General features: G+C 32.0%; 1 protein-coding gene and 1 long non-coding RNA gene across 3 annotated transcripts; both read right to left on the bottom strand.

The window, feature by feature from the left end:
• Positions 1-879: 879 nt before the first annotated feature.
• On the bottom strand, positions 880-1,998 carry LOC139523789 (uncharacterized). The gene is made up of 2 exons (XR_011664692.1): positions 1,895-1,998; positions 880-999 (listed from the first exon to the last, which is right to left on the bottom strand). It is a non-coding gene; the product is annotated as an uncharacterized lncRNA (long non-coding RNA).
• A 22,051-nt stretch (positions 1,999-24,049) lies between these two features.
• Positions 24,050-57,485, bottom strand: LOC139523788 (IgGFc-binding protein-like). Of its 2 annotated transcripts, XM_071318073.1 has the most exons (10): positions 57,322-57,485; positions 52,323-52,442; positions 51,774-51,893; positions 51,292-51,411; positions 49,425-49,544; positions 42,027-42,146; positions 39,600-39,719; positions 32,405-32,524; positions 29,547-29,657; positions 24,050-25,458 (listed from the first exon to the last, which is right to left on the bottom strand). In XM_071318073.1, exons 1-10 carry the CDS (start codon positions 57,437-57,439, stop codon positions 24,245-24,247), a joined length of 2,283 nt encoding a protein of 760 aa, XP_071174174.1. In that variant the 5' UTR covers positions 57,440-57,485; the 3' UTR covers positions 24,050-24,244. The 2 variants fall into 2 exon arrangements, with proteins under 2 accessions (XP_071174174.1, XP_071174175.1); XM_071318074.1 differs by lacking the exon at positions 42,027-42,146.
• Between the last annotated feature and the right edge of the window lie 3,463 nt (positions 57,486-60,948).

Below are 60,948 nucleotides of genomic sequence, written 5' to 3'. Positions count from 1 at the left end.
TAAAAAACAGTTGTTGGCATGACACGGGTTATGTTCTTCTCATATATTTTATGATAGTATGATACTAAACCCCTAACGGGAGGGATTGTACCTGATATTCATATGATGAAGACATAATCTTTCAATCAGTTTAATTGAGGTCTGGAGCTGGCATGTCAGTTAACTGCTAGTAGTCTGTTGTTATTTATGTATTATTGTCATTTTATTTATTTTCTTTTGTTACATCTTTTGACATCAGACTCGGACTTCTCTTGAACTGAATTTTAATGTGCGTATTGTTATTGTTTTACTTTTCTACATTGGCTAGAGGTATAGGGGGAGGGTTGAGATCTCATAAACATGTTTAACCCCGCCGCAATTTTGCGCCTGTCCCAAGTCAGGAGCCTCTGGCCTTTGTTAGTCTTGTATGATTTTAAATTTTAGTTTCTTGTGTATAATTCGGAGTTTAGTATGACGTCCATTATCACTGTACTATTATGCATATTTTAGGGGCCAGCTGAAGGACACCTACGGGTGCGGGAATTCTCGCTACATTGAAGACCCATTGGTTGCCTTCGGCTGTTGTTTGCTCTATGGTCGGGTGGTTGTCGCTTTGACATATTCACCATTTCCTTTCTCAATTTTATAAATACAGTTAATTTACATGCATTGACAGATATACGCTATAAGAGTGATATTTAAATAATAATTTATATCGACACTCGTAGTCTCGTAGTCTAGTGGTATCATGCATAAACTCCAGACTCTACTGACGAAAATACGCGCGAGTTCGAATCTTTCATTAGTCACAAATCAAAAGTTTACTAACAAAATATCGGTAAAAAAAAAGCGACAGACCCACAACACTTCAAATTTAGTTTCATATAATATGATTCGTACTTCTCTCACAAAACTGACCATTCCAGTAATCTTTATCGCAGCAAATACAATGATTATTTCTGCATTGTAGTGATGCTTTACACTCAATTGATGAATTACAAAAGCTATTTTCGTCTTTTTCTGAAACAACAAAATTATATATACGTTGAATTCATATTTATCGACAATGATTTTATTATTAGGTTAATAGCAATTGCAACAATTCGGCGTTATCAAAGCTAGAATTATATGTTTTTGTTCAGTTATTCAATTATTTATTTGTAATGACAATAATAAATTTCACATTACTCATGGTATTGTATGTGCTCATGGCTATTACTTGAATACGATAAATTGTACAATCATTTAAATTGTTTCTTTCCATTTTTAGTATCAGTTATATTTTCCATTTCATAAATCTAGAATGGTTTAACCGAGTATTTCCTTTTAAATATATTTTAAGTTTTCCCGTTACCATTTATACAGGACACCACCTACACGGTGGTTTAATTTATTAGTTCCTATGATAATCTTAATTTTGTGTAGCTAGGCTGTTGTTGCGCTGACGTACATAAAACACCACAAAAGTACTTCTATACATGCCTTTGCATTTCCCTTTTTGGTGGTACGTACTTAAAGAAAACACTGAACCAAATTGTTTCTGGTCGAATGTCAAAGATAAGAAAAAAACCGCACTAAAAAATAAAAAAGGGAACAGAAAAACCTCTTATTCGTATATATAGAGTATAACATTTTGACTAAGTTCCGTCAAACTAAATTGATATTTTCGAACATTTTTCTGTCAGTAAGATTAATTTAACACCCGTGAGAAAATGGCAAACAATAAATTACCTTGCCTGGATTTGGCAAAACTTTTAGACATTTTGGTCCTCAATGCTCTTCAACTTCGTACTTTATTTGGCCTTTTTATCTTTTGTGGATTCGAGCGTCACTGATGAGTCTTTTGTAGACGGTTTCGCGCGTCTGGCGTATATACAAAATTTAGTCCTAATATCTATGATGAGTTAATTTATACTTATAGAACACGTAGATCCTGTCCAGTAGTTTGAAGATGCACACTGACATACATTCATATCGCAGTGTAAGGTTGCGCTACATTCCTCTTCTTTAACACATGCATCGTTTATAGATTTTTCTAAAAAAAAATAGAGCTAGTAAATCGATAACAGTTTACAGAGTAGGAATACATGACGAAAGAAAATCTTAAAATGTTCTGTACCAAGTCAGGAAAATAGCCATTGTTATAATGTAGTTCGTTTCTGTGTGTGTTGCATTTTAGTGTTGTGTTTCGATTGTGTCGTTGTTTTCCTCTTATATTTGATGTGTTTCCTACAGTTTTCGTTTGTAACCCGGATTTGTTTTTTTCTCAATCGATTTATGAATTTCGAACAGCGGTATTCTACTCTATTTACAGCTATAAAATAATAAAATACCATATTTTCAAAGGTCAAAAGGTATTACCCATGTTTTTAAAATCTTAATGCTTTCATGGTCTATTTTTTTTTTAAATGAATGTCTAGTAATATTTATATCCAAATGCAGATTTTATTAAAACAAATTGTATAACGGAACGTGTTTGCTTAAAGAATGTGCGCCCTAAAATACATTTAAAGTGACCAAACTACCTGTTACGTAATATGTTATCACGTAAGTACAAAGCAGATAGGTTATGTTGGACTAACAATGAATATATGAATATCTTAATATCTTACTTGAATAACATTTAGAGATTTCCCAGTATTTAGACTCAGAACACTGACAAATAGATTCCTTACATTCTAGGTTTTCTGCACATTCGACAGAAGATTCACATGGTAGGCTTTCGAAATTTTCTGAAATAGAAAAAAAAGGATGTCTTGTAATCCTTCAAATACATTATCAAGAATTTAACTAAAAGATGCAGTTTTGGAAAAATAATGCGCAAAAGTATAGAATGATTTATTAATTTTGAATGCTTATTTCAACATGTTCAATAACAGATTACCATGCCTGATGGCGTACAGAAAGAATACCACGTTTGTAAAAAACAAATACCATACATAATGTGAAATTATGTAGAGAAACATATAACACCACTATTTCCCGTGCGGTTTGTGATGTATTAGTTCTTTCAACTCAATATTTAAAGTTAGCCCTCTTCAGTGGGAAAATATCGTTTAATATATATCACACTGTTAATCCATGTAAGATGAGTGAATCAGCGCAGAGGGTTCCAAATTGATTGCATATGTATCCATGATTTGATTATTAAATTTACAACTGTACCATTCAGTAAACTACCACTGGTGTAGCTGAACTAAACTGCTAAAGGAGTACGCCATTGGCGTGCATTATTGAGAGCGATTGCATCTACTTGATTAAGGGACATCGCTACATTTAATCAACCTCAAGAACTCCTATATTATAATAACGATATCGTATCAGTTTGGGTTCATAATCGGGATCCTGACACTATAGATGAACGCTCTGCAAACTAACCTATACGAGTACTCCACAGGTGCAGCTATAAACGAATTGTTATGTATTTATTTGGTAATGGGATGTACCGTTGTGCATTATGCTGTAATGGCAAATGTCAAACATGTTGAAAATTGCATCAAAAATTTTGTATACCTTTACAAAGCGTTATTGACACTGATACAGACCATCATTATCATATACATTCAACACCAACGTCATTATATGCAATGAATGCAATTTTAATCTTTCATATTTCTCCTCTGGTTTACCTGTAGCTCATATTTTTATTCTAAAATCTGTTTTCTTTACATGTATGATCATTAAACTATTATTGTATTTGCTTATGTTGTACCACTGAGAACATCAACAAATATGTGTCTATTCCATTTTTCTCTAATTTAGCAAATACAAAATATTAAAACTATTGACGAGTAGTCTCAGATTTACGTAAACCTTGTATGTATTTAATAGATACATGTATGACTTACTGAATGTACATTTGTTTCCGTTCCAAAATAAATTGAGGAGACATTGGCAAACTCCATCTTCGCATAGAAGTTTTCCTCCACATTCCATTGTTTTGGTACAAGTGTCATTTGCTATCTTTTCTGTGAAATGATATTTAAAGTTCGTAAGCAATTGTATCCTTTAATTAAATGAATTCCTTTAAAAATATAGTTACTGGTGTTTTCTGTGTATTCAAATAGACTTTCTTTTTTGATATCTTATATTTTTTTTGGTACATAAATAAGGCCGTTAGTTTTCTCTTTTAATTGTTGTACATTTGTCATTTCGGGACGTTTTATAGCGGTATGGCTCTGTTCATTGTTGAAGGTCATACGTAGACATATAGTTGTTGCCTTCTGTGTCAGTTTGTCTCTTCAGGAGAGATGTCTAATTGGCAATCATACCACATTTTTTTCTTTATATTTCTCAATTCGATAAGTAACTTTTTGAAAAATAATCCTTAATAATTATGTTCTATTCAAATTTTGGAATACAGTGATCTCCACATGTGTTTTAGATCGTGTGTTAAAACAAAAGGAATGACTGGTATATTGAAAAAATAAGTCTGATATCTTTGATGCTTTGAAAACATTTTTTGTTGTACTTTCTGAATTAGCATACTTGTTATTTACACCGACTGTTTGTATCTTGTGCATGTTGTGGTAGCAATTGTCTGATTATGTTAGAGTGTGTATTGTATTGCAGTCTACGCGTGTACTACAAAGCTTGTTAATTTGATTTAATAGGACTTTTCAGGTTTAGGTTACTGTTTAAAAGGAAGTAAAAGTTATCAAAGGTACCAGGATTATAATTTAGTACGCCAGACGCGCGTTTCGTCTACATAAGACTCATCAGTGACGCTCATATCAAAATATTTATAAAGCCAAACAAGTAAAAAGTTGAAGAGCATTGAGGATCCAAAATTCCAAAAAGTTGTGCCAAATACGGCTAAGGTAATCTATGCCTGGGATAAGAAAATCCTTAGTGTTTCGAAAAATTCAAAGTTTTGTAAACAGGAAATTTAGAAAAATGACCACATTATGACTAACCAAATATTAACGACAATACTCAAAACTATAAATACGCACTTTAGAAGTCTGCTTATTTACATAAATTTAGCAGTTTTGTATTTTGTTATTAAATGATCCAAAGTGTATCATATTACACGCCTTCCATTATACGCATTACCACATTAAACCTAATTAAAGGTAAAGTATTATAGTATTAAGATTAAAATATTCGGAAATAGAATGGATGCCGATGAGACAATGATAAACAAACACAAATATGCCAGACTGCATATGGCTTTGTTAACCATGTTTTTGAAAAAATGTTTGAGCCGACAAATATCAAAATACTTCTAGTATAGGACTGTTATATGACCTTATTACAAAAGAAAACAATGTGTAAATATCAGTTGCAAGGTAAGACAAATTTGGCCATGGTACACATAGCTTTTCAGATTTAGTACTATATTTTGTTTGATGTAGTAAGCACTTACTAGTTACACATATATTCCCATTCCAGTAGTGCATCTGTGCACATTGACAAGTACCATATATACAAAACAAAGTTGTATCACATTCTGTAGTAATCTTACATTTAGAATTAAAAGTTTTTTCTACAAATCTAATATACTATACATAGATTAATGTATTGAAAGTTACTGATATACGATGTTTAATTTTGGGACAATGCTTGTAATTAGTGAGTTAAATTGGCTATAGGTATGTTGATCAATATTATTTTTGTTTTAAACAAAAATCCGTCATCTTTACCTGCAGAAATGCATATTGTTAAAAACAAGGGACAGTAAGTTTTGTTCCCATTTTTTTTATTTCAATAAGCTGACTTAAGGCGTCTGGTGTACACAGTTTAAGTCTGTATGGTATTTATGATGAATATGTAATTATTGAAATTAAACATATCAAACCATCAACATGAAGATTAAGAATTATTCAATCTAAAAGAAAGGTAAACGATGAGAAAAAAAAACATTTGTATTTATCAGTAATTCCATACATGGTTTACTTATATTTTTTGTTATATTTCTGACAAAACAATACTTGAATGTGTTTTAAGGTAACACGATACCGAATGACGTTACGTCATGGGTTATCGTTCCTGACGTTATCGAATAAAGTTCACACATATTTAAGCCAATGCAGCGGGTTTTGTGCGACATCTTTAACTTTCCCTAGATTCAGAGTGCCGACAGTTTTGATGCAATACGTAGCGGTTATATGACATAGATTGTTTTATCGTTTTCCGGCAATCATTCTGCTCATTGTTAATCTTTAAAAAGTATTACTTTATTTTTAAATATTCTGTTTCTTTGATATTTAAGCATCTGAACGCTTTATCTATATATGTTCTTATGCATAACAGACACAGTTTTATCACTTTATTTTTATTCTTGGTATAGATATAGGAAGATGTGGTGTGAGTGCCAATGAGACAATTAACTCTCCATCCAAATAACAAAAGTAAACCTTGGTTTATTTTTGCAATAAGTACTTATTTATGATTCACGCCGTATCTCCATGAAATTTTGTTTTGAAAGTAGAAATCTAATTTATATCAGCTTAGGATGATGTGTGAAAAAAACGGGGAATTTTAAAACTATTAATTCGTTTTAAAATGGTCATCAAAAACACCGCTCGGACAAAATTGAAATTTATTTGGATGAGAATACGGATATAACTAGGGGGAAAAGCACAATACAAGCAGACGTTGAAAATCATACAGAAAATAGTTTGTTTGTATGGAATGTAAAAAAATAGTTATTTAGCCGAGTAACTTTTCCTGTGTTCCGTGTGTAAACAGTCTCTGAAATTCATTTGTCTGTACAGAGTAAATTCGATATAGTTTTGGAAATATTTTAAAATACAGTGCCAGCTTTGTAATCGTATAAACCATAAACCAGGTCTATTCAGGACGGACAGCACCATCGGAATGAAGAATTAGAAAGTTAACGAAGGCTGAGAAATACATGGGCACTTGATTCGGCAGAAATAAAGTAACAAAATTCAGGTTCCGTTACAGTCTGAATAAAGCCAGCCCCGAGTATCCACTTGCGTCTACAAACGCAAGTTGATAGTTGGGGCTGGCTGTAGTCAGACCGGTTCCGTGTTCCCTGATTCCGTTATAATTTTTTTCTCGGAATTTACATGCAAACGACTGACTTTTTATTATTCAAACGGCAAGAGACTGTAAAAAAGCTAGATCTTGAAATCATTTAGATTTTATATTTGTGTTAATTTACGCTTGCATAGGTATTCGATGTTTTTTTTTAGTTTTGAGTTGGAAATAATGTACATGTACAAGTTGGGAGACAAAACGACTGAAAGAAAATTAACAAAGTTACCTTTTAGGGCTCTGAGAGCCATATTGCTCGCATACTAGGCGTCGGAAAAGGCCCGGAAAGTTTCTTTCTTAAAATTATTTTTAGAACAAGTATACAAGTATATATATACATGTATAGCGTCAGTTAAAATTTTCCCGACCATCATCGCGGATGCCCTGCCTCTATTGCAAAACCTACCTGTTAACTTAATTGTTCTCGTCCTAGCTGAAGATGCATGACATATTTTCCACAGGACGTTAACCAAACAATTATCAAAGCAATCAATCCTACAATTTACACCCGTCACTTGGAACTTTAGTTGTTAAAATTTAAATCATTGCCTCTATTTGTTTCAAAAAAATCGACAAAGTTTAAACGCAGACCGCGAGGAAGACCAAAATTGAACAGTTACACAAAACGAAATATCTACGTTGCCGCTTGCTCATTGTGGAAGTGGGGTAACATGAGACTTTTTTGTAAAAGTATAAGGACAAATAAAAAAAATAATTGTGTACATGTACATGTTATTTGTACAAAAGTTGGCTGATAGGATGATAAATGGAGATATGTGATATGCAATTTATAAGATAGCAACAGCTGGGCATTAATTAAATGACATCAACACCTTGAAGACATCAAGCAAATCGTGACTAATGTTAATTGGAATAGTATCTTTACACTTCTTATTTGTAGTTTTAGTAAACGTTAGAAAATTTTGAGTAAGTGTAGTATAATTGTCACAGTAACATTTCAGTCTCTTGGTAAATATCAGTTTAAGTCTTAAAACTTTTGCTCTTCTCTAGAAAATTCAAACCATAATGAAATATAAGGAGATGCGGTAAAATTTCCAATTAATCAACTTTCCACCAAATACAAAATGACGGAAATGCTAGCCTTCTAACATTGCTACTACATTTCAGATCTCCAAATTACCATTCCATTATATGAACTGCATATTCAAAAATATGCATTGTCACCAAATTACTTATAGAGCACGTATCATCATATTGTTTAACATTTGTCCGTTCGACCGTTAATCCGGCACTTAGTATATATAGGGTTAATTTGGCTAATTATTTAGGACTACAGTCGTTTTGCTTCAGCTTTAAAACTATGTATCTGGTGTTACTGCTCATATTATAGGTCAATCTAATTAAAAACCGATTTCTCATCGCTCCTGTTTCTGATATGTCCCACGCGAGATCGGTTTTTAATTAGATTGATTATAGGTGCGCATATCGTCTGGATTTTCTTTTTTGTTTCATGACAGGTTGCTGGATTGGGCATTTTGATCAAATACAAAGGCACACAGAGTACAGACTCCGGCTTACATCTGATACAGGTTGAATTTCAAGCTGGAACTTTTAAATTTCGCAGTTGTTTTACTTATATAAAGAATGCATATATGATCTCAAGATTTGTTATGTAAATAATTTTTCACAAATGACAGAATGTTGAAATTTGTGAAATTTTGCATACAGTTTGCTAACCCGAATAATTCAGTCCCTCCCCGTAATCGATCTATCCTACGTACTTAATGTAGTAAGCGGAATATAACGACTGAATTATTCGGGTTAACAGTTTGCAAGGTTTGTCCGACTTGCTGAGCAAATAAGTAACACATTTACACCACGCAGAGTACACTATACAACATGTATTGTATGTACCAAGTCAAGAATATGACAGCTGTTTATCATTCTTTTGATGTTTTTCAGCTTTTGATTTCGTCATTTGAAAAGGGATTTTTTCGTTTTGAATTTTTTCTTGGAGTTTTGTTATTTTATTTTTTGGAATGTGTATTTTATCAGGATCATTATTTTTCCTCATAATTTTCACAAATAACAGAATGTTTAATCTTTTTTGACTGGTGCATCAAATGTGTCTTTTATAAACAACTGTTTTCAAAATTGTATTGTATCGTCCCGAACATGCATGAACTATTTGCCACTGAACGTTAAACAACCATCAAACCGAGCAAATTAAAAACTGATAAATGAATCAATTTCTTTTAAAATACTATATTTCTGCTTCACGGGATGCAGTGATGATACAACCAATGTCTAATATGATGGAGTTAAAAATCAGTAATTCGGATGAATCTCACGTGAAATGTTTCATTTAATTTTCACGTAAACTTAACAAAAATCTGAAGGTATTTTTTATGGTTTTAATAAAATTTTAGAAGAAAGATATTATTTAAATAATTTTATTTCAAATCTTTACGTGAATTTAACGTGTACAAAATTCCGGTGATTTATGCATGAACTATTATCATAAGATTCACATGGAACCTGCTCACGCAAGTTTCAAGTATATATATGCGCGTTTGCTGTGAAAATCAGACGATATTAATATTAATTCATATGAGTGAAATTCCATGTGCAGGACGAAATAAAATCATATCTGATTCAGTAGAATTTTATATTGCGTTACTAGGAACTTTAGGACAGTCGACAGGGGAAATGAAAATAAAATATACTCATTCAGATCCCGACACATATTTTTTTCTCCATTTCTCTGAGAAGGAATAACGTTATACTCCGTACACCATAACGTCACACGTTTTTGGTGAAATTCTAGGCCTATCGATCAACTTTGAAGCCATTTATTTCAAAAACAAGGATGGTGACATATGAGTTTCTATACGTGTATGGATTCACTATGCAATCCTGGATATTATGTTAGTTTTTTTGTTTTTCTCCGTATATAAGAAAATAGCCATCCATTCGAAAATCTAAAAAGGTAAGCCGAAAAAAAGGCATTTCCCCTATATACCTAAGTAAATGTGTCGCCAAAATTGACGTTTTCCTATGAAAATTACAAAAAAAACAAAAATGGTGACCCCCATTTTTTATTACATATTCCGATGTAACTCGATTCAAAGTACGCGTATGCCAAAAATTTTGGAAATCGGGAGATATGCCATTCGGTATCGTGTTACCTTAATATAAATCTATGTGTTATTAGTCTCAATACAGCGTGTGCCATTCCAAATGTAGTTCTCGCTGCATTTGCATTGTCCATCGGTACAAACCAGTTTGTCGCTACATTGATAAGCAGTCTCACACGAGGAATTGATAGTAAGTCCTTTTCAACAGAATACATGGTAATTAAAGACGTGGTACACTTTAAAGTTATGTCAATCGTCATTACATGTACTTAATTATAAACTAATGGCAAAAACATGCAATCAAAATGTCCATGAGAATAACGTCACAATACTTATTGTTCGTGGCCAAATAACATGTCACAATTCATTTCAATTCAATTCAATTCAGAATATTTTATAGTTCAAATATCACGTTGAAAAGGGACTAGACAAAGGGCAATGCCTATACAAAAACTTTCCCATGCTTCATGTAGATGGATTGAATAATCTGATAGGATATAATATATTTATGATAATTCATAAATTCATTTTTTGCAGCAACTTCTTGAATTGTTTTATTGGGTATACCTATAGAATTGATAACTTAACAGATAACAGTTGGTCTAGATCTTTGATTAAATGTGTACGTATTGACTGTATTATGTAATTCATGTGTAAGACTTTTGATGTAAATATAGCATTTATAGAAAATAATGGTTTTATCATATTTTTAGATGTAATTTACATTTATAAAAACATACCGTATTTGTGTTTGATTCATTTTTTGTCAACTTTGCCAAATAAAGGGAAATAACTCAGATAGTATGGGAGATTATTCAGATAAAATAGTTTTCATACTAGAAAGCGTCATGAATTTACCTATTCTGATATGTAGCAGAAAACAAGTTTGGTGACCCCGTTTTTATTTTTCCTATCTGAAAGCATGTAATAAGAGCTATCTTCTCACATTTTATCTTAAAATTCTATCATGTAGATTTCTTTTTATCACACAAAATTGGATTTTTCATGCATAATCTATACAACATCTGATCATTTTGTACAACGTGTAGCGTAAGAAAAGTTGGTGACCCATCATTTTTATTACACATTTTATTTCTTCTAAAAAATGCACGATAAAATTAAAAAAAATTAACTAATTAATTCAAATTCAATGGATAATTAGGACGCCCAAGTCACTGTATTGTAAGCATATAACTTTAAACACACATACCATTTTTTTTTCTTTTCTCATACATACTAATGACATATACATCGTTATACAGCTTAACATAATGGGTTTCAAGTCGAATGATATTAGACAAATCGTACATATTTTACCTTTTTCCAGAAACTACTTGGTTTGATGTTGTCCGCAGAAATGATTACTTATGCATTATTTTAGGTACAAAAATATATATTGGAACAAAATTTGATATTGTTCACTTGCATGCAGACTATTGTTTATGACAAAAAAAAAAATTTAACCTGTAAATGGATCAGAAACGAATTCCGTACTATTGACAGTAGAACTAATTGTCAGCGTATTCCCATTTGCTGTCACCAAGACCAACAAACATAACAGCATATTACACGATGGTAACATTATGACTATCCGTTGGTAATGCCCAGTTAATAAATGAGTCAAGACGCTGCACCAAAAAGAACCTTAAGTCTCATGATACCAAAATAACACTTGATATAAGGACGCTAACGCTTTGCAATAATGAGGCAAATAAAGGGCCTTATTTATTAACCAAAACATTGTACAGCAAACTTGAAGATTGTTGGGAAGATAACACTTGGTTATAATTAAGTTTGTTCAATAGATAACAAATTTCGACAGAAAGGTATTTTAAAAAAATAAATGTGCCAAACTATGAAACTAATATCCTATCACGGACAAGTACCTCGTGATTTACAATAACATTTGGCAGAAGAGAGTGTACAAGGACAAGCGAAGAGTGTCTTATTCAACGTTCACTTAAAGCATTGACATTCATATAATTTTGTTTTCAAATAAAAGATGCTTAACTAGTATGTTAATTTTGTATTATAGAATTGAGAATGGAAATGGGGAATGTGTCAAAGAGACAACAACCCGACCAAATAAAAAAACAACAGCAGAAGGTCACCAACAGGTCTTCAATGTAGCGAGAAATTTCCGCACCCGGAGGCGTCCTTCAGCTGGCCCCTAAACAAATATATACTAGTTCAGTGATAATGAACGCCATACTAATTTATGCATTTTTTAAGTTAAAGGAATCTTCAGAGTAGAGAACATTACAAAGAATTTTATTTCAATTTTAATGTTGCTGTTTTTCCATTTTCTTTTCTGTGTTATACCCAATAATGCACATGTTTTAAGATCAAGTTGACCTTCTACTCACTCACTACGTAAAGTATTTATAAACAGTAGCATACATGTAATGGAATTGAAAGGATATATATTAGTGTGTCTTTCAGTAGTCAGTACATCGATACTGACATGCTTTGGATAAAATATGTAACAGAAATTAGGCCTTGATTTGCATTGGAAAACAATTTGCGGATAATGTTGTTGAATTTAGTTAAAATGATACTACACGATAAAATTACGATTCGCAAATAAAAGCTGTGTTACTGCGATCCCAAATATTCGTCGATAACATCATTGCAAGTATATGTATATATATATATATAAAGCAACTGGTCAACAGCACCGTATAGAAACAGACAGGCGAAAGATACCTAAGGGACATTCAAACTCATAAGTCGAAAATAAACTGACAAGGCAATGGCTAAAAAAAAAAAAACAACAGACAATCAATAGTACACATAACACAAAACAGAAAATCAAAGACTGTGCAACACGAACCCCTAAAAAAATTGGAGGATCTCAGGTGCACTGAAAGGGTAAGTAGATCCTGCTCCACATACACCTGTATTCCTGTTCATGTTAGTAAAATCCTGGTAATAAGTCTAATTCGGAAGGGTCACATTCTGAAATCCTAGACAGATACCTTATGAATTGGTTGGTTTTGAGGTTGCCGAATAGAAATAGAATCCGGTACATTTTTTTTTTAGAAAAACAATGGCTGTTCAAGTGTAATATGGTAAGGAAACACCATTTTCATGAACTGAAGATTATTTTTAGAATCTATCATGTATCGTGAATAAGATAAGTTAATGAGATTTCAGCAGATGACTTTTCATTCTGATTCAAATATTTTGGCAATCTTTATATTGAGTAACGATACCCTGGTGAGATGTAAATAACATTAAAGAATGAAATGACAAGAAGGCACATGATTCTACTCTTACCTCTTCTAGTCTGTATCATCAGAGGTTGTACAAGTCAGTTTAAGGTATTAACACTACTGAAATTTTGTTGACAGACAATATTTTCTATAAAAAGAGGACATGCGGACACTCTGAATATATGCGGACACAATTGTGTAGTCAATGTGTTTCAACATTGCTGTCATCTTTTTTGATACAATACATCCTGACATTAATATTACTGAATTATTATGCAGATATATAAATTTACATGATAAAGTGCAAATGTGGTAAGTTTTGGTTGATGTGGTCTAATAGTTTTGTTGTAGGAGTCAGTCTAAGGTCTCAAAACTACGGATTCTTAATTCTGTCACAGGTTAACTTTGAACAATCCAAATGACTGGTTATCAAGTTAACTTGCTGTACAGGTTAGGACTGTACCCATCTGTACTTGATAAGGCCAAATAACCGATTACTAAATCCTAAGCCTAAATATCTTCCAAATGTTTTGACCACAATATTTGTCTTAATGATAATTTATATGCCAAATTTGTTTATGAACTGAAAAAGGATAAATTCCACAGTTGACATATTTATACTCACGCTATGTTCCTACTAGTCAGTCTAGTGACAACAAGTTGGTTTACAATATCTGTTGATATCATGATTCTATGGTTAACTGGATTAATACGTACATATGCAATGTAAAGAAAATACCAACGATGTGTTTGAAGTAAGGAATTTGGGAAAGACGAAGCTCACCAAGCCCTCTTACAGTTAAGTGCAGAAGACATACAAAGATAATAGATATAGGAAGATTTGGTATAAGTTCCAAAGAGACAGCTCTCCATCCAAGTAACAATTTATGAAAGTAAACCATTATAGGTCAAGGTACGGCATGTTATATGTTTTACACTTTAGCCTAAAATTGCCAACTACTATAGTTATGAAACTGTTAACACATTAATAAAACTTATTGTCTGTTCCTCAAGGAAAATCAATAGTGATGAAAATGGCTGAAAAATGTCACTATTATAGTTATAAAATTTATTATACACTTATAAAACTAATTACCAATCACTTAACGAGAATAAATCGTGACGAAAAATGACGTGACATTCATTACTGTATACCTCAGTTATGGGCAAGGGATAATTTAAAATTGTTGAAGTATGAATTTACACAATTGTGCAAAATAAATAATTTTACTTTCAATGATAATCAGTTTGACATTTTCAAAATGCATATGCATGTGAGCATTGACAGATAAAAAATATTTTATTATAATAATGTATAACATAATTACAGACAACTCATCAACACGATAGTTCATTTATGATATCAGTTTGGCAAATAGTGTCAATTAATATTTTTTTTCTTTGTAATTCCTCAAGGGTCTGACTAGTTTATATTTTTTATCCTGTTACCACTCTTTGTATGAACAACACAAAGTCTTTAACCCTTGCATATGGAGTTATTATAATAGTAGTAATTCCTTTTTATATTTCCTTCCGTGTACTTAATTTTAAATCATTGAATATAACCAGTGTATTCGTCTTTATATGCACTTGCGAACCATCGCTACACATAGCAAACTTTTGAATTTTAGTTTTAAAGGAGAGCAAAACGGTTTGTGCAACATTTGCAAATTCTCTTTTTGAAGAGGAATGTTTTGTTTTCACAAACAATGAATGTTTCAAATTTTGGTATGTTAATATGAAACATTTAAACAATGCTCACAGCATATATATTGATTGATGTATAACGCCATTTGAAGCACTACTAGTTATTTTGTGGCGATCAGTTTGTATGGAATGGGAAACCGTTATACGTAACGTTAATATATTTATAAATAAAAGTGGGGTACATTTTCTTTGATGCACCTGTGACCATATTATCAAAATTTAATATTCTGTTTTCATATTTGTTTCTATTTGCTTGCTTTTTCTTTATTTCAGCTTTTTGTTTTCCTTTATATTCAAACTTTGGTTTTTAGTTACAGAGGTAGAAAGTCACCATTTCAAATGTCACAACTCCATATGAAAAATTTCAGATTTTCCAATATTAAGACTTATTTCGATAAAGATAAACCCCTTATAATGCAGACACAAAGCTTATTTGGGATTTTTTTTAATTATTTGTGTAAGCAAATGTTTAAAATGGAAATTAAAACCCCGAGCCATAATAATTTTTGGCAGAAAAGATAATATAACTTTTCGGATACACATGATGCTCTTTTTTTGTTAGTTACTACAGTGTGTTTCGTTTCACAAGTACAATTTACAATTTGGTATCAAAATGCTTTTAACAGCAACGATAAACACTTATTATACTTGTTCTAAAGTTTTTATTTTATTGGAAGATATGGAACTGTTGAATTTTCTTTACACTTTTGAGTTTATGATATTAAACTTTAAAATGTTTAGAGGTCAAAATGTGAATGCAAACATTTAGTTAATTGGTACATGTATACATTTAAATTAAACAGAACAAAAAGTAGAAAAAAATGTTGTCAGATCTATCAGAGCGAAATATTGACACATGGTCAATATCATACCAGATTAAAACTTAATAGTAAATAACCATTGAACAGATTTTTGACTATAGTCGTAATTGTGCGGAATATATTTGTCACTGGACATTATGGGAGCAATCAATTTATCAGATTAAGATATTAGTGCATAATCCTTAGTTCTCAGTTGATAACTGTCAACAACAGTTTTCAATTTTTTGTATTACAGTAGGTTTGTTTTTAATCATATTTGAATTTTTTAAACGTAAATTTTTGAATTTCTTTCCGCATTTTTCTCTTTGATTTTTTTTTTTTTGTTAAGTAAAGTAGTCCTTATCAGAGGTTACATTGTATTTAGCCAAACTAGGAGGAGGGAAGTACAACAGAAAATATTCAATTTAATACATGCAATAACTCATATATTGAAGCGTAAAACAACGGTAGTCTCGTAAAAGTGGCAAAACTTAAAATATATATTTTTTATATGCATATCTGGTAAAGTTGTCATAAAAGCAAAAACAGACGAAAATGGTTGGCAACAACTTTTAATAAGATTCAACTTTTTGTGGCTGTTTTGTTATTTAAAGTTTTTTTCATCATCTACAATTGTCCTTGCAAAAGGCGCAAAAGATGTGTTAAAATCAGTTATGCGACTTATTTGAAAATTTATGTCACCTTTGTTGTTGTTTAGAGATTTTAATCGTAGATCGTTTATTCCCTTAACACGGCTGGTAATCTACACACGCAGAACATTTGGTTCTGCAATGAAAACCGTGAGAGGATTTTCCGGTTGTGCTTGAGTGGAGTAATTGTCACCGCTTCAAAAGGAATGTACATTTCTAAATCGCAATTTTTTTTATTCAACTGATCAAAATATTGAAAATCGGAGAATGCTATGCTCTGGTGAATACCTTAACGAAGAGATACCTGTATCATTTACTGTTGTACGTGGAGTTGAACTCCTACAAAATCAGTTGCCTCACGAGAAATTGCCGATAAAAGTGACATTTGAATTTTGAAATGGTTCTATTAACAGACCTACAAGTTCAATTTACTTTTTTTTTCGCTCAATGAGTATAAATGTCGTTTTGGGTGACGTGTACGCCGTCCGGTGTTGATAGACGTCTTAATAAATCTGAAAACCTCATATTTTCATTATTTCATGCGTGAGGGGATCGGTTCTGATTGAGGACATCGTGAATGCGTGAGGGGACGTGAAATCATATCTTTAAATCCAAGCTATGAGTCGTTGAAAGTTGCCTAACTTTGATTTAATTGTTCATGAAAAAACACATTAGTGTGCATAAAAACAATTATGAAATAAAATTTTGAAATAAATCGAGGGAAGTTAGGTTTTATAATATGTTTTACGAAGAAGAAAAATAGTGTCAACGTTTTTGATTCTTGCTACAAATAATTTTTTTAAGTTAAAATTGTCCGTATCATCTCAGTATGTTTTTTAACGAAAAGAGTTATCTCCCCTTTGAATTGCTTATTTGACAAAAAAATGATTGTTAAAACACAAGTTTTGATATTTGTTTAAATATTCTACAATCACTGTCTTTTGATGAGGTAAATAGTTTTATTGACTTTTGAAAAACTGATTTTCACTGAGGCCAACGGCCGAAGAAGTGAATATCAGTTTTTAAAAGTCAATTAAACCACATATTTACCGAAACAAAAGACAGTAATTCTTTTATTCCATATTCCGAAAGAAATGTTTGTAATGGCAATTATTTACCAAAACAAATTGTACATTAAACATTTTTTATCAAAATTATGCACGTAAAAGCACGCGACGTTTTGCGCGGTGAATATACCTTTTCCGCAAGTGAATATGAATTTATTCAAAATCCCATTCATATTAAAAAAAAACACTAAAATTTTACTGATATGGAACAATTTGATTTATACAAAACAATCACCAAGTTTTCTGTATATGAATAAACAGTCTAACCAACAAATTGCAAATAAGTCTCCAAACTAGACCGATTATTTGCCTAAATCCGTAAATTTGGAGACATATTTGGAACCTATTGGTCAGATTGTTTGTTCATGTAACAAAAACTTTGTGATTTATTGATTTTTCAAATTTCTATCACACAATTTTATGCACCCAAATGTGTTTTTTCATGAACAATCTAACCAAATTTAGCCAACTTTCAACGACTCATAGCTTGGACATAAAGATATGTTTTCACGTCCCCTAACGCATTCACCATTTCACGATGTACTCAATCAGAACCGATCCCCTCACGCATGAAATAATGAAAATATGAGGTTTTTAGATTTGTTCAGACGTCTATCAACACCGGACAGCGTACACGCCGCCCAAAACGACATTATACCCATTGACCGGGAAAAAAAAGTAAATTGAACTTGTAGGTCTGTTAATAGAACCATTTCAAAATTCAAATGTCACTTTTTTAGACAATTTCTCGTGGCACAACTGATTTTGTAGGAGTTCAACTCCATGTACAACAGTAAATGATACATGTATCTCTTCGTTTAGGTATTCACCACAGCATAGCATTCTCCGATTTTCAATATTTTGATCAGTTGAAAAAGAAAGTTGCGATTTAGAAATGTACATACCTTTTGAAGCGGTGACAATTACTTCACTCAAGCACAACCGGATAATCCTCTCACGGTTTTCATTGCAGAACCAAATGTTCTGCGTGTGTAGATTACCAGCCGTGCTTAATGATTCATTTAAATGGTTCTTTAACGTATAGATAACGTGAAACTGTCACTACACAAGGCATCAGATATACGATATTTTTATTTCGACCAAACGAGGCTGCATATTTATACATTGGAAAAGCCAAACGGCCGCAACAAATTAAAAAATACATATACTGTCGGACAGGAGAAGTCCAGTGATGTCTATATTTCTATACCAAACCCAATATAAAGGTAAACATTCATACGACAGTATTCTACCGACACATATAAATCAACAACATTCAGAGTCAACTTACAAACTTTTGTAATAGCAAGAAGCCTATACAGAATAAAAAAAACCAAAACCGCAACAAAACTAAATAGTTGAGTTTTTAGCCAAGAGTTTGGTTGAAAAATTTCACGTGCCCTTTTTAGTCCCATACCGACGAAGTCAAAGGGGACTTAAGATTTGCACTCCGTCCGTCCGTCCGTCCATCTGTCTGTCTGTCTGTCTGTCTGTCTGTCTGTCTGTCTGTCTGTCTGTCTGTCTGTCTGTCTGTCTGTCTGTCTGTCTGTCTGTCTGTCTGTCTGTCTGTCTGTCTGTTTGTCTGTCTGTCTGTCTGTCTATAATAATAAACCAGAGTACCGTTATACTGATTTGTATTACTACAATATACATTAGTTATCAGGTGAGGTAATTCCCTGTCATTTAATTTATTCATCCTCCACCCACGAACTTGTCTAAGAAACAAAATATATCTCTGTACACATGGTACATTAACCTCACTTATAAGTTTTGTATATATATTATACCGTTGGGTTTCCCGTTTGAATGGTTTAACACTAGTTATTTTTATCCCTTTATAGCTTGCTGTTCGGTGTGAGCCAAGGCTCAGTGTTGAAGGCCGTACCTTGACCTTTAATGGTTTACTTTTATAAATTGTTATTCGGATGGAGAGTTGTTTCATTGGCACTCATACCACATCTTTCTATATCTATTAGATATGTGATTTTTTTGGAGACAAATATGTATGATAAATTGGTTGCGAAAACCCCGGTGAAATATGAATTGACTCGAGGGTTAATATTTTTTGCCTCAATAATCAGTCAGGGGCATTACTTAAACAAGTAAAAATTAAAATTACCTAAACAAGTAATGTTGAAAACGAGGTTATTTTAAATATAACTTATATAAGTAACTTTTCTGAATATTATTTTTATAGGTGTCCTATAAGACAGATTTTACTAGCTTTAACAAATTTTCACAGTCATCTTGTTATTTTACCCATGGAATATAAAATCTAATCCTTCTGAAACACTAATTAACTTTCTGACGCACTTATCTTTCATACCGACGCTTCTGGGTCAAAGATTGGTCTCATGGGACTATTAAATTATCATTTTCCTCAAAAATCTTGAAGATAGACAGATATAAATATATATATATGCTTGTGAATTAATTAAGACTTGAAGTTATTTATAAGTTGTAACCCAAACCAATTACATATGTTCCTTAAATAAGTGTTTATACTATTTTTTCAAATATGTATAAAATAACTTTTTCAAGTAATATTTTTGTCATTATTTTTAAAGTAATCCTTTATCCATATACTCTTCTCAAATCTAATAAATTCTTTATTTTATGGTATAAAATGATGTAAAAATTCATGAAAACTACATTAAGTCTATGCTTCTATTGACATTTAAAATAACTCTATAAAGGAATTTTACTATTTTTTAAAACAAAAATTACTTGTATAAGTAACTTAAAAAAAATTACTTGTTTAAGTAACGCCCCTGACTGATAATGCCATGTGAAGAGTTATTATTAAAGACATTTGAACTTCAAGTAGACACATTCGGTACAATAAACAGTACAAAGTTGAGTGGATCTGACTAACTATTATCTGTATCTGTATGGGTACGTCGTTGTGACCAATTATTAAAAAACAACAAAAATAACCCGGTAAAATAATTTAAATTGAATTTAGATACAATACGTTTACGAATATTTTAGTGTTTTTCATAGCTGCAAAAGATGCGGTGAATGTTCAGCATAACTGAAGATTTTTTTTATATATAAACCAAAATGGTTGATACAGTAATTTTTATAAATTTCAAATAGTCACAACACCTTAAAAACAATAAAGTTAATTCTATAAGTGTCTATGCCGTATGAAATAAGCCATCGGGAATAAGCAGTTTTATTCTCAGTCTATGGAAGAAGCGAATCGATAAAAACGTGTTTTTTTTTATATCAAATAACGATATTGTCTAATATCAATTGTAAATATGCAGACATTCCATGCGGAAAGTGTTAATTTAGGCAACGAAAAATTAAGAAAATGCGAACTTTCAAACTTATTGTTTAAATATAAACAACAGTTAAGTCTAAATATACATTCATAAGTTAGTTAAAAGCAAAAGTTTATATCCGTGTAAAATTTGAGTGCTGTGTTTATGTCTAATGTGACCAGTGTTATAAATGTATATCAAAACTGAGAATACCAAATACAGACAGCCACTTATATCAGGACACACCTTGCTCGGTTTTTTGGAGGCAATAGTAACAAGGAAAAAGATTCCAATCAAAATGTCATTTATTAAAAACGACGATCAAAATTATTTACAACAACAGGGGAGTTAATCTTACAAATGGTAACATTTAAATGCCCCCGATTTAACTCCCCTGATAAAAAGCCAGCCTACAAAAAAGGCGGCGTACAAAAAAGGCCATACAAAAAAGACAAATAAATTAAAATAGGCTACTAACAAAAGGTGGCGTATAAAAAAAAAAACATAACCACGATCAACAAAGTGGTAAAATATCATATTAATAAAGAAAATAAATTTAAAAACAAATTATAAAACCCACCTCGTTTATACAAGGTGGTAAGTTATTGGAGTAGGTGGTGGGATCAAAAATTGTCCAGAGAAATTTTTGCGAACTTTCTTGTCGCAGATAAATTTTTACGTCATAACATATCTGTTATTTGATTGGTTGGCCAAATATAAAAATTAGATAATTCTATAATATACACTTAGTTCAAATTGACTGTTTAATTCAAATAGAAATTGTCCACATAGACATAAATGAATTTATAAAATAACTTAGATTTTTTCTTATGTACATAAATAACCAAATGCTATAAATTAAAATATCAATGCGATTCTTATAAAATATGATAGCGGTGTTTTTGTTATGCCAATAAAAGTACTTATTAGTATTAATATAAGACTGCTGTACCCATATTTGGACAATTTTACCTATTATGTATGTTTTGTTCACGCATCGTTGAAAATATAATGGAATTTCATGCGACTGTTATACTAGTGAGTTAAGCGCTATAAAATCAGGTTCAATCCACCATTTTCTGCATTTGAAAATGCCTGTACCAAGTCAGGAATATATATGCCAGTTGTTTTATCATTTGATTTTGCCATTTGATAAGGGACTTTCCGTTTTGAATTTTCCTCGGAATTCAGTATTTTTGGGATTTTAGTTTTGATAGTATTGTATGTGAATAAGCAGTTTTAAGGCCATTGCTTCAATTCAAATTGTTTTGGTACCATCTTTTTAAATTTCTTAACTGGTCTTGGAAGCAAAAGTAACCAAATAATGGTTAATTAAACAATATCGTAATTAAATATAAGTACCAAAATCATTGTTTCTATATATAACATCTATTAAATTTCTTTATGAACGCATCGAAACAATATACATGTATATTCGATATTCTCCCAACACACGCCTGGAAGACTTTCATTATTATTAGTAACAATGAAACTAACTAATTAACCAGGTAACAACATCAAGATATAAATGATACGATATGTTGTTAAAGGGAAGAAGTTTATTGACCAGCCTTCTGAAAATTGAAGTACTGAAGTACTGAACACCGGATGACCGCAAGTTCATGTGGATGGTCACAAGCACTTGTCTCAGAAAAAAAATATCATATCCTTATACCTGCTGTGAGGTTAATGAACCGACATATATTTTTTTCTGAGACAAGTTCGAGCGTAAATGGTGAACAAATGACAGACAATTCAACCTCACCGTAATAAGTATTATATTGTAGTGATACAAATCAGTAGACTCTGGTTTGTTGTTATATATACGATCGTCTACCAGTCAAAAACGAAAGCCAAATCTCTGTGGCAACAATACATAGGAATGCCCTCACGGTCATCGCGATGTAAAAGAGCGTCCAAGCGGCGAGCTGATTATGTGCATAGAGATATCGAATTGCGAATGGGAAAAGTCTTTGATATCCAACAACAACTGTTTTCCTGCTCAATACTTTTGTCTATGTTAAAAATAAATACATCTTCTGTTTGACAAGATTTTTGATTCGCAGTATCTGAAATTGTTTAATTAATAATCTGAGGCTGCTCAATTGGTATCTTCAAAGTTCGGGGCATCAGCTTTGTACATTTTTCTTTGTTTGGAATATTGTTTTTACCATTTGAATATTTATCATCAAGTGTAATTGGGAACCGTATTGAATAAGATTGTTTGAATGAATGGTTTTTGTTCCTTTTAAGAATTGCTATTTTTTGTCTATTTCGATATTACCCATGTGCACAGGCTGACCTATATTAGAATCTATTTACAGTAGCCGCATTTAAATTCCGCCACTGCAATATCACATCAAATATAATTAGTCTGTAAAACCATATGATAGAAAACAATGGACTAAACAGGTTGTTAACACTGTCAACTATCAATAGGGTCAAGTATTTGACCTTTGACCCTGGTTTAAAAAAAAACGTGACCACTGCAGACAACGAAGACAACGGGATTTCGATGAGTCTTGACGAAATAAAATTATAATCCTGATACCTGTGATAACTATAGATAGATTGCTGTTCAGTGTTTGTCAATGCTCCGAGTTAAAGGCCGTACATCGACCTAAAATGGTTAACTTTATATACATGATTTCTATTCAATCCTCCATTTCTTACATAAGAATATGCCTGTACTAGTGCAAATCAGCATATGACAGTTGTTTTCAATATGTTTCATGTATTTGAGTTTATGATTTTTCCGTTCGATAAGGGAATTTTCGATCGGAATTTTCCTTGGAGTTCGTTATTTTTGTCATAGTTTACTCTTTCCTCTCGCAATATATATTCTAAAGTTTAGTGACTATGATGTTTGCATCTAACTTGAAATAAGAATAAATCAGATGTAAATATAGTTACATGTACGTCTACCAAGCTGCTTAACAAATAGCTATTAAGCCAAAAGTTATAAGTGGTGAAGTTGCAATAATTTTTTTTTGGGAGGGGGGTTCTGTTGCACAGTCTATTTTTTGTCTACTGTTGTTTGTCTTTATCTATTATTTGTTTTGCCATGGCATTGTCAGATTGTATTCGACTGATGATTTTGAACTTTTGGTATCTTTTGCCTCTCTTTTATTGTAATTGTCAATATATGCAGTGTTTGTATATGCATCGCAAAGCATCAACCTAAGACGCCTTTTTTATCACTTATGCATGGATAGTCGAGTTAAAGTTTAATCAATCTTAAAATAAAGGAAGAAAGAAAAATGTTATAAAAAGATGAACTTATTAGAACACCTATAATTTCGAACAGCGGTATACTACTGTTGGGTTTATATATTTTAAAAGAGGGTTTTGAAGGTTTCATTTCTGATTTCTATTATATAATAAAACCATTCTACTGCGGGTAAAAGATCAAAAAAAGGATCACAAAAACTCTCAAGCATACGGTTGCAGACTTTCATGTTTTAAAAGCCATTCCGGCTGGATATCCATACGCTTCATAACTAGTGTAATTTCCGTAAACCCACAATCCAAAGCGAGCTTTCTCTCTATGGATGATGTGATGTGGTCCACTAGATATTGGAATACTGAAACTACTGAATCGATGCTTCCCATCTACAATACTGAAAATATTTTTCAAGTTCACGAAATTACCATCCAGTACAAAGCCATCGACAGCGTCTGTTGGCACTGTTACGCTGATGAAACTTTCAAAATCTGTCGGAACCATAAATTCATAATCGTACAGGTATTGGTTGATACCAGGAATCGTCATCATAAAGGCATCTCCATGATGGTCTGGTAGCTGATGTGGGTAAATATGTACCATCACATCGCATTCAGTCGAAACATATGAGATAGTTGTATGGAAATAATCCAGAAATTCTCTTGGTTTGAGATCTTTCCTAGAGCGAGTGTGTCCACTTTTCACATCTACGCTTGTATTATTTACAACAATGACGCGAACTGTATTTTCCAATCGATAATTTAAATATGGTATAACAAACATATTATCAAGTTGATTTGTAGGTAATACCATTTCAATAAACGGTTGACAGTCAGGTAATCTAGTGACATAGTTACATCTATTCCCACTGACAACGAGAACTGGCTTAGATGCAATGACTCGTGTGCCAGTTAAGTCTGATGAGTGCCAAACTTGAAATGTTGTATACTTATTCAGTACTAATGTTAATGTTTGATTGTTAGTATATTGCATATTATTGTACGAAACTGAGCCATCTTTCATTTTAAAGTTAATCTCTATTACTGTATTTGAATACACAGACGATAGCGCAAATACACTTTGACAAACGCCGCTGTTATAGGACGATACAGTGAATGAAGGAATGACATAATCTGAAGATAGAAATCGAGTTGGAAGAACAAAGAATCCTTCTGAATAGGAGCGCACAAATAGGAATCCATACAGGATGATCGGGACATCGCAATGTATTTCCGCTCCAGCATGGTGTAAACCATTTGTCATTAACACATTAGAATCAAGGATATAATTACCATCAGATAAATTCAACTTTAAAGTAATATTTTGGTTATTTGCGAAATAAAAAATAGATAATGTCCCCCTTCTGTTAGTTGTTGTTAATATTCTTGGTGACGGTAAATTATAAGATTGATGAAATATCACCATAAAATGCTTCTCTCGTCCATCTGCAATACATTCAGGTTGTCTATAAACATTTGGTATATACATGTATTTAAATATTTAAATATATATAATATGTGTTTCAGCCGTGTATTGCCTATATATAAAATGACTGAATAATAGCAAACGATAAATCGTAAGCCCCAGTCCCACTAGACCACGATCGCACCACGCTCACCGCGATCTGAAATAAATTTAGATCGTGGTGAGGTCGTGGTATGAGCGGCATGAAAATGTTAATTTTCGTTGCTTTCACGATGCTACTACTTCCTAATTACGCTTCTACAACGATCCCGCTACGATTAAACCACGTTCTCACCGCGCTTATTCTGCGACCTCACTACGCTTATAAAGATCTTTCTACTCTCTTCACGTTCTCACTACGACCATACCACGAGTTATCCGATTGCAACACGATCTGACTGCGATTATAGCACGTTCTTACCACGATTATACTACGTTCATACCGCGATCTTACTACGTTCTCAGCAATACCGTCAATATCGTGTTTCATATCAATATAGTTCCGTTCCTTCTGTTTCTGATTAAAACGGAGATTTCTCGGAAACAATACAGTCATGCCACCAAAATCTACTAGAACACGTGGGCGTGGTGGTAGGGGTTGATGTAGAGGCAGAGGGAACAAGGTATAAACGCCATACTAAACTCCAAATAGTACACAAGAAACTAAATTAAAAATAGTACAAGAGTAACAAAGGCCAGAGGCTCCTGACTTGGGACAGGCGCAAAAATAGTGGGGTTAAACATGTTTTTGAGATCTCAACCCTCCCCCTATACCTCTAGTCAATGAAGAAAAGTAAACGCATAACAATACGCACATTAAAATTCAGTTCAAGAAAAGTCCGAGTCTGATGTCGGAAGATGTGACTAAAGAAAATAAATAAAACGACAATAATACATAAATAACAACAGACTACTAGCAGTTAACTGTCATGCCAGCTCCAGACTTCAATTAAACTGATACTATACACATAAGTAGTATAATACCTGTCATCAAGAGATGTCGGAACGACCAATCAAACCTAGATTACAACCTATTACTGGTCCATAATAGTTATAGAAGGTACCAGGATTATAATTTTATACGTCAGATGCGCGTTTCGTCTACATAAGACTCATCAGTGACGCTCATATCAAAATATTTATAAAGCCAAACAAGTACAAAGTTGAAGAGCATTGGGGATCCAAAATTCCAAAAAGTGGTGCCAAATACGGCTAAGGTAATCTATGCCTGGGATAAGAAAATCCTTAGTTTTTCGTAAAATTCAAAGTTTTGTAAACAGGAAACTTATAAAAATGACCAAATTATTGATATTCATGTCAACACCGAAATGTTGACTACTGGGTTGGTGATACCCTCGGGGACGAAACGTCCACCAGCAGTGACATCGACCCAGTGGTGTAAATAGTTATCACAGGTACCAGGATTATAATTGTGTACGCCAGACGCGCTTTTCGTCTTCATAAGACTCATCAGTGACGCTCATATCAAAATATTTATAAAGCCAAACAAGTACAAAGTTGAAGAGCATTGAGGATCCAAAATTCCGAAAAGTGGTGCCAAATACGCTCAAATGACGATATTTTAGTGAATGATAGCAGAGATGACACAGATATGTCAATATATATAGGAAGATGTGGTATGAGTGCCAATGAGACAACTCTCCATCAACGTAAAAATCTATTAAAGTAAACCATTATAGGCCAAGGTACGGCCTTCAATACGAAGCCTTGACTCACACCGAACAGCATGCTATAACGGGCCCCAAAAAATACTAATGTTAAACCATTTAAACGGGAAAAACAAACGGTTTAATTTATATAAAAACGAGAAGCATGGTTGAGCCTTTAGAGCAAATGGATAAATACATTCAGACAAACAAAATCTAGGGAGTTTTTTTTATATATTTTATGTGAAAATGACAATAAAAATGATGGTCGTAGTGTGAACGTAGTACGGTCGTGAGAAGAGCGTGATGAGGACGGCAAGGGCGTGCTAGAATTGTACTACGGTTGTGAACAGCGTGGTAAAGTCGTAATGGAAGCGTAGTTGGGTCGCGGTGAGAACGTGATGGTCGTAGTAAGGTCGTGATAACGTCGCTGTGAGATCGTAGCGCAATCTCTCCGAATAGAATCATGCTTTCGCTACACTCTCGCTACGATTGTACAGCGACCTTTGCTATCTTACTACGATCTTAGTGCGCTCTCACTAGGCTTCTACTACGACCCAATTTCGCCACGACCGCACCACGATTGTTTTGAACATGTTCAAAGTTGGCCACACTCTTCACGATCTTGACGACCTCACCACGACCTTACTGCGACCTACACGATCGTACCACGATCATCAAAATTTGCATTTTTTTCACAGATCGTAGTGCGATCGTGGCCTAGTGGGACTGGGGTATTACGGAATAATGGATAATATAATTATGATACAGTACACTACAAAATATAACATATAACAAGTCTGAAAGGAAACAACATCACCAAAAACAAACTCCAATAAAACGAACAAATGTTAGATATTTCGGATAACAGATACCCTTCATCAGTATTATCACGATGATCACGATGTAATTAATCATTAAGCGAACTTCAGAGACGCTGGTACAATTCTAAAATATATAACCTTCTGTACAAGTTAGCATTATTCTTTGACACGCACCTTCTTTCACCAAGTGATGCACGTTTATCTTCTATAATCATCAAGATCGAGGTTGAACTCACACATTAGCATATTTCAACCTAACATTTAGCAATGTACTGTGTGTCATAAAACTACAAAATATGACAACTAATTGGTTTGAACCAATTTTATTTGCTAATTGAAAATTAAGTTGAATAAAATAATTTAAGACAGCAGAGAATGTTAATTAGTTATTACTTAGACTTAGATAACGAGTGAGCTATTTATACTGTAAATCTACGATGTCTCTAGTATGGTCAATGGCTCAGAGTGTCCTACTTAATTAAACGATAAATTGTTGAAATAAGGTAACAAAAAAGTCATGTTTTCACGTTCAGGAAAATTTCACTTATGACCAGTGCATGATTTGATTAAATCTTTCTTATTAGTCAATTCTTATCGGGGTCAGCACGAGTTAACTTGGGGCGCTAATAACTGGAGCATCAGTAATACGAATGTTTTTCCCGGTCTTTCCATATGATAGGTGGTGATGTAAACGTGTTTAACTACCAGGGGTTATATGACACTATTTCAACATAGGTCAGCTGATAAACATTTGGGTATATGTTACCGGTAGCAACCCTGACACCTTAACAAAATATAGAATACTCTATAGTCAAAATAATGCCACAAATTAAAAATGTATTCTAGTCATGAAAATGTTGGTGTAATAAAATTTTTGTTTAATTAAAATGATTCTTTTTTTCATATATAAGTGTTAAAGGTCACCAATGAATAACTGAAGATGGAACCTCTATACAACTGATTATATTATACAAAAAGTCTGTAGTATTTTAATCTTGGTATCTGTCAGTGCATGTCTGTGAATTACAATAACAACAGACAAATAAAGACAACGTTATAACAATTTTAATAACTGTGTGATTAAAAAAAGAACTTCAACATAATTTAGAAAAAAATAACAACAACTCTTGATCGTTGTCCTTCATCTCATAGTTTTTTTGTTCAGTATTATTTTTGGATCTTCTTCTTTGAGTATTGCAATTAATACCAAATTCTATGTCCACAACATATATTTTAGTGTTATATATAAACTTTGGGTCAGTAGTATCTGCGAGACTATAGCATGCATTAGTGGAAATAAAACAGTGATAAGTTTAACCAAAGATACTATGCTTAAGTTATCTAATCATGTAAAGAGATTCACAAAATGCTAATAACTTGTACAAAAATACTGTACAAAGAACAATGTGTACACCATTACAATAAGTACACAACAAATACATACATATAATAGCTCAAAAGTGTGATTTACCACAGGGATTTCAAAATAAACAAAATTTCAATATTCGACTTCAAGATTAATCTTTTATAGAATTGTGTTTGAATTTGGAGTGTTACTGAATATGGAATTATCATTACCTGCATACTGACATTTGTCGCCGAGATAGCCGTCAGCACATATGCAATTATGTTCGTTTTTCAAAATCTGGCAATTGCCCCCATTTAAACACTGTTCTATAGCGCAATTATCTGTGAAAATTCAAATATGAATGCAAGAACATGCATTGTATTGCTCATGTGTAATACGAACTATATATTGATAAATGTATATGTTACAGTAAATAGGTGAAATTAGGAATTACACGTAATTACTAAACATTTCAGTAAATACCTGTAATCACTAGTCAATTTAGTAATTACGTGTATTTACTAATTGTTTCAGTGATTACAGGTATTTACTGATTTTTTTGGTCATTTTTACAGCTATTTACTAACTTGATATTTTTGTTAAAAAATTAAAGACATAATTCAAGATATCAAATAAGAAAGTAAGGGGTATGGATTTTTAGGGCTTACTTCAGGATCAAGGATTCTAAGGCACATTAAAAGTGCATATTCTTCAGTGTTTGTGAATTGAAACTGGAAAATGGTTGTTTTATAAGTTTTGAAACTCCCTAAAATCAGTTTGAGCATGCAAGACAATGATATCAATCCAAAATTGAGAAATACATTTTTGAGAAATTTATAGGCAACTTAGCCAGCTATTTTTTAAGATAGACATTAGATTATGGCAAACTTGGTTAAATGATCTTGATGATTCTTAAAATCTCATAATTTTGTTATATTAAAATCTCCATCAGGCATACTCTGCATATCAACTTGGCCAATAGCATGAGTTAATTAAAATTCCTTTTACCAAAATAGGTTTAACTACGACTTTTTTTGTCAGACATTTGCGATGAAGCTGACATTCTTCACAAACAAATTTATACAAATTGATGGCGTTAAGAGTCACATTTTCATATTTCCGTGTTTTTATGAGTTCTTCAAGACCTCCAAACTTAATCTTATATACCTCCAACAAAATTTTATCATCGTTTCATCCTTTATAAGAATGATCTTTTTGTGGATTGAAAAGGTCAACTAAATGGTCCATCCATTTTGTTTTACTTTCAATGTTGACATTCTTTTCCTTTTCGTCGAGCCTGCGTTTTTTGTCGCAAAAGCGAGACATAGCGAACCAACCTAATAATTCCGTCGCCAGCGGCGTCTACAAATATTCGCTCTGTGGTTCTATTTTTTAAATTTTGAGTTTCTCAAATTATCCTGGATTTCTACCAAACTTGAACAGAAGCTTCAGTTGTTTATGATCAAAAGATAAATTTCAAGAAGTAAATTTGTAAAAATAAAATCAAGTTTTTCCGTATTTTACTTATAAAGGGACTTAGTTTTAATGCCAGTTAACATAACATTCACACTGTGGTTAAATTTTTTTAAAATTTTAATAACTTTCTCAAAATATCCTAGATTTCTACCAAAATTGGACAGAAGCTTGTTTATGATCATAGGATAATATCTAAAAATAAAGTTTGTAAAAAAAAATATACTTTTTCGTATATTACTTATTTAAACGGACTATTTTTTTCCAGTTAACATAACATACACTCTGCAGTTAAAGTTTAGATTTCATAAACCATCCTGAATTTTTAGATTCTTACAGTACTAGTCAAAAGATAGTATCTAGAGGAAAATTAAAAAAAGAAATTTCCTATTTTTGTTGGGCCTGCGACTCACAGCAAAAGTAGGCGAGACACTGGGTTCTGCAACACCCTTAAAATGTTGATAGCTGAATACTCACTGATTTACTAATTAGTATTACCATAACTTTTGATCACTTGACCATATTACAACATTGTTTTAACAGTTAGTAAATAGGTGTAAAAATTCATTTTAAAATCAGTAATTACTGGTAATTACTGGGCAGTTTTAGGAATTACTTGTATTTACTAAGTGCATCGGGAATTACATGTAATTCCTAAATTTTAGTAATTACATGTAATTCCTAATTTCACCTATTTACTGTAACATATACACATCGATAAAAGTAAACACATGTTTTTAATAACACACAATTGTTTTAGTGCAGTTCTAGAACAGATACGTAACTATCCAGACTATGCCAGACCGTACCATTGAAACCGTATTTTGACCTATTGTGGGTTTTTTTCAATAACTTGTGACTTTGATGGGGAGTTGTCTCATTGGCACTCAAACTATATTTTTATATCTATATTTGGTGATTAATACTCCGTTTCTTTAACTAAATAAAAAGTAATTAACATCAAACATGCGTCCGTTAAATAATAAGATTACGTGTATCTTTATTTGTAGATTAACTGTCATTAACAGTCTCATTGTCTAGCTTTAGCAGGATTTTAGTTTGATTGTATTACGTTGCACTGGACTTCATTATATTCCCAAGCTCCGCATGCAATTACAGTTGTTCGCTTTTTATTTATCAATTTGTTTATATCATTTTGTTTTAGCTTGTTTTGTCTTTCATGTACAACAAACACGTTCTGTTGCTGCAACAATCCTTATATGGTTTGTGTGCACATTTCTGATAGATAAATGATCCAAACACTTCTCAGTTTCAAAACATTAGTTTATATTGATAGTGGATATATAAAGGAATCAAAAGAACCCCAAAAAAATATGGGTCAATGTGCTTGTTTTTGAGATATTAGCCATTAGTCTCTTGACTTTTTATAGCTTTATCATTGACAAGATTAAGTTCTAAAAAGCTATTAAAAAAATAATTCGAATTTAATAAGACTTTTACAGATGGCTTATCATAATACATGTAAAAGATTTATAAAAAGACAAATGGGGGTCAATGGGTAATTTTTCTAAGGCATTCAAATGGATAAAATCTGACAAAAAACCCAAGAAATGACAAGCAAACTTCCTTAAGTAATTATTAACTGATACAATACTTTTTGCACACGCTGCTTGTGTCCAGTATTCATTGACATCACATTGGCATATTCCTCTGATGCAGTGCAGTGTGTCTTTACACTCGACAGATTCGTGACATTGTGAAGTCGTGTCTCTTTCTGAAAAAAAATATCCAATAGTTCAGGTGAGCCCTTAACAATATCCAACAGGACAATAAAAAAGGCAAATGAGTTTACATTGTTACACTTTTACTTATTTTTGTCAGCATTATTTTCTTCTCGGCTTTGATCTTGTTAAGCATTAATTCGATTAGTTAACGAAATGTATGAACTTCGGATGTATGACTCCTCTTGACTTAATTCATTTCGTCCTTTGTTCCCCAATTCAATGAGTGAAAGCAACTTTGAAAGATGTGTATTGATCTTTTGAAAATGTATATATTTGAGATCTAGCACATCGGCAAATACACTGTCTTAGAATACAATTACACTTTTACATGTGAACTGTTGATAGATTAAGAAATTCTAAAGTAAAAGTTGACATATATATGATACATGTCTCTACGAAAAATGACCTTCCAAATACTTTGAAAACATAATAACCCTCTGCAACAATGTGTTATGAAGAAATGATTTGTTATCATGTTCCCTACGTTACATTTTAGAATTACTATCTAAAGACGTACAATGTATTAACATTGGTGTGAAGTATTCTATTTTTGTATTCTGTCTTTGATCCAATGTTTGGACTAGCATTTACATGTAAAAAAAATAATGTTAATTTAACTGTGAAATATTTTTAAAACATTAGAAAGCAGAAGGTAGAATAAATAATTCTCACAGGTAAATGATAGTTCACGAAATTTTTAAAAATCTTCCAATTCACACAATTCACACAATTTGATTCCTCAAATGAACAGATAAAAATCACACCCCAAAAATAATAACCATTTTGGTCATTCATTAAGTTTCTAGCAGAAAAAGAAAACCATGTACACACTTAATGTAAATAAGTCTTTATAAAATTTGGTATTTGTTTGAATTTTTCACATTTTGTTTACATGTGAAGCAATGCTGTAAGAAAGATCTAACTATGATCTATATATAATTGAGCTAAAAGGTTTTAGCCCATTCACAACCATGCAGTTGTAAAAGTTAGAACCTCTAGTCACAACCCTAAAACATCTTGGTGTGGCCAAAAAAAAAATCTTCAAATCATATTAGTATGCATTTATAGTAATAAAATATCAATTTGAATGCTTGCGGCCTTACCCCTGATTAATATTTTACCAAATTGACTGTAACATATAAATTAAAAAAAAAAAACGCCTAAAAGTGTAAAAAAAAACACCAATAATAGAAAAAAAGGAAAACATAACATGTAATTATCTATAAGTATTTTGGACAACAGATATTCTTCATCAGTGGGATTCTGATGTTAAATGAATCATATTAAAGAAGAGGGACCAAAGATACCAGAGGGACAGTCAAACTCATAAATCGAAAATAAACAGACAATGCCATGGCTAAAAACGAAAAGGACAAACAGACAAACAATGGTACACATGACACAACATAGAAAAGAAAAGAATAAATAACACGAACCCCACCAAAAACTAAGGGCGATCTCAGGTGATCCGGATGGGTAAGCAGATCCTGCTCCACATGTGACACTTATCGTGTTGCTTATGCGATAATAAATCCGGTAAATAGTCTAATTTGGTAGGTCACATTTATGAAAGGGAAGGGGAACATATTCGATATCATTTGTGAAACTGATATTCCATAACGGTCAATCAACTCGTGATGGCGTCCGTAAAATTTACGAAGAGATGATTTCAACTTCACCATATGGAACTCTTGATTTAATAGTTTCCTTGTGAGCAACAACAATCTATTCTGATTAAATTATAAAAACAAATATGATAATAAATGTTGAATAAGGCTAAATAATTGAACGTGACTGCGTACCCGTTCCCCACCAAATTAATAGAACCCTGCAATTGAAACTGGTATAATTCAAAATTTGTATAGTAGACAAAGGTAAATAAATAGCAACAAGTAATATAACTCAAATGAAAAGCACTGTCCATACTCGCACTACACCTTTTCATTTATTTTACTTAAGTCAAAATTTATTATTATATGTTAATTTAACCAGTATATATAAAACTGCTAATTTTAGGATGTTCAAATACGCAGCCTCTTTTGTCATTACGCTACCGTTGTCAAATTTGGAATATTATTGGTCAGTGCTTTGTATTCGAATTGATTTCTACGCAATCGTTGTAACATCTTGACTTTCGTCATCTTTGAAACTTTAGGATTATACCATTGTATATCGCACATCGCACATATATATTGTTATTTGTTGTAAAAATAACTATAAAACCTATATAATTTTTGCTATTTTTAATTGTACCAGCGTCTCTTTGGTCGGTTTTAACTGTTTTATTGTATTCATTTCAAGATAGCTATAGTTTAATCAGAATAGAATGATATGATTCACTTTAGATCACAGTCATACTGATGAAGGATATCTGTTATCCAAAGTTTCTAAAGATAACACTTGATGTATCCATTTGTTATTATTGGTGTTGTTTTGTACACTTTTTAGGCACTTATATAATTTATTTATTGTGTACATATGAGCCGCGTCGGATAAAAATCGACCTTATGCAAAAAAAATCTCAATTTGAGATTTGTTCATATTAATTTGGCTTATAGTCATACAATTTGAATGCAAAAAAACGTTTTACTCTAGCTTTCTTCTTTTAAAAGTTTCGCTATTTCAAAGTTGTGACGGCTACATTGTACATATATTTAACTTCAGAATCTCACGACAACGTCGTGAAATTAGCGTTATCGTGCATTAATTTTATTCTTTATCGGTCCTTTTCTCGTTATAGAGAGAGAACGAAAACATGCATTTGTATACAATATTTAATTTATTTTATAAGATTGTTACAATGAAAACATAAATGATTCTCTAGTTTTCAATCCAACTGTACCCAGAACATGTGAAATGTTACTCCTCTGAAGCACGAGGACAAAATTCGTCACGAAAATTATACTGGACAAAAGGACGGACTTCATTGTACAGATAACGCATTCTCTCCTCTGTCAGCCCTGCTGGCTGAATAACTCCGGTAGGTTTGTGCTTTCCTTAAGCAAAGCCAGTCTTTTCTCCGGTTGATAAAGAGTTTCTCTCGCAAATACAACTCCTACTTTGTCACTGGTAAATCGGAAGTGATGGAATTTTCCTATACCTCTGAGTGAAATAATTAGTGAAGAAATTATCCCATCTGTACCACTTTAAGCTGTGTTCGTCATCGTCATTTTCATTATAAACTTCTGACCTATTGCATTTGGCAGAATTGTCAACAATTTTAACCAGTTGTGATACAGTGTTTACGTCCGACTTTCTAAATTTCTTTTTCAACATGCCAAAACAAGACTGGTTGTCGCGCTTTTTGCCATAATACATTTGATAGTTCAACAGTGATTTGTGACAGGTAAATCAAAATCCCAAATACTATCTATTTAAATTATAGTAGTTCAAATTTCAAAATAAACGGTTTTTTTAGATGAAACTTTGGTTTATTATTTATTAATCCGACATCACAGCTTACATCTTTCAAAATTGTTACCTAAATCACGCAGAAGCGGACGGACGGACGCAAAATTGTAAGACTCACCGATGCATAGATCGGGACTTTTATTGCCCGAATACTAATTTTAAAGTTGTCGGGATATGAAAACGGGGGTTTAAAAGGTTTTATTTTGAAAGATATTAGTTTTCGAAATACATGTACACATGTATTATGCTGTTTTGCAATGTTTCCCTATTTCTTTCATTTTCTAAATAGAAATGTCTTTGAACAGAAATTACACGCAACACATTTCTGAATTTCTGAATAGATATGAACAGAAAAATTGCACGCACATAGTACAAAATCCACCTAGAGCACGTCTTGGTCTGTGTTTAATATTGTATATTTGTGTTGTTGTTTCTTTTTAGATTTTCCAAAACATGCAAAATGCAACGGTACAATGCTATGAATAATTTTTGACTTAATTTTGTTTTTGCGTGTCTCACTGTGTGTAGCGAAGTTTTGCAATACAGCACCAATTTCGTTTTAAACTACCAGAAATAGTTTTTCAGAATATTACTTTAGTTTAGTTAAGCTTAAGAATTGCATACAATTTTTTTTTAAGACAGGTGTTATTTTCACTTTGTATAAAATGTAAAAATAGATCGTGAACGTAAAAATAGTTCAATATGTAGAACGTATTAGGAAATACATACCTAAGCAAAACGCGTATAATGTATTCCTGTGTTAGCCAAAACTGATACTAAGGTTGAAAAATATGTTATTTAGAAAAGGACAGGATTCAGGAAGATTTTTTTTATCAGATTATTTGAAAATGTTCATGTCGGACCGGATAAAGCGGTTTCCGTGAAAGAATATCGGCATTTTTTACTAGACTTATCAGAAATAATATACTAGTTTAATTTGTCCTATATCTATGGAATACGTTAGCTAAAGGCCCGATTTAATAAGATTAAAATTGTATGGTTTCCCCCGTATATCTTTTTTTACAAATTTCATATCAAACCCCACTAAAAAAAAATGTGAAGGCATATATTATGTTGGATTTTCACAAATACAGAGTCAAAAGATCGATGCAGAATCGTCTAAAGAATACTAGTTTAATTTGTCATAGTTTTCTCGACCATAACTTTTGTTTCTCATGTTATGAACATGTATAACAGTTTTTACAATTTGATTTCGTTGAAATACATAAGAAATTTCTGAACAAAAACAATACTGGCTATATTACCAAAAATTTAAAACGTTTTACAACAAAAATCTATCCAAATAAACAAATATAACTGTGACAATTCGGCTTCTATTGGTACCTAGTACATTAAAATGCGACCAGAAATGTCCCCACAATATTTTTTTGAAAGAACGTAGTTTTGTCAGAAAGCGACATGTTTTTTTTTTTTTATAACGTCAGAAACTACCTGTATGAAAACTTGTGAAACTTTATCGTACCGTTTCTCGGTTTGACGTCGTATTGCACAAGGTCGATTTCTATCCGACGCGGCTCATATATCAATACTCTTAACAATCCAGTACCCTCATAAGAAAGATCGTTGACTAATATTTAGACGCTTTATAATAAATATAACAAAAATTTGCTTCTGCAAATTTAAAGAACTAACATTGTCTGGCTGAAATTTAGAAAAATTATAAATACAGAATGTTTTTTAAGGCTTGTATCACCGTCATTGGTGATCCGACGGATAAAATATGTCGGAGAGCTGCCACTGGTTCAGACGTACTTATATTATAATTATTTCTGTGCCTACACACTACATTAATTTCTAAGATCATCTACGATAAATAAGTTGATGTGTTATTTCCATCTTCTTGCCTTATGTATCATGTTATGTCTTACAACGCTAGATAAAAACTGTCGAGGAAAGGTAACACTCGGTCAACGAAAGCTTGAATTTGGTCGGGCCTAGGTGGTTGATTGGTCTAACGCGGCAGGCATAGTGTAAGGAGACTTTGTGCCACGATATCTTTTATTTTGTTTTTTTAAATTCTACGATTCAGAATTTAGTTAACGGGTTTTGTTAACCCTTTCATGAACCCTACAGTTGTATTATTGTATTAAACATCAAACCATTGATTTTGCAAAAGACAAAGCGTCAAACCGTATTAGTATTAAATTAATGAAAACCTATCAATTGGAATGTTTCACTAAAGAACTTGAAACCTACCATAACTCTAGGAAATCAATCACGAAAGAGGAGAAATTAAAAAAAACTACAAATGCGGCTTATCCTTCGTAGCTAGCTTTAACATAGAATATGAATAATTAAATGTCCAATCTTTTTAATCGGAAACCTTCACTTGAAAAACAGATGAGAACAATATCTAGCATTCAGGGTAGTAAAATTGATCGACTCAACATGTTTCTCAACTTATTACCACCATTCTGTCCACAGTAAAAGATGGCCTTCTTAAATATTGCGTTGATGTACATTCAACCAGCAGTTCCAATCAGATGTAGAATGTTGATTATAAAAATTCTTAAGATCAACTCCAAAGTACACAATATTAACAATTTCCTGTAATATTAAAATCTACAATTTATGTACGCTTGACAGTGCCATTTCCCGTGATAATTCTTCACATTAAACACAGGGTTTCTAAACAGACACAAAAATGGTAAACCAATACACACATTTCTTGTTTTATGCAACACCATTTTTTTGAAGATCAAAACTGAATTTCACAACAAATACATTGCTGATAAATGATGATAATACTTTTCATTTTGATTGACAATATAATTATATGGTTGAAGGATATTTCAGCAGAATGTTTCCAAATACAATGGGTAGTTATTGGGCACCACTACGGGCCAAGATTTGTTGTTCTTTGAGTTAAAAGATTCAAAATTGTTGTTTTACATATGAAAACATAAGATGTTCATAGTGCTGGAATCTTTAAATTGGTTATCATAAGATTGCTTCTGTGTCCATTAATATACGGTGGCGTTTTTATTCAAACAATGTTTTGGATGTTACTTTTGTTTAAATTACAAAACTGCATTCACTACTAGATCTCTAAGATGTAAAAAAAAATATATAACACTGTGACAATCAAATCATGGCTATACGGGGAATCTATTTGAGGAGACGAACGGCAATTATACATATTACATCCAAGTAACAGACAACAATGTTTGTGTTTCTCCGTAACAAAACAAATGTACTTCATAGAATATGCCAACCAGCAACTTTATACACAGTTCATAAAGACAGGATTGTATGTCAATGCCCGAAATCAAACTTTACAAGAAAAGTACCAAATAAAGTAAAAAAAGGAGTACATTATTATAATTTGACACATTTTTGTATTTAGATTTTTGTCCATAAAAGTGCATGCAATATGTGAAACATTACGGGTTTCCGATTGATTTTCCATGAAAAAAATGTTGACTGAACGTTTACATGATTATCATACTTGTAATACACGATTAACTAATAACGTTTAATCTTTACTACCTTTAACAGGTTGAGTTTCATTTAATATGTCAATTGCACAAATACTGTTTCAGAGTGTTTGTATTTTTTAAAATGCCAACATTGGCTGGATATTAGCTTTTAGAAACACGCTAGTTAGATTCTTTTAACTACTATTACCCTTACTTCTTTCACAGAACTGTCCATTCCAAAAATCCTGTTCACAGCAAATACAGTGATTTGTTCTGCACTGTAATGTTGCTTTACATTCAAGTGACGAATTACAGAGTGCATGTTCATCTTTTTCTGAAAGTACATATAAAAAAAACATAAATACATAGTTTGAACATATAACATTTATTTGTGATAGCCCTTGAGGCAGGACAAAAAATAAAGGCTCATCGATCTTTTATATTGTTAGGTCGAGAGTGAAATAAATGATATATTTCCTACAATAAATATATGTTTTAACCTGCACTGTACAACCGGCCTTTTGAGATTTATTGTTTAAGTAAAAAAACCTAGAGGCTCTAAAAAGCCTGTGTCGCTCACCTTGGTCTATGTGAATATTAAACAAAGGACACAGATGGATTCATGAAAAAATTGTGTTTTGGTGATGGTGATGTGTTTGTACATCTTACTTTACTGAACATTCTTGCTGCTAACAATTATTTCTATCTATATTGAACTTGGCCCAGTAGTTTCAGTGGAAAATGTTAGTAAAAATTAAATAATTTTATGAAAATTGTTAAAAATTGACTATAAAGGGCAATAACTCCCAAAGGGGTCAACTTTTCGGTCATTTTGACTTATTTGTAAATCTTACTTTGCTGAACATTATTGCAGTTTACAGTTTATCTCTATCTATAATAATATTCAAGGTAATAACCAAAAACAGCAAAATTTTCCTAAAGTTACCAATTCAGGGGCAGCAACCCAACAACGGAATGTCCGATTCATCTGCAAATTTCAGAGCTGATAGATCTTGACCTCATAAACAATTGTACTCATGTCAGATTTGCTCTAAATGCTTTGGTTTTTGAGTTATAAGCCAAAAACTGCATTTTACCCCTATTTTCTATTTTTAGCCATGGCGGCCATCATGGTTGGTTGGCGGGGTCAAGCCACACATTTTTTAAACAAGATACCCCAAAGATGATTTTGGCTAAGTTTGGATTAATTTGGCCCAGTAGTTTCAGAGTAGAAGATTTTTGTAAAAGATTACTAAGATTTACGAAAAATTGTTAAAAATTGACTATAAAGGGCAATAACTCCTAAAGGGATCAACTGACCATTTCGGTCATGGTGACTCATTTGTAAATCTTACTTTGCTAAACATTATTGCAGTTTACAGTTTATCTCTATCTTTAATAATATTCAAGATAATAACCAAAAACAGCAAAATTTCCTTAAAATTACCAATTCAGGGGCAGCAACCCAACAACGGGTTGTCCGATTCATCTGAAAATTTCAGGGCAGATAGATTTTGACCTGATAAACAATTATTGCCATGTCAGATTTGCTCTAAATGCTTTTGTTTTTGAGTTATAAGCCAAAAACTGCATTTTACCCTTATGTTCTATTTTAAGCCATGGCGGCCATCTTGGTTGGTTGGCCGGGTCAAGCCACACATTTTTTAAACTAGATACCCCTATATTGATTGTGGCCAAGTTTGGTTTAATTTGGCCCAGTAGTTTCAGAGGAGAAGATTTTTGTAAAAGTTAACAGATGACGCCGGACGACGACGACGACGACGACGGACGACGGACGTAAAGTGATGAGAAAAGCTCACTTGGCCCTTCGGCCCAGGTGAGCTAAAAAAACGACATGGTTGATACGCGGACAGCGAAGAGAACACAAAGATGAATTGTCAGTGAAATTAAAGCAAAATGCATTTGTGTGCCTGTTATTTCTTCTTTGCAGGAAAAAATATTATCTTATATTTGATTTCAACAAAAGGCGTTCTACTTGGTTAATATTATGGAAAACATAAAACGGGATTTTGCAGTTAGGTTAAAATGATATTCTGCATTTTGTTTGCATTGATTGATTCATTTTATGTTATGTGATCGATTCGTAAAATTTTATTAAGATAAGAAATTTCAACTAATTTTGATTACATTTCATTTTCATCATCCTCATCGTTTTTATAAACATATTTTACTTGTAACTCAACTTAAGTTGTTAATGATGTCAATACAGAAATTGTGATGGCTCTGTTATTAATTGACAGATTTGCCAGTTTTTCAACTGAAGGTCGGTTAGCTCTCTTTGTATTTCCGCTTCTTTCGTTCATGCTATATTTGATATCGCCAAAGACGTTGAGAGATCCGTGTAAAAAACAAGCAAGCAAAAACTCGTTTTATTCGATCGTCACTTATTCATCTTTTTATCATGTTTATAGACGAAAAGAAATGTCTGGCGTACACAAGTTACATGTATAAGGTATTATTTATTAGAAATAATGCTGTGTGTCGTTATATATTTTTGTCATTAGCATGTCATTAACCTAAACTAAAATCTTAATTTGTTTTAAAAAAAAAAGTATTCGTAAAGTAAATTAAATGAGGCTTTTCAATACAGCATAAAACACGTCCGACAATTAATTTATACTTATGGAGCATGTTGATCCAGTCCAGTAGTCAGACGAAGCACACTGACATACATTCCTGGCACAATATAACGTTGTTTCACATTCGCCTTCTTCCATACAGTCATCGTTTACAGATTTTCCTTAAACAATTATTGAGATAGGTTATATATTTAGGAAGGTTCACATTGCATAAACTACATACAAATTGAAAACATGCATAGTATACATGCTAATACACAATTAAAAGTAATAATAAGAAATCCAGTAACTTTGAAACTCTAGTAAACATGTTAGCTAAAAAGCAAGCATGAAAGCGATTTCGCCATGATTGAAAAAGCATTTTCCAGGTGGGTAAGATTGTCCTGCGAGATAACGTTCTGTGCTGGTGATTCGGTCCTGACTGGTGCTGGTGGGTCCTTATTCTGTGCTGGTGGGTTTATTTACATTGTATCACAAAGACAATATACCAACCGTTCTCTTGCTAGATTTTTCTCTGACACGTCCCTCTGACACGTCCTAAGTACCACGCGAGGAAAAGTCACCACATTTTTTTTATTGCAAATGTCGTACATATTCGCCAAACGAAATTGTCCTGACGACGTGCAGGTAATTAGGTAAAATGGTTCTTGTTCTGTGCACCTATGTCCTGGTTCTGTGCCTTTATATCTTAGTTAAAAGTGGCAAATATTCAAGAAAATTGATGCAGAAAACTTGTGTAATTGATAGATATATACCTAGCATATATTTGGTGGATATTTCATACTAGTACATGTAGTATGAACTGCAAGTTGAGGCTCAATACTTAGTTTAAATTTGATTTTTGAGAGGGTGTGCAATATCTTTTCTGTTGAAGTGTTTTGGGCATTTTAAAACTTTTGTTAACTGTTGTTTTGAAGATATATGTGCTGTTAACCATTATTGCCTAATTAGCTGTTATCTGTTTTATTAAAATTGAATTGTTGTTAACTGTTATTATGAAGAAAACAATTTACTTCTGTTTACTATTTGTTTGGGTTTTTTTTGTTTTGTTTTTTTTTAATTTACTGTTTTCTGATTCTTATTTAAGATAATTTAAAATGCGGTTATCGGTTATGAATATTTTAAATTTATTTAAATCAGATTAGAGCAAAATAAAAAATAATGTAATGGAACCCCTTTTGCCCCCTTTTGATATAAGACAATATGCATACGATTTGCGGGATGAAAATTCTTTTGCATGACCATCAAAATACGGTGTAAAATATCCAATACCTTTATAAACAAGATTATGTGGTATGTTTGCAAATGAACAAATTTCTATTAGAAACTAAATGAAGTGAGTGCTAACAACTAAACGTCATCGTACGACATTCAACAATGACCCAAAAAATCAAAGTGTAAAAGGTTTTGCATAAAAATGGAGAGCATAAATATAGAGTAAAGGACTTGTTTTCTAATAAAATTGAAAATCGAAATGGAGAATGTGTCAAAGAGAAAACAACTCGACCTAAGAGCAGAAAACAGCCGACTGAAACCAATGGGCTTTCAACACAGCGAGAAAATCCAGCTCCCGCGGTGGGCTTCAGCTGGCCTCTTAACAAAATGTATACTAGTTAAATGGACGTCACACTAAACTCCATAACATATAAACTAAAATTTAAACAACACACAAGACTAACAATGGCTACAAACTTTGGACATGATTAATATCTTGTGTTAGATCTTAACCCACCCCTATACCTCTAGCCAGTGTAGAATAAACAAACACACAGCATTGTGCACAGTAAAATTCAGCTTAAAAGACCAAATCAACCACAACCTAAGTTGATCATGGCATACTATCATGTGAGTTCTGATAATAAAGTCAGTGTAGCCTAAGCATCTTGGATATTGTTTCTCTGACTAATTTGTCCGATACTGTAGTTAATTTTGTTTTTATTTAACCAAATAAATCTCAGCCTTGTTTCTGTGCGTATGAATCGTGTCTACTCAGAAGCGAAATCAAATTTCTTTGTACAATGTAGTATTTACTAAAAGGGTCACAATGATAATGCGGTTTTTTTTCAATAAGTGAGAGGGAGGTCACGATGAAAGCTGTTAAGCTGTTGAGTCTTATGTAGACGAAACGCGCGTCTGGCGTATTAAATTATAATTCTGGTACCTTTGATAACTATTTACACCACTGGGTCGATGCCACTGATGGTTGACGTTTCGTCCCCGAGGGCATCACCAGCCCAGTAGTCAGCACTTCGGTGTTGACGTGAATATCAAATATATGGTCATTTTTTATAAATTTCCTGTTACAAATCTTTGAATTTTTTGAAACACTAACGATTTTCCTATCCCAGTCCGTATTTTAACAACATTTTGGAATTTTGAGTCATTAATGCTCTTCAACTTTGTACTTGTTTGGCTTTATAATTTTTTTTTATCTGAGCGTCACTGCTGAGTCTTATGTAGACGAAACGCGCGTCTGGCGTATTAAATTATAATCCTGGTACTTTTGATAACCAATTAAACTAGTTTTGGATAGTTTTGGAATTCTAAAATTGTTGATGAAAATAGTTTGATGCAGATTTAAAAGTTGAACTTTAAAAGAAAAATGAATCTATTAGCTATCAAACATCATTTGCCTTTTGTCATTATAAAGTTATTGTCTTATAGGTTGTCGGGTGGAATTTTTCGAAAAGTTCAATAAAACCCTAAAAAAAATCTAAATATTTCATGGAAGGGCAGAGAATGAAGACTAGATTACCTAGATAACACGCACAAAAATAAGATTTTATTATACATTTTAAAGACCCAAAAGTAAAGTCTGTTGTGAAAGACTTTTGATAAAGAATTAAAAGAAAGTAAGTGAACGATGTGTCCTACTTTTCAATTATTAAATATATTTCATGAATCAAAATAAAATATGCCCTAAATATATAGTATTGTGGAATTTTTTAACTTACATTGTAGGATACATTGGGAACAATAAAATAAAAACTACTTACATGTAGTATCTTCCACATGCCCTTTATAAAGTCTAATATATAAACATTTATGACAATAACTGAGCATAGGATTCACTGAATAGTTTAAAAGTTCTGCTATACCAAAATTTAAAATGTGAACTAAAGTTAGTTTTGCGAAATTTGTTTGATGAATACCGATTGAAATTTTAATCTAATAGAACATTGTTTATCTATTAGTTAAAAGGGCGGTTTTGTACTAGCTTGCAGTAGCTGCGAGTATCGGTGGTTCAATAATTTGTGCATATATATATTTATAAAGAAACTATCCCTTTACAACGGGGACACTTGTAGGCAGTGTACCTATAAATGCGTCTAAGAGGATATACAATGAATAATGTACAATATACTAAAATACACAAAGGACAAAATCATAGTTAAAAATTACTTTCATGTAAAACATAACAGCATTATATATTAATATACAATCTCAACATTTAGAGATCACGTCATCAAAATAGCACACACAAATCACAGTCAGCTTAATTTTCTAAAATCGAATACTTGTAAGTGTACATTTCACTCAACAATTTTTCACTAAAAGTGTCAACATGTTTACAATCATTTGACAAATTCCACATTTCCATTCTCAATTTTAAGTGCTGTGTTATTATACAACTGTACCAATAAAGGAGAAAAGAAGGTTGGGTCGAGGCAGGGAGATGTGTGGACCGGAAACAAACATGTTAAGCCCTGTCACGAGTGCCCAAAATCAGTGGCTGTCAAAAGTTATATTTAAATAAGGCTGAACGCCTTCATTTTTTATTCGTTTACATTTTTATAGCTAGCATTTTTTATGGTTTTTTTTATCTCGTTGTTGAAGGTTATACTTTGACTTGCAATTGTTCACAGCATGTTTCATTCTAGACAGTTTTTATCAGTCATGTATGATAAGGCAGTCTGGGTCGTTTTTATTATCCAGTCAAAATGTATTGGAAACAGTGTATATATTAAGAAGGAAATTAGAGGCACCAGTAGTTAGGCCATCTAACCTCATATATTTAATTGAAATAAACCAGTCATACATTTATTGTTGTTAGTTATGTCGCTTTACCTCAAGCACCTTTCATTTGTTAGTAAGCAAACTATTTAGAAAATCATCAATTTAAGGACATTTAATATCATAGATAAAACTAATCTGATTAGATATATTTGCATCTGATATTGGACGGAAGTTGTTGCCCTTTTACGTAATATAAGTTACGATTATTATATGCCCAATTTATTGATTCTCTTACGTTTGTTTAAAATAGGAACAACTTTTTACCAAATATCACCAGCAACGTATCAGGACACACCACCACAATGACAGAACCCACCAGCACAGATATCAGAATTAGGACATGTCTAAACTGAGAAAATCCACATTTTTTTATTTTGTGGTTTGGATTTGGGTATAGAAAAAGAACTTCAGGAACAAAATTAAAACATCTAAACTTTTTCCTTCCATTTGTTATGGGAGAAAAACCTGAAAAATCATAATTTTTGTCATTGTTTACATATTTTCAATGATCAACAGCACCATGCAGAACCATAACACCAGCACAGAACGTTTTCTCGCAAGACAACATTATCCATCGTGATTTTGGACATCAATATGAGTAGGAAATAATGCAATTTCGAAGATAATTATTGATAATTATACCTTTTTTGCAAAGCTCTATGTGTTACTCCTGGTTGTTCATATATTTATAATTTAAGCTGGCTTGAGGTTATACATGTTATATGAAAACAGACATGCATGTCTCTTGCGCAAATGAATTGTGATTTTAGTCTGTTTATGAAGACATCATATGTATTACTTTTATTTCTTTTTTTATCAATTTCTTGTAATTAGGATCTTAAAGTATTGACATGACGAGCCTGTGCCGCTCACCTACATCCTAAAAATAGCAATTTCATGTAAAAAACAAATTTAAGAACAATAACTCAATAACGTGTTTACTGACAATTTTAGTCATTTAAACGTATGGGTAGATCTGTTTTTATTTATGTTAATTTTTTTAAAGCTTCTACTCTAATGTAATCACAGTTTTCAAGAAAATTGGCCAACAAAACGGTTAGAATCAACATTTAATAGCAAAACTCGTATTAGTAGTTGAATGACGATTCAGACCAGTTGACTTATTTATTGATCCTGTCTTTCTGATAATTTTAGGTATTCAAATTTTTATGTATATATTTCAGTTTCAAGACGAGAGAACAAAAAAAGCAAAAACAAATTGACAAAATAGTCATTAAACAGGTTAGGAACAAATCCTCTATATGACGTTTATACCCGTAAAGAGGGAATATCCTTCTATAGAGGGATATATTGTTTAGGCTAGATTGAATATTTGTTCATCATAATTGAAATCTGTGATCATCAGGTCAATTCCAATCAGTTAAGCCTCACTAAACAGATTTCTATTGTTATTTTTAAAATATCATTTAAAGGTAAACTGTTCCTTTTGTTATTGATCAGGTGTTAAGATAGGTACACAATAGATTGCATGGTCTGTCACTTTAGCAGAAAACTGAGCATCGCAAATTTTAGTAAAGTGCAATATTTGATACATAGATAAAGGCACCAGTAGTATACCGTAAAGTCATAAATTGATTGAGAGAAAACAAATCCGGGTTACAATTAAAACTGAGAGAAACACATCATCTATTAGGGAAAACAACGAAACAACAGAACACTGAAGTGCAACAGAACACCAATGCAACATACTTAAAAACAAAATGCTAGATAGTATAGCCAATATAACCAGAAAATACCAATTTGGCTTTTCCTGCTTTAAATTCAGTCTGAACAATTCCTCTAGATGGGGAAAATTGTATCCCTCCATGGAAGGATAATCCCTTTATACAGGTGAAAACACCATATTGAGGGTTTGTTCCCAACCTGTTTTAGGACAATAATTGCCATAAAGAGCCGACAACTATTTTAGCTTTATCATACAATTGAGAATGGAAATGGGGAATATGTCAAAAGAGACAACAACCCGCATAAAGAGCAGACAACAGCCTATTTGGAGATTTGTATTACTAATCCCTTTTGATTTGGCTATGTAAAAAATTTTCTGTCTATTGCTGTTTTCAACATCATAGGAAAAAACACATAAATTTAGTAAAACTCGTCATTTAAGCTCATAACTGATACGCATGATTATGAGTCAACTGAAAATTTACAAAATGTTGATTTATTTGTAAATCGTGTCCTGTTGAATAAATTTGCTTTTCAAAGTTTATATCTATCTATAATTTAATGGACAAACATGCAAAACAATAGTTAAAAGCGGTTTTAAAGGGAAAAACTCCAATTGGAATCGAAGATGACTAGTGATTTCGGCTAATTTGTAGATCGTGTATAGCTTGTTTCATGTATCTGGTGAAGTTTGTTAAGAAAATAGACAAAATTTAAAAAAACTAAACATTCCTAATTTAAGGGCAATAACTCCTATCTAAGTCATTTTACAGTTGATGTAATCTGACAGAAGGCAAATGTCAACGCTCGGCACATTTCCGTACCTAAAGGGGTTTTCCAACAATTTTATTTGATCCAAATGTTCTTTTTCAGTCGTTGTCGGCGATGTTGGTGGCTATCGTTGGACAAAATGTTGAAACCAGATACACAAGCATGATTGTCACAAAGTTTGGTCTCATATGGCCACGTAATTTCAAAGTAGAAGATTTTTATAAAAGTTAACGGACGAGGAATAATAACCGGCGAAGGACGCCAAGTCAAAAGAAAAGCTTACACAACTCTTTGATCTAAGTAAAAACTGTTGCATTGCGGCTATTTGAAGCACACTTAAATAAACCACTAAAGACATTTCTATAGATCTGGCATTCAAAGTCAAGAAAACATGACTGTAGATTTTAGTTTTATTAACTTATTTATGTTTTCATTGATTAAGACAGACATAAAAATAAATTATTATGACAAAAGCAAGAAGGGAAGAACAAAACAAAATCTGAATTCCCATTTAACATGTGATTCATAAATTGGCCAGATATAGCTAGCACTTAACAATGGGTATTTAATTGAGCCTCTGTTTTAAGTTGTGTCATTGTAAATAAGGTAATAATAAACGCTTCTGTATATGTTTAATGTATTCTTTTCATTTCATTGGAAAATTACTATCTTGTTTACTTTTAATATAAAAATCTGAAGAAATATATCGAAGAAGTTACAAAACAAGACTAGACCCATTTTATCATTATAATAAAACCCACGACGTTAAAAAACAGAACAAAGAATATGGACTCTTGAAATAGACAATTGTTTCACTGCATTTGTTTTTAACTGTGTAAAAGTTCAGATGACTATATTCGGACACTACCTCCGGTTGACATTTACTTTGTGAAATAGCACATTAAATATCAATCAATATACTAAGCAGTGTAAACAAAGGGTTGGCATATAAAGAAATAGCTTACGTGAGGAACATTTGGAGTTGTCCCAGTATTCTGATTCTGGACACTGACAGAGTGAATCCTTACATTCCAGATTTTCAGTACATGCGATAGATGAACTACAAGACTGTCCATCAGAATGTTCTGAAATATTAAACTTTTCAGCCAGGTCAAATTGCACAGAGCAATGACATTCAAAACAAAAAGAATAGTTCAGTTTTATACAAAAATTATAATATTTGACACATTGAATGCCGATAGATTGTAATTGTAGTCATGGGAAGTCCACTCAAATTCAAATAATTTTCTTCAAGGTATTACCTGATTTATTTCACATGACTGGGCGAGTTTAACCCGTTCTCTCATTATCTATGACCAGTTCATCTATATACAGGTGTTTTGAGATAAACTCATCAATGAAGTGTCAGTTATCAACGTCATTGATCCGGTTAAAATATGTAAAAACTATATGTGTATTCGCAAAATAAAAAATAAGACACAGCCGTTGATTTACTTGTAAATCCGAGTTTACAAACATGTTAAAATTGTCACATTCTCGAATTTGTGGATATGAAGGTAAATCTATAATGACAGTAGTTGCAAAATCTGCATGTTTCGTTATTATAATTTGTGACACAAATAGAAGTTAGTAATAATTATAACGACAATCATCCTTATCAGACACATCTTCAAATAGACTGTCCTTTTGCAAATTGAAACGTAAACTCCACCCGATCAGTTGAAAACACATTGGTAATAACTAAATACTGTATCAATAACAGGTTGAGGATTATTAAAGAGTACATTAGATAATGTGAGTAGAATTTGTTTTGGGCACCACATACATTTGACATATATGACTATTGTAAAACCATTCAAACGGGAAAAAAACCAACTGTCTAATCTATTTAAATAATGAGAAAGGAAAAACGTTTATGAACCACACCAACAAACAACAACTACTGAATATCAGATTCCTGACTTAAGTATGAAAAGTGCAATCCAATACAGCGGGTTTAAAATTCTAATAGGTACCAACCTTCACCCTTATCTGAAACAATAGTATAACATCACAACATAGAAAGACACACTATAAATTATCAATTAAAATGGCTTAACTCAATCAAAAGACATATTAACACAAGTGAGCATACACTAAACGAATAAATTTGATCTATGACACAATGTCAATAGAAAATCAATACAATGAGGGGTGAAGAAATATAGGTAACAGTAGTATACCACTGTGAGATATTAAACTATTAAAAAAAAATAACCTTGAACAAAAAGCCGACAAGTACAAAAATATACACACTTCAGGTTAATGAAAATAATTTTGTTTTAAGGTATTCCGTTAAAATGGAGAAAGGTAATTTGTTTTACAAAATAAACAATTTTGTTGTTCATAGTACGAAGAAGTAAAAAATTATAGTCATACCAAACACTTATCAAAGCTGGTATATTGGCGAGATATAACCCCGAATCAGTAATCATCAAATAACAAAAAAACATTACAAATAGTATCAACAGGTCAAATTAACATGAAAGAACGATTTAAGAGTACTAACAGTTTGTTAAAAGTTAAAAACAATTAATAACAAAATTTTGACCAAAGTGATCAACTCAATATGTTTTTGCAAGAAATACCTTCCTATCTTTAATAGATCGTTCGTTATTAAAATATACAGTGAATGAAATGAAAAGCATATTTTTAGATATTCAATTCTTACACGTCATTTCTTTTAACGTCCAGCTAGCATGATATATTCTGCTCCAAGAATTGGGAATGAGTTTAGTGTACTGACTAATTGAATCTTGACCTTAAAATAATTTGAGTTTCAGATAAGAATTTTTTTTCAGTTCAGATCTTGATAGAATTATTTTTACTCACTAAATATGCATTTGCTTCCGTTCCAAAATAAATAAGAAGGACAGTGACATACTCTATCCTCGCACAAAAGTTTCCCTCCACATTCGTTTGAATTTGTACAAGTCTCATTAGATGTCTTCTCTGAAAACAATGTTCCATAACTACATGATAATTGAACAAGTTTTGATCAAATTTGAAATTCAAAGATTTGTAAATAATAATGAACATTTTCAAATTGTTAAAAATGAAACTATTCCAAAAAAATTCAAAAGAGAAAGCCATCGCTCTCATGTGAAAACTTTACATGGAAAACGATTTTGGCAGACATGAACAAAATTTAACCACATAATACAGGCTACTGCTATAGATTATATCCATAAAGGCTGGGCAAATTTAACAGTTTTTGGATCGCTCAATCTTTGAAGAACCTATGACACTAATGTCGCAGCACAAAGTTATACCAAACGATAAAAATAGTTCAATTTGACATAATCTAAACTTACTAATTATACAAGCATTTCCATTCCAGTAGTGCACCTGAGCACATTGACAGGTACCATATATACAGAACAATGTAGGATCGCATTCTATAGTATGTTGACATTTCGATGTAAAAGTTTTCTCTATACAAAATAAAAGAAGACCTCAAAGATATTTACGTTTTAACAGTTGAATATAAAATCTACATAAGTTGCAAACTTACTAGTTTTTATATTGGTATTTACATAAGTTTTATTTTTGTGAAATACTTATATTAAAACTAGCGTAGTTATTTCACTGCATTAGTGCAATCTTTTTATAAAAGTGCAAACATTTTTCTTGCATCTTTGTTTCTAGAAGCTAAATTGCTATTAACTAGTTATAAATATGGAAATGTAATACATGTTTAATTGTACGTTTGCTTTAAATGTTATACATGAGCTTGTACAGAGCAAAGCACACGTGATTAATTGAAATTTAAGAAACATATCTGTACATGATATAATATGACAAGATAAAAACAAATGCATAAATTAGTTCTTCTATAAAAAAACAAACGTGTATCTTATTACCTCCGACGCAGTTGGTGCCATTCCATATGTGATGTTCGCTGCATTGACATTGTCCATTAAAACAAACTAGCTTTCCAATACACTGATGTGTTGTCTGACACGAAGAATTGATAGTAAGCCCTTTATAAAAAGAACTAACATGATTAATGATTGCTTAAATGAACCATGAACGTAAAGTAATGGCAAATGTTATATTGATATAAGGATGCTTTAAGTTTGGTCTGTGTTCAATAAGAATGCAAATGTTTCTGCGTTTAAATGAAATAACTAACAATCAGTAGTTTTTATATCTTTGGTACATCTAGAGGAATTGTTTTTCATTAATATATAATGAATATTAGAAATAAGTTATAAGGTTGTTGATTGCATTCTTTAACAAATGCCCATTGATTCTTTAATGAAAAAACCTATGGATTGTTTTATTTTTATTTTAATGGTTTAAGAATGCATGGATATCAGAGAAAAGAAACTAGAATACTGTTCGTATTGTTTTAAATACCAATATTACTAATTTTCATAAAATAACAAAATCAAAATTCACTTTTGATTTAATCTATTATATTTTATGCCTCTGGATGATTTATAATTTATAAAATTTCAATAAGATAAGAATAAAAAACTTAAACATTTGTTGTATCGAATTAAGATGCAAGCATTTCTTTATTTTAGTACAATCATGAACCAACATTGAATATCGATACTGTTTGTACATCGGGATGGGATTTTTTTCTTCACAAATTTGATCGATATCGGAGAAAAGATGCATAAGTGTTAGTCGCATTATTTAATAAAATTAACGGTCCCAATTTTCTTGCACCAGATGCGCATTTCGACAATACATGTCTCTTCAGTAATGCTCGTGGCCAAAAAATTTGAAATCCAAAGCTTATATAAAAGATGAAGAGCTATAATCCAAAAGGTCCAAAAAGTATAGCCAAATCCGTGAAAGGAATCAGAGCTTTGCATGAGGGAGATACATTCCTTAATTTATAATAATTTCTAATATTTTGTAACAGCAAATTTTAATAACACAAAAAATCCGTATTTCATGCCAGTAATGAAGTATTGGCTACTGGGCTGGTGATACCCTCGGGGACTAATAATCCACCAGCAGAGGCATCGACCAAGTGGTAGTAATAAAATTAACGGTCCCAATTTTCTTGCACCAGATGCGCATTTCGACAATACATGTCTCTTCAGTAATGCTCGTGGCCAAAAAATTTGAAATCCAAAGCTTATATAAAAGATGAAGAGCTATAATCCAAAAGGTCCAAAAAGTATAGCCAAATCCGTGAAAGGAATCAGAGTTTTGCATGAGGGAGATACATTCCTTAATTTATAATAATTTCTAATATTTTGTAACAGCAAATTTTAATAACATAAAAAATCCGTATTTCATGCCAGTAATGAAGTATTGGCTACTGGGCTGGTGATACCCTCGGGGACTAATAGTCCACCAGCAGAGGCATCGACCAAGTGGTAGTAATAAAATTAACGGTCCCAATTTTCTTGCACCAGATGCGCATTTCGACAATACATGTCTCTTCAGTAATGCTCGTGGCCAAAAAATTTGAAATCCAAAGCTTATATAAAAGATGAAGAGCTATAATCCAAAAGGTCCAAAAAGTATAGCCAAATCCGTGAAAGGAATCAGAGCTTTGCATGAGGGAGATACATTCCTTAATTTATAATAATTTCTAATATTTTGTAACAGCAAATTTTAATAACACAAAAAATCCGTATTTCATGCCAGTAATGAAGTATTGGCAACTGGGCTGGTGATACCCTCGGGGACTAATAGTCCACCAGCAGAGGCATCGACCCAGTGGTAGTAATAAAATTAACGGTCCCAATTTTCTTGCACCAGATGCGCATTTCGACAATACATGTCTCTTCAGTAATGCTCGTGGCCAAAAAATTTGAAATCCAAAGCTTATATAAAAGATGAAGAGCTATAATCCAAAAGGTCCAAAAAGTATAGCCAAATCCATGAAAGGAATCAGAGCTTTGCATGAGGGAGATACATTCCTTAATTTATAATATACCAATATTTCCTCATTTTATAAAAACAAATGTTGTGCTGTTGGAAATTACCCTCTACCCTACTGTGACCTAGTCAATTATACTAATTTCCGGGTTTGTTTTAACATGAGCAACACGACGGGTGCCACATGTGGAGTAGAATCTGCATACACTTCCGGGGCACCTTAGATCACAACCAGTTTTTAGTGGGGTTTGTGTTGCTCAGTCTTTAGTTTTTTTATGTTGTGTTTTCTGTACTATTGTTTATCTATTTGTCTGTTCTTTTTTAGCCATAGCGTTGTTTGTTTATTTTCGACGTAATAGTTTGAATGTCGCTGTAATATGTTTTGCCCCTCATTTGTGTTGTATAAAGTTTAATATTATGAAGATAAAGCTGGGAAAAAATATATATAACTGGACATCACAGGATATATGCCAATTTAAACTATTATAGTAGACTCAATAAAGGGAAAAAAATCCGCAGATACTTATTCTGGACGATTTTTAAACTGAGATTAATCGTTATGCTCTCATTTAGATTAAAAAAAAAAGGTGTTGATTTGAGATCTTTTTACAGTATTTTTTGTTTATTTTGGGTTTTTCTCCTAACTTAACCAACTTTCATAAATGTGTCTACGGTAATCAGTATGGCTTAATCGGTACCAGCCTCAGGGTAGTGTTAAAGTTACACATTCGGGTATTCTAACGGTCGACTTCTTGACAGGCTTGTTAATTTAATTCACAATGAACAAGATATATGACCCACGTGCGTGATCGCGAGTGAACCAGGTGTGTACTGGTAGAATTTATAAAATATGCCATACTAATAAACTGTCCGTGATATACATCCTGTGTACAACTTTGTGTCACGATTCTGATAGTAACATATCACATATATTGTATAAAGGGATACACTGTTCAAGCTGTTTCGCGCTCTTGCAAACTTATATGTTAGCTTATTTTTTTTTAAATGAAAATAAAGATATCCGCCATTCTCAATTACATAATGACTTCCAGATTATTGTTCAGATTGTACAAAATAGAAGCTATGACAATTTGGAAATAGAAATACATTTAGAAGTTTAGAGTCGGACCCAAAATCTCCTTGATATGTAAATTATATGCCAAAATTTAAGAGTTGTTAAGAGTAGGTATATGCCTAATCTCCATGTTATCTTATTTCAATTTACTATTATTTTTATTTCATCACATATTCTTCCGTTTTCTATAATGTTTTGGTCCTGATATTTCTAATCAGTACATTCCGTTTATACCCTCACATATGGTATTGAAAACAATTTTCATTTATAAAGGTCTTTGACTTTTTGACTTGTTATTTTCTGTAATATATTCGGAATGCATTTGTGTTATTCAAAATATAAGAAAAAGTTCAATATCACATCTGCTCACCCTTCCAAGAAAATGTTAAATTGCCCCCTCCCCTTTTCCAGAGTAAGCTGTGACTTCATTTTCACTCAGAGATATTTCGAAATGAATGCCGTTCTTTATTTCTTTATAATTGTTCATTCATTTAACATGTGAAATAAGAATACAAATTAGTAATCTTTCGACTATACAAATGCAGAATATACCATGCAGGTTTGCTTTCGTTGAAAGAGATTAGAGACCTGTAAAAACTGTCATATACAAACAAAACAGCTCAAATCAAAAGAGAAAAAAATTTGTGAGTAAAAATTAATTTGATCAGCAAAATTAAGAACCTTTGATCTCGAGTGTATTGGTAATACATTAATGTGTTTTATATATGGCTCCTTCCATTATCCAAATGATATCAGATAATCTATATCATTTTATAAAATTAACCTTCCCAACCTCACAAAGATGTAATGCCAAACGCTAGAAGTATTACATGTACACCATTTATTTAGTCATGGCTTTCAAATGTCGGAATTTAAGTGTTCCCGTACATTTTTTTGCCTAATAAGGACAATCAAAATGCTTTTGTAAAACTACTTCTATTTTTCCTTTTTTACGAGACATAAATAAATGATAAGAGTGTACATCATTTTATTCTAACACCTAAATTTAGTTTCCTGTCTTTAACCAAATTTTTTTCATTTCTTAGTTTATTAACTAATTTGAATTCAAATACGGTAAATAAAAGCACCAAAATAAAATTAAATAATTCCACGGCGATCATTGTGTATTCGTCACCACCTCGTATATGTATTTGTATTTTAAAAGTGTGTATTAAACGCGACCTCATGTCTTATAATCCACTGATCCGAATATACCTGGCACGGTGTGCCTAGAGGCCCGGCTAATTACCGATCTGCAAATAACATTTTACCTTTTTACAAGCCTTCCACGAGTATTGCCAGATAATAATACACACATTGTATAAACCTAGGTATAGCGTAGATAGTAAAAGATCAATTAGTGTACACCTACATTTTTTTTTACAGTTTAAGTTATATACTTTAATTTGTTCACCTTGTTCGTCTGATAACAAAAACAAAATATTTTTTTGTGCTGTCTTCAAAAGAAATCGAAATGTGTACTTTGTATACGGTAAATATAAAAAAAATTAGCTCATGAATGTAAACAGTTGCATGTCTGTTCGTTTTATTTTCTTATTATAGGATGGTACTTAGACATAAAATTAGTCATCGGCTTGCTTACGATTACGTTAAAGTATGATTAAATACCAAGACTTTTAATGATTGTATTTTAAATCCCTGCATGCAATACCAGCAGAAAACATCACGACCTACAGGAAGTAGTCAATATTTTTTTTAATAATTATTGATTTTCTTCTTTATTACTGCACATATAGCGATAAAACTTTGTGAATATGTATTTTATGTCATATTGAACATATTTATACTACTAGTATAAGTAAAAAAATCTTGAATTTTCCCTTTAAGACACAATATTCTTAACAGTTATGATCAGTTATCATTTTTGACGATTTTTTTTACAAATTCATTATCCTTAATTACTACATCCGTCTTACCTTTGAATATTTCAGATTCTAAGTCAGTACTATTAACCGTAGAACTAATTGTCAGCGTATTTCCATATGCTGCTATCCAGATCAAGAAAAACAGCAACATGTTGCATGTCAGCAACATTTTGACTATCTGGTGATAATATCTGTTACTCAATAAATTAATAGATTGCACCAGGAAGAGTCTACAGTCTCGTGATGTCAATACAACACTTGGAAGAAGTACGTTTACACTTTGAAAATAGAAGGCACATAGAGGGTCTTATTTTGCATCTAAACTGAATTGTCTGAAATTGGTGACGTTTTGATTAAAGTCATAAATGTTAAAACGTTTTTCACATATATCGAATTTGTACAGAGATATCAAGAAGAAAGAACGACATGTCTTTTTAATTCTATTTGGAATCAACCATTGCAATGAAACAAATATCCTAAAACGCAATAATTGTACCAGGATGTACCAGTGTCTCGTGATTCAAAAATCACACTTGATAGAAGTGAGTATTCAATTTCAAAGGAGTTTGAGCGTATGGTGTCTTATTAAAATCAGAATTGAAGTGTTGAGAATTGCATGACTTGGAGATAGAAAACAAATAGATTAATTTAGTTTTATGTACTTTTATAGTGATTTTATGGTCTGAAGATAAAATTATTTGAATTTACCTTAAATATACATGTACAATTGTAAATGACACATATTACACAGCGTACCACATACAACAAAACAGAATAAGACTTTCAAGAAAACATCAACATATGAAACTACAAAGAGGTTTAATTAAAACTCACCATTTAGTTGAAATCGTACAGTCATCAGTCAGGGGTCATGACTTGAATAAGTTATTTTATACATTTTTGAAAAAAAATAGTAATTACACTTATTTAAGAACATATGTGATTGATTTTGAATACAAATTATAAATAACTTCAAGTCTTAATTAATTCTCAAGTATCTATCTATTTATATCAGTCTACCTTTAAGATTTTTGGGGGAAATGATAATTTAATAGTCCCAAGAGACCAACCTTTGACAACGAAGCGTCGGTATGAAAGATAAGTGCGTCAGAAAGTTAATTAGTGTTTCAGAAGAATTAGATTTTAAATTTCAAGGGAAAAATAACCAGATGACTGTGAACATTTGTTAAAGTTAGTAAAATCTGTATTATTAGACACCTATAAAAATATTATTCAGAAAAGTTACTTATATAAGTTATATTTAAAATATCCTCGTTTTCAACATTACTTGTATATGTAATTCTAATTGTTACTTGTTTAAGTAATGCCCCTGACTGGCCATTACGAATTTTAAATCAGATTAACGAAAGAAAAACAGTTGATATTTAAGAGAGAGTTTATGACGCACATGCATATAACCGTTGCAATTGTTATTAAAAGATATAATAAATATGAAGTTTGAATATATATTTTGTGAGATTTTTTGTTCTAATAACAACAAAACACTAAAAAGCGACTGTGAAGTTTTTAAAGAAAATCAAAATCTGTTTTATGTGTTACTTAGTCAAAAAGACACATTGTGTTGATGCATATATGCGTTCAATAAATTTAGCTTCTTTGAAACTTTTACTAGTCTCAAGTTATGAGATTGACACGCCGTACAATGTCATATAATTAAACTCACCGTACAAAGATTGAGACTAATGATGGCGAAGTTAAATCGTTTCTTCTGTCAAATATTTTCGTTTTCGTCTTTCCATTTTGTTTCAAAACAGTACATTCTACCAATTATAACCGGTCTGAAATGGAACCATTGTTTAGCTGCATCCTTACCAAACAATTCTTGTTAATGTCAATGTCGAGTGTTTCAAAACAGAAGACTTTATAATCTCATCCTCATCGTTATTTGTATCAGACCCACTTTGTTTTGAGCTTCTTATCAAATGCGTAAGTACTTTTGCCCTAATGATTCAAGCGAGAAAATCTAGCTCGTTTAGATGGCCAACGATAATTTAGAATTACCAGTACAACAAGATTATCTACTCTGAAAGTGCAGTTAATGCCCCTTAATTATTTAATTTGACGCTTCTTTGTAGTTTTTAACAAGTTTTCGTTGTGACAATTTTTTGCATTTATTATCAAACTGTTCGTAAAGGACCTACAAGACAAGACATATATAACATGTATAAGCTGAATATCTATAAAGTCTACCAATTTTGAGGTTGTTGTACCAAGTATCAATGTTTACTATTATATCCAAAATTTTAGGTTTTAATTTAAAAGATATGCGACATATAGTCTGTCGTACTGTTGGTTTTGTGTCGGTAATTTGGGTTTTTAGTATAATGTTTTGTTATAAATTAGGCCGTTAGTTTCCTCCATTGCATTGTCATACATTTCATTTCGATGCCTTTTATAGTTTTCTTCACCGTTTGCTTGGCTTTTGTCTGATTGTTGAATCCATACTGTTGCTAATAATTGCTTACATTCACTTCATTTGAACTTGTGCAGACAGATTCCTCGTTGAAAATCATACCACATTTCCTTATTTTTATGTTTTTCTTTCTTTTTCAGAAATTTTAGCCGTTTACTTAGCTTATTATCAAACAATGAAAGTCAAGATGACATGAGTTAAGAAATTATTAGTCATTGTATGACCTTTAACAATGAACAAAGATCATATCGAAGATTCAATTATAAAAGGCATCAATATAGTGGAAAATGTATAGAAATTTAACTAGAACAACCGACGGCCTTATAAATGACAAAACAATAAACGAAACAAAATATGACAGACGGCAACCAACGATAACAACTAAATTACATTATAAGATCAGTATAGATGTTATATTTTTAACTATTTACCGGGTCTGTAATAACATGAGCAACACGACAGGTGCCACATGTGGAGCAGGATCTGCTTACCCTTCCGGAGCAACTAATATCACCACCACTTTTAAGTGGGGTTCGTGTTGCTTAGTTTTAAGTTTTCTATGTTGTGTATTGTGTTCTATTATTTGTCTAATTGTCATTTTCTTTTAAGCCATGGCGTTGTCAGTTTATTTTCGCTCTATGAGTTTGACTGTCCCTTCTGCATCTTTCGCCCCCTCTGTTTTAACACATGTATTTGCCGTGAATGATACCGACTCGGTTTTAAAACGTACCATCATCCCAGTAGACGGAGATCCGGCATTGGATTGGTTGGCAGTATCATTAATGTAAATGCATTATGATTCAATATCACTATTCAAGTTCGATATATATCCACATTGAATGTTAAATCTTTCTGATTGTTGTTTAGCTCAATTTTTATTCTTTTAAAAATGTGTGATGCTCTCTAATATTCTTTACTTTTGACTTTGAATATTTCTGTCCCGAATACAACCGATGTTTTTAAAATAAGAAATACGTGTAACATTTGGTTCCGCCTGCAAAAATGTTTAAACCCGCTGCATAGTTATGCACTTTTCCTAAGTCAGAAGACTTCTTCAGAGGTTATCGTTTGATGATGTGCTTCAAAAGTGTTCCTAGTTTTCCGTTTTTGAAATCCTGTTGGGACCCTATATAGCCTGCTGCTCGGTGTGAGCCTTGTCTTTATGTTAAAGGCCATACTATGACATGTAATTGTTCACGTTTTAAACATTGTCACTTGGATTGATGGAGAGTTGTCTTATTGCA

Source organism: Mytilus edulis, chromosome 5, assembly GCF_963676685.1.
Source record: "Mytilus edulis chromosome 5, xbMytEdul2.2, whole genome shotgun sequence".
Taxonomy (NCBI): domain Eukaryota; kingdom Metazoa; phylum Mollusca; class Bivalvia; order Mytilida; family Mytilidae; genus Mytilus; species Mytilus edulis.
Note: the sequence above shows the minus strand (reverse complement) of the source record. Positions and strands in the feature narration are given on the sequence as shown.

Excerpts from the sequence above, each read along its gene's own strand:
- LOC139523788 (XM_071318073.1), bottom strand. The coding sequence starts at position 57,439 with ATGTTGCTGACATGCAACATGTTGCTGTTTTTCTTGATCTGGATAGCA. Across the intron at positions 51,412-51,773 it reads TGGAAATGCTTGTATAATTA|AGAAGACATCTAATGAGACT; the intron begins GTAAGTTTAGAT and ends CATTGTTTTCAG. Across the intron at positions 49,545-51,291 it reads CGGAAGCAAATGCATATTTA|AACATTCTGATGGACAGTCT; the intron begins GTGAGTAAAAAT and ends TTAATATTTCAG.